General features: G+C 33.4%; 1 protein-coding gene and 1 long non-coding RNA gene across 2 annotated transcripts; both read left to right on the top strand.

Annotated features, from left to right (window-relative positions):
- The first annotated feature begins 15,749 nt into the window (after positions 1-15,749).
- On the top strand, positions 15,750-46,478 carry LOC145321464 (cohesin subunit SA-1-like). The gene is made up of 6 exons (XM_080162885.1): positions 15,750-15,811; positions 43,740-43,962; positions 44,599-44,684; positions 45,167-45,315; positions 45,874-46,034; positions 46,396-46,478. Exons 1-4 carry the CDS (start codon positions 15,750-15,752, stop codon positions 45,249-45,251), a joined length of 456 nt encoding a protein of 151 aa, XP_080019011.1. The 3' UTR covers positions 45,252-45,315; positions 45,874-46,034; positions 46,396-46,478.
- A 613-nt stretch (positions 46,479-47,091) lies between these two features.
- Positions 47,092-48,041, top strand: LOC145321558 (uncharacterized). Its single transcript, XR_013880315.1, has 2 exons — positions 47,092-47,249; positions 47,831-48,041. It is a non-coding gene; the product is annotated as an uncharacterized LOC145321558 (long non-coding RNA).
- Positions 48,042-72,089: the final 24,048 nt, after the last annotated feature.

Raw genomic sequence — 72,089 nt, 5'->3', positions numbered from 1 at the left:
ACCACCTAGGGGCTCTATATTCGAAGGGATATGGCAGTACAGAAAATAACCGAAAGACATACCTAAAAAATAGCCTAAAACCATCCCAAAACCTTTTAAAGATTCACCTAAAAGGAGGGCTAGTTTCTAACGAGATCCTTAGCAACAGACAACAAAACTTACAAAAAAAAAACCAGCGGCTTCGTCCCTAGCCTCTAGAGGCTTTGTCCCAAGAGGTAATTTTAAAAAATTAGAAAATTAAAAATCAAGTATTTCTGGTGCTGCCAATTTATGTGAATTAGTTTCCCCAGAATTTTTTTTTTTTTGGAGGGGGGATGTCCCAACCCCCAAGAAAATGGCTTAAAACCACCACAGGACCAATAGGTATATACCCTGAAGAGTAGAGCCCACCCTGCTCATGTTTTTGTTTACATAAAGAAGAAAATATTTTTCGGGGAGGGATTTTTTTGGGAAGGTAGTGGTGTCCCACTTCATAAAAAAATCCTAAATCCACCATAGAACCAATAGGTACATTGCTTGAAGAGTAGAACCCATTGGTTCAGCGGTTACTGAGATCTTAAGCTTCAGACAGACAGACATCGTTCTTCTTTGTAATATAGATAAATCCATTAAGAAACAAAAGTATAGATTACACTGATAAATCATCGCGTTTTATAAATACATACATGTTACATAATAATGAGATTATATATTGATTATTGTAGAACAAACTTCAAAATCAAAATTACAATTTGTTGCAAATTAGTTACAACTTACAAGATACAAATTTTTTAATCAGTCAAAAATAAAGAACAAGAAACATAACGCAGACGGACATACCATTTAAGTCTAAATATAAAGATGCTATGCTAATAAAAGCCCTAAAGGGCAGATGAGCATCTAATGTTATACATATTTCATGAAAGTTAAATATAACAGGAAATACCTTTAAATTTGCTCCTATAAAATTATTGTAGCTAAATAATTTTTGAAAGCTTGAATTTAAAGCACACAAATTATAACAACGGATATAGGATATACGTGGATATATTTCGACAGGGGAATATTTGTCGTAACTTTAGCTTGCTAATATGGACCTCATATATTGGTCAGTTCGTTCATCCAGTAGGAGTAGCGGGGATGGGATAATTGGGTGGATGTGGGGTATTATTATTTTAACTAGTTGCGAGTATTAATTTATCAGAGTACATGAAAATCTGGTGCAACATCCATATAATAACTTATCATATTGATTATTACAACAACAATTAGAATTAAGGTCAACCAAAGAAAGGTTTAACAATCAAAGAGTCTATTGTTGAAATAATTGATAATAACAGAAGGCTAAAATTAAATCATGTCAATAATTTAAAAATCTTAATAAATACATCGCCTCAATGAACCAATAAATATTTTATATTCAGGGATTTATTAACATAATTGCTTCGCATCAGAATAGCTACCTTGCTCCCCTACTTGTTCAATAATGTCCTTGTTTATTTACCATATTCACCAAGCTAATATATCCTGATATAAAAGGAAAATCTATTATTTTGGATACGCTAATTTATTTCTGAGGTTTTTTCCACCCAAAAATACGACATGAAAAACTCATCTTATAACTAAAGCTTAGGGAAAAAGTCTTAAATTACTTTTTATTCAAAACTTCGACCATAGTTACTAGGAAAAATGGTTAGAAAATTGGCTGGGTCCCAGACAGAGATTCATCAAACATAGAAGCACTATATAAGAATATTATTTCAGAGAGGGAGGGGACATTAAGCTGATTATTACACTAATTTCCAAAGTTTTGTAATAACGTTTTCGTATTCATTGGCTTAACAACTTTGTTTGTTAAGTTAAGAGTTCAAATGTTTCAACCACTAATTGTAATCTTAAAAAGGGGTAATTTTATGTATCATCGTTGGGGATGTAAATCAATTTGTCAGCCATTGTCTTATCCCTTTAGATCCCTGTTATTATTCATCTTTCGTTAGTATTGGATTGGATAGTTGCCCCCAGGAATAAGGTATAACAAATAACATCAAGCAAAATAAATTGAAATAAGTTGTATAAATGATAAATCCATCGGTTCAAAAAAAATTAATATCATTTGTCTTGGAGTATTTTTATTGGGGTGATATTTCCAGCTTAGATTTTTATCCATTATTCATGTGTAATTATGATGGATTTTAGATTCAATCGACCTATACCAATATACCTGGTATCAAATTCTGAATGATACTAAGAAAATGGATATTACTTGGATCTTACACCAGGTTTCAGGTTCTCTAAGTGAAACACTAAATAGGCTAAAATAACTTTGATGTATATTATTTTTATATAATTTCTTAGCTGAATTGATATACCACCCTCAAAGACAAAGAGGGTAAAAGAAAAATAGGATAAAATAGAGAGAAAGATAGAGAGATGAAGAAATCATGGATGTAAAGGGATAAGACAATGACCCATAAATTGATGTACCCATTGTGTAGATCACAATTAGTGGTTGAAACGTTTAACGTTTAGACACTCAACTTAATAAACAAGCCAATCAAAATGCATGCCCCCAAAGTTGTTAAACCAGCGAATAAGAAGCGTTATTATAAAACTTTGGGGACTTGTGGTATAAACAGCCCAATGTCCCCCCCCCCCCCCTCCCTGGGATAAAATAGAGAGAAAGATATGAGAGATGAAGAAAAAAGAGAAGTGCATGCATATGAAATATCCCTTCATATTCGTTTGGTCACTCAACCTCCCTACCCCCCCCCCCCCTCAAAAAAACCCAATTTTTTGAATATTTAATAATGTTTAATATATAGTTTTTTAGTACTAACGGCAACGCGCCTAGAGAATTCTAGGGGCAAATCAAACCAATTTAGCCATTAGACATCCTTTTACTTATAATTTTATATTACATACCTTTATATGATTTATAATTTTAGGTTGATACAATAACAGCATATAAAGGCAAGAATCTAATGGGATAAGACATTGGCCGATAAATTGATGTACATTCCCAATGATGATACACTAAATTAACACTTCTGTAGATTAAAATAAGTGGTTGAAACGTTTGAACATTCAACTTAGTAAATCAACCGATCAAATGTACTAATGTCCCGAAAGTTGTTAAGCTAACAAAAAATAAAAATATATTACAAAACTGTGGGGATTTTTGTAACATACAGCCCATTATCCCCTCTCTTTCTCTTTCTAGGTATATTTTAAATAGGAAGGGGAGGGTTAATAAAGGTTAAAACTAAACTCCTAGGATATTTTGTAGTATTTTAGAACAACAGTTAGAGTTGAGGAACCTTCCCATAAATTTTGTTATTTACAATCCTTTTTTTACAGGAGGATTTTTAATAAGGTTGACAAATTAATTGTAACAGACAACCAACCCTCTCAAAATAGTCGTATTTGTTGACATGCAATATACATTACACACCCTATAATATAAAGATTCAAAGAAGTAAGATTTTTTTCTTTGAATTTGAAGATCTTAGAAAATACTAGCCTGAATTGGTAGTACTTTTCAGAGATGCTTTATAAATGAATTGGGGTGGTTGTAAACTAATTTCTTGACCATAGATGCTAGGTCCGAAGCAGATAGTAAATAATAATATAACAACATATGAAGCATTAAGATCTTGCTAACCATTGAACTGATTGAGTTCTCCATTATTAGGAATCCTTAATTCATTTTTAAATTCAAGCCTTGAGATGGTTTTAAGTTATTTCTTTCTTTTCTTCTTATTAAAGGCTACTATTTAGATATTTAGGTCTCCTAAAAACGAGATCATACTAAAATTGTTCATTTCCGTAACCGCGGAAAACCTGTCTATAAAACAAACCAAAAAATATAGTATCAACTATCCAACCTTTGAGAATTGTTATCCTTGCTTTCTTTGGCTTGAAATTCACTTTGCAAAATTGTATTCCATAATTTAGCATAATAACAATACGTTTTCACAGAAAAACACGGGAAAAATCCTTTATTTTGCAGGGGGTAGAATCCCCGCCACCCTATTTAATCTTGTTTGGTAGCGCAAAACAGTTGCTATACCATATGGCACCTACGTAGTTTCTCAATGGATTTATTATTAGTTGGATCTTACACCAGATTATCATGAACTCTAATAAAGAGAAACTTGTAGCTTTCTAAAATAATAACCCCCCCCCATGCCTTTAACCCAATCCCCTCCCCTACTAATAGATTAATGATATCCATGTTAGCAATCAAATTGACGAAAATATTTCCCTGTCATAATATCCACGTATATTTTATATCCATTCTCTCAATCCATTAAAATTTTTTGTTGGAAATGATTATTCTTTTGAGATGAAGGGGACATTTAACAATTAAGTAACATGTAACAGTAACTAAAGTCTTATTAACATGTTCTCTCTTTCGTTGGATTAAAACATTTGAAAAATTTACCAAGTACTGATTGGTCCAAACTAGCAGTGTTCAAATTTTTCAACCAGTAATCCTAATCTACAGAAGGGGTACAATATTCTATTATCATTGGGATAGTATATCAATTATCGATCATAAACCAAGAAAGGAAGGGGGTAATGTTACTTTTATCGAAAATATAGGATTCTACTAAACGAACAAATCTTGAAAAGGGCAACTCTTTGGTTATTTTATATTTGCACTATTTTAAAACCATTATAAACAAGTATTGAAACAGAAACATACACCATAATAATGTTTTCCTCAAATTAGACCTATTAAACCTTGCTTAACACTTGTAGAGTGTTAGCATCAAGTAACGATTATAGAGTTGCTACTCTTTCGAAATCGTACCGTACTATTACAGAAATCAGCATACAAAGTTTTGAATTGACTGGACAATTCTCAATTTTTATCGACCATTTAATATCCCTATTTAATAGCCTATGTGAAGCTTCCACAAAAAATTAACCTAAAATGCAGATAAACTAAGAACTTAGAGTTACCCTTTACTGCAACGGCAAAATAAGATGTAAAGACATAGGAAATGATGAATTTTTAAAATTTAAGTAAAACATTTATTTTACTGTTTTTATTGAACCCGTTAAATTTTAACACCCCTCATAATATGCAATGCAAAGTAGTTTGATGTTCGTCCATGTATCTACCTAGATTTGGTCAACAGCTTGACTCATTTCATAATACTTTTCAGTTTTATAATTAACCTTTAATGGTTTGAAATTCTTTTTCTAGGGGAAGCAACCTTCTTCCCTTCTTTAAGACTTTAATCACATATAAAACTTTAAACTGTTCTTTTTTTCTCATTTTTATAAAAAATGACAACATCCATAATAGCGAAGATTTGAAATGGAAGGACAAACGAACATTAACACTTGTAGATTGTCAGAACTGAATTAGCAGAATATTAATGCATCAGTACAAAAACAAACCCCAAACTGTCCCAGTTTTGAGCAAGACGATTCCAGTTACGTCATATAAGTTTCGGGAAAGAAAAAGGGAGGGGGGGGGAAGAAAATCTCTTCAAAAGAGATGGGAGAAAAGGGAAGAGATTTTCTTCCCCCCTTCCCTTTTTATAAGACGTCACAGGATTCGTCTTGCTCAAAACTGGGACAGTTTGGGGTTCGTCCAGTACAAACAATATTGTAAGTAAATTTGTTGCAAAACTGCATAAATAGATGATACTGTTCAAGGACATACTTACATTTTTGGGACTTGTTTATAGAGATGCTTTGCTTATAACATTGTGCCTTGTTGTAATTGGAATCAGTTTTCAAAAAATCAGAAGAATCGGATAATTTTAACATACAAAAATTTGTTGTCAAAAAAGTTAAAAATCGACATGTTTCAAATGGACGTACGGACATTCTGGTATTGATTATAAAGTTGCTACGCTTTCTAAATTGTACTTATTTACTACAGGAGTCATCATGCAAGGTTTGGAATCGATAGAAATTTTCCTAAGAGGATAACGCCCTAACCTGTTTAAATTAACGAAAAGAGCTAACTCTCTATGACGGACGTACGGACGGACAGACGGAATTATAAAAAAGCTTCGCTTTTAAAAATTCTTGAAATATGACAAGGATGACATAACCTAAAAAAAAGCAAAGCTATGCAAATTAGACTTAAGGACATACAAACATTAGATATTGAAAGAACATAATATTATTATTTGAAATTCTGAACAAAATATGTTTTTTTTCGGCAAAATTTATCCATTGCAATGCGGGAAGAATTATAAATATGTTTTTTTTATTGGAGACGTAATTATTGATATTCAACGCTCACACATTCCTAATTGTTCAAGAAATTAACATTTAAAAATCTATGTTGTTAGATCAATTGTTTATTGAATCAAAAGTACAGCTAAACATCTACAAGTTTAAAATATAAATATATGAACATATTATTAGTATTATACCTAATTGTTATCAGAATCATAATTCAATGCTTAAAGTTGATAATATGTTTCTAAATCACAACTAGAGCTATCTGTTACAGGCGCTAGGTTGAACGAACGAATTAAAGATGTAGAAAAGTTGCTCTTAAAATATTTGAATTTTTAAAACAAAGGGGAGGTTTAATGGTTTAATATTTGTAATGAATTTTCAATTTTCAATAATAAACATAATTAATTACTTAATAAAACTTTGCATATATAACATGACTTGTTAATTTTACATAAATCAACAATTTAATTTTTTTCCACAGGCAGCATAGCAATAAGAAGTTAATAATGTATTAATCTTATTATATAAAGTAGTAAGTTTTTTTTTTGTCTGTAGTGAAGGATCTCGCTAAACTCTGAACCGATATGGTTCTCTTTTGCAGTGAAGCTTCATATTGGTCCTTAGATGGTTTTAGGCTATTTCTCTGCCCTTTCATATCCCTTTGAATATAGAACCCCTTGATACTAGGGGCGAAGCCTCTAGTGCTATTATAAAAAGAACTAAGGTTTTTCCATTATAGCTTCGAAGCCGATAAATATCCGTTGAAATAGAACAGGTTCTCAGCTATACTGAAAAATCATGCATAGTATTAAATTATAGAAAATCGACCCCTTTGGGGTTAATAAAACTGTTTTAATCTTGCTCTCCATTGACCCGAATGAACTTTGTTGTGGGGGGGGGGGGTTAATTTTCTAGCGGTTAGCGAGATACTTCGCTACGGAGAGACAGACGGCAATCCTGTTAATTTCTTATATAGATTACAAACCAACAGACATGAAATGTAGATTGTCCTTACTCATGAATAATCAAACTCAGGATTCAGGAATTGAGGGGGCATTAGTCTGTAATTTATACTAGTACCTAAAGTTTTATAATCACATTCCTTTATTCCTTGTCTTAAAATATGTCAGTTTTCAATAAATCTTGATTGGATTGTACAAACTACCAGTGTCCAAATCTAATTACTTCTATTCTAATTAGAGGAGTATATAAAACTATCAGCTACGCCCCTAGAGGCCTCTAGTGGAACTTTAAATATTTTTTTGTTCAAGCCTCTACGATACCTCTTTATGTTTCGTTCAAGTCTCTAAATATTCAAAAATTTTTCGATTTTTTTTATTTCTCTTGGGAGGGTGGTGGTACCCTCCCCCAAAATAGTTATAAACCTTCCCGGGACCTATGAGAAGATACTCTGTTAAGGAGAACCCGATCAGTTCATCGGTTAGCGAAATCCTTCGGTACAGACAGACACACAGACATACACACATCCTGTTACTTTATTATAAGGATTATTGTCTATTGTCTTATCCCTAAAGATCCCTGATACAAGGCCTTTGTATAATCTATAAAGATTTTTATTATAATTGTGAATAAAAATGGAATATCATATTTTTATACAGCAAGGCCAAATGTTTATATAATAAGATAACTATAAATTTAGCATAAAAAATAATCATATCATTTAAAGTAGTCTGAATATGAAGATTTTAATAACTACTGGACTATAATATCTGATAACCTTACTAAATTATACTTTATTATATCTTATTAAATTAGTTAATATAAAATGTTGTTACGCTACTTATTTTCATAAATACCCATGCTTAACTCTGAGAAAGAGATATTTTTATGTACACATAATTAGTTTCACAAATTGATTTAATATGTAGTTTGAAATTTTTCCGCTAGATTTCGCGATTTAATATTTAATGTTAATAAAATAAGTTAAATTTTTGTTTGAACTTTATGAAATTTTAGCAATTACCAATTTGTATAACATTATTAATTGAAAATGTTTATTTTGATCAATTACATCTAACCTTATTAAAAATACTTTCAACTTGAATTAGTTTTTTAATATAGAACAAATAAAGTTATTCTTTTATAAGAAATATTCAATATACGTTTAAAAGTTATCTGTAAATTTTCCTTTTCCTACATGGAACGAGTGGAAAATTATTTTGAATAGTATAGTGTGAGAGGTAATACTCAATTTCCACATATGCCTGACAATTAAATAAAATGGCATGCGAGCGTGAAATATTTCTCACCGACTGTTGCTAAGGCTGACTGGCTAGCTATGACCTTGCAATGTCTACATTGAAATGCCTAAATAATCAATAACCTAAATGCACAGCACACAAAAATACGCGAATTATTTTAATAAACTCTCACATTTTAAAAATTTAGCAATTCCTGTAAATTTTAAGGAAGTAACTATCTATTTAGACCTCTAAATTCTGGTTCCATTGGTGTGTGTACAGGAAATGTACTGCCAAACGATTAACAGGTAGCTTCATTTACAGGTATAAGTGTTGAAAAAATAACCTTGTAATTTGTGAATCTGATAATAATTTGTAGAAAACCACATATTTTATTTGGGATACAATACTATTCCAAGCCCATGATGAAGTATTGATGATTAATTTCTATCAAGGGTAAGTGAGTTAAATTGAGCAATACTTAAACAGTTTTAGTGAAGGAAACCAGTAAAATATCTGTAAAATGTTACAATGATTTTAAATTATCTATTCCCATAAAAAAATTAATCAAATAAATACTTACAGAGTGATTGAAGCTAAGGGTTGTAAATTCGTAGAACACGATCTGCAAGCAAAAAAGTTGCATATATGTACGTATGTTGTTTAAAAATTGCACACAAATAAAATAAAATAAACTAATATTAAACTACAGGATGGTTGAAGCTGTATAGAACACTATCACCATGTAAAAAAGTGGTACATATATGTACGTATGTTGTTTAAAAATGGCAATAATAATGATGATTGTTTGCAAACTAAAATCAAGGAGTTTTTAACATGCAGGTCTGAAAAAACAGTCTCTATATCGATTTTCAGTATGTCTTTCAATAATATCCGTTGGATTAAAACTTGTTCTTAGCCATACTGAAAAATCATGTATAACATCGTATTACAGACAGTTTTCCACGAATATTAAAATAAAAATGATAAAGTTGATACAAGTATTGTTAGCCCTGGCCTTCAGCATCACAACCATGGTTTAGGCTTTACTTTTTCAGGAAGCCTATTTTCAATTTATAGAAAGTCTAAATATTCAACTTTTTAGAGCTAGAACTCGTAAACATGCGTTTATATGTTACTCAAGTCAGAACTTTGGGAAGGTTTTATTTCCACCCCAATTCTTAGTGGATTTAAGAGATTTTTTTTTCAGGGGGGGGGGGGGGTAATACTACCCAATACAATTCAGATTTGCACAACCCCAAAAATTTGAGACTATGAACTTGAATGTGAATTTCTTGCGAGGGGGGGTTGGAATATTTTTTTGATAATTTTTGGGGTGACTTTTATACCCCCCTCCCAACACACCACACACACAACTATACATCCTTGTGCGTCTTGCTTGCAAATATCAAAATAAGCTACATTGCACAAGTCGAACATTTAACTTTAGTTCCTTAAATCGTAAGAACAATGAAAAATTTGGGGGGAAAATCCCCCCTAATAAAAAATTCCCTACCCTACATTCCATTAGTATACATACCAATTCGTACTTTGGGGGGGTGGGATTATTCTATCCCCCGTGAATCTATCCCTGTGTGTCCCTGTGATAATGTAATTGAACTTACAAACTTTGGAAAAGGACAATTTTGTGCAGGTGTGAAATCATCTCCGCTAATTATCGCATAAACATATCGTTCATATTCGCCAAAAAAAAAAGAAACAAATGCTAAGAAATAAAGTTTTCTTGATTGTGAAGGAAGCGAACATAGGTGGATTCATAAAAAAAACTTTTTGGCTCACTGCCTCACTAAAATTAGTGAGGCTGTTTAATTTTTTTGTGAAAAATCCTCAAAAATCGCGTTAAAAATCTACAAAAATTAAACAAAATTTTATGTTAATAACCCTTTTATTATTCTTTTTAATTTTTGTAGATTTTTATGCGATTTTGGAGGATTTTTCACAAAAATTTTTAGCGAGCCTCACTAATTTTTTTAATAATCCACCTCAGGATTGTGTAGTTTGTGCTGTTGTAACAATTTTTTGATACAAGGACATAAAGGAATACGACAAAGGTCAATAAATTGATGTACATCCCCAATGATGACACACAAAATTAATACTTCTGTAGATTAAAATTAATGGTTGAAATGTATGAACACTCAGCTTAACAAACCAATCAATCAAAATTTAGTAAAAGTCCACAAAGTTGTTAAGCCAACGAATAAAAAACGTTATTATAAAACATTGGGGACTAGAGTAGAAATTAGCCCATTGTCCCTTTTCTACAACTGACAAGTGCGGAAGTGAAAGTGCACTTTTAGTGCAACATGTTTTATGCAATTTTCAGGTTTTGACATGGACGGGTAGAATTATTCTTAAATTTTATAGTTTACAAATTAATTTTGCAAATTTTAACCTTTATTTCATTTCCTACTTTTGTAGTCTATGTTTGATGTATAACTGTAAGTATATAAATGAAAGAAAAATAATAGTAACACCTTTGTTTATTAAATGATTTAAATTAAAATATGTGAATTGTTTGATTTACAGTGCTTGGTAGCTTTACTTAGTTGATATTATTAGTTATATTGACATTTTAAATGAATCCTTTATCAAATTTTTAAAACTTACTTGTATTTAAGCTTAGGAAGGTAGGGGAAAATGTGCTGTTTATGACCCTAGTCCCCAAAGCTTTATAACAACGTTTTTTAATCGTTGGCTAAACAACTTGTGGATTTTTGTGGATTATGATTGGTTTGATCATTAAGATGTGTATTCAAATGTTTCAAATGCTAATTTTAATCTAGAGAAGGGGGTAATTTTTTCAATCATCATATGGGGTGTACACCAATTTATCGGCCATTGTCTTATCCCTTTAGATCCCTGATTATAGCTACTTTATGACTGCACTGCTTTTGGATATAACCATTTCACTTCTAATGAAAATGGTGTTATCAGTGTCACTTTGAGCAAAGGAGCGGCTCCCAAAAGGCTAACTTTGGATTACAAAAATGACAACTCTAAAACTTACTATGTGGGTGAGTTACTCCAACTTGTCTCCTGTAAAATATGATAAACAATCCGAAAGTGAATCAAACTAGAATATAATGGTGTAAAAATGGGATGAATATTTTATTTTGAAAAACCCGAATTTTAAACTAATCTCTATCTGTTATCACTTAATATTTATTTTACCATGTATATGTTCTGTGTAAATTATCATAGCATTAAAAATGGGTTGTTTAATGCTTTTTTTTCTTTGGTACATTTAAACAAAAATAATATAAGCATTCAAATTAAAAATGGATAATGAGTTAGTTAATAATCTTGGACATAATTCTTTGCAATTAGATTCAAATTTAAATCATTCGTGTTCTTACTTTGAAAACCATGAATTTGTAAACTTTATTGGAAAGAGGGAGGAAAAGTTTTCAGTCTATAGTCAGAATATTAGAAGTATAAATAATAAAATCGACGATATACAAGAATTATTATAGGAGATAGAAACTGAAAAATTTTCTTTTAGTATTCTATTATTTCAAGAAATTTGGGCAGCAAATAACGCACAGACAACTAGATTAGAAAATTATCAAGATATTATCTTACAAACAAGGGAAGGAAAAAGGGGTGGGGGTTTAGGAATATATCTTAAGCAAAACTTAAGTTATGAAATTATTGATGAATTATCATATATTTTAGAGGGCGAATTTGAGACTCAATTCATAAAAGTATTTTTTGGTAAGAACAAATTTAAGATTATAGGCAACATTTACAGAATTCCTGGTGGTAACTTAAATAACTTTATAGAATGGTTTGGAGAAAAATTAACATTTCTTAAAACTGACCCAGTTTTAAAAAAATCTGATGAAATTATATTTGGGGGTGATTTCAATGCGAATTTTCTAAACTTTGATTCCAACAACCAAACAAATGATCTTTTGAACCTATTAATATCCTCTTCTTTTCTACCAATGATTACTCTACCTACTAGAATTTGTCAAAATTCAGCAACTCTCATTGATAACATTTTTAGCAATAAAAAGCAAGAATTTTATGAAAGCGGCCTAATTATATCTTCTATTTCTGATCATCTCCCAATTTTTTACTTAAATGTAACTTGTGAAAAAAATACTTCAAACCAAAAACAATATTATTATGATATGAGTCCAAATAACGTAGAAAACTTTAAAGAGAAACTCTCTTCACAAAATTGGGAAGGTGTTAATAATGATAATATTCCGAAAACTGCCTTTGAAAGTTTTGGTAACATATTAGAAAAGTACTTTAAAGAGAGTTTCCCTTTAAAAGAAAAATGTGTAAACAAAGGAAAAGTTCCTATTAACCCGTGGATGTCACAGGAGTTATTAAAATCAGAAAAGCCAAAAATAGGGCCTTTAAAAACAAACTTAAACATAGGACTGAATCTGCTGAAAATAAATTTAAATGCCTAAATAATAAATTCAAAAAACTTGCTAGAAAAGAGAAGAAAAAATATTACCATGAAAGATTTGAAGATTGTGTTACTGATATCAGAAAGACTTGGTCGCTAATTAACTTAATAGTCAAGAAAAAAAAGTGTAAAAATGACGTGCCTTGTGTTTTTACAGATGCACAAAAATCCTATAATACTTTCTCTGAGATAGCCAATGGTTTTAATGACTTTTTTGTTGATGTTGGGCCAAGACTTTCTGAATCAATACCTCAATCTTCTAAATCTTTCAGGGATTTCTTGGGGGATCAATATGATGAAGAATTTAACTTTCAGGAAGTAAACTTTTTTATTATCAATATAACTTTGTCCAAATTAAAATCAAAATCAAGTGTAGGAAATGATAATATCTCTATGAAACTTTTAAAAGAAATAATGCCAATAATTGTAAAGCCTATCATTCACCTGTTTAACCTCTCTTTAAACACTGGCTACATTCCTGATAACTATAAATGTGCAAAAATTATACCTATTTACAAAGCTGGTGAAAGAGATAGATTTGACAATTATCGTCCTATTTCCATACTTCCAGCCCTCTCTAAATTACTTGAGAAAATTGTTGCTTTTCAAATGATTAGATATCTTGAGGGAAACAAAATGTTATATCAACATCAATATGGCTTCAGAAGGTCAAGAGATACACAACAACCACTGATACATTTAATCAACAAAGTTTATGACGGACTGAATGAGCCCCAATCAGAATACAGTGCCTGTGTGTTTCTTGACCTTAAAAAGGCATTTGACACGTGTGATATACCAATTTTACTATCCAAACTAAAACACTATGGTTTTAAAGGTGTATCTGCAAAATGGTTTGAAAATTATCTAACTAATAGAAAACAGTATGTTGAAATAAATGGTGTAAAGTCCGAAGAAAAAGTATTAACCCATGGAGTACCACAGGGCTCTGTCATTGGACCAATTTTGTTCTTGTTGTATATAAACGACCTTCCAAATTCAACAACCTTATTTTGTAGCCTTTTTGCAGATGACACAATCTTTTGTAAAACCTCAAGTAATTTGAAACCATAAAAACATCATTAAATGAAGAATTAGATAAGGCATCAGTATGGTTTAGGGCAAATAAACTTTCTTTAAATGTATCTAAAACAAAATACATGGTCTTCAGACTTAGCAGTATGCAACCTGTCAATAATAACTTTAGAATCTTCATTAATGGGGAGGAAGTTGAGAGAATCAGCAATGAAAATGAAACAAAGTCTTTTAAATTTGTTGGGGTACATCTTGATGAATTTCTCAATTGGAATGAGCATACAAAAATGGTAAAAAACAAAGTTTCTAGTTCTCTATATGCATTAAATCAAATAAAAAATGTTCTCCCATCAAAAACTTTGAAAACGATTTATTCCTCAATGATTTTGCCTCACTTAAATTATTCTAATATCACATGGGGTCTCTCTAAAAGTAAAGATATTGATCAAATAAGAAAACACCAAAAAAGGGCAATAAGGATTATTGTAGGTGCTAATTATAATGCACACACTGAAATTTTGTTTGGACAATCTAAAATCTTAAAATTTGATGATTTGGTAAATTTAAACATTTTAAATTTTATAAGTAAATTTTTTCATAAGAAACTCCCAGAAAGCTTTGATAACATGTTTAAAGTTCTTTCTTCTCAGAGATCAAAAAAGTTACTGATAAGTATACCTAAAACAAAACATCTTGAATATTTTCCAGCAGTGTCATTTCCAAAACTTTGGAATAACTTAAGAAATGAAATAAGGCTTTCAGACTCTGTAAAGAAATCATTGTCCATGATTAAAAAAGATTATTTTTTAAATTATAAATCATTTCATTGCAACAAAAGAAAATGCTTTTCCTGTAAGAAATAAAATCTGTACCAACTTCTGTAACTGTAAATAGTTATTTAGTCAACCCACTTAATTATTGATCTATTAAATTTGTGTAAATATCTTTATATAATAAATAATTTTTGTAATTCTCGCTATAAATAAAATAATAAATGAAATCAATTAAAGGGGTAAATTTACGGCCTACTCCAAGGCTTAATTACTCCTTGCTATGCAATTTTTAAAATATGATTTTATATGTATATTTAATAATTTAAATGTATTGCATTAGTTAATAAATTCTATTCTATTCTAACTAGCAACAGCTGTAGTTAGAACGTGATGTAAAAATTTTGAATCATCAGATCTTTACTTTTTATATTTCAGTTCATTTTTCACGACTTTACGAGTGGATTTTTGGTAATTTAGCTTCTCTTAAACTTTGTCATCTTGGGAAAGTAATCATTGATGGAATATTATTTCCAGTATGGATTCGAAACCGATTTATGTCCTCTGCATTAGAACTGGTTCTTAGCCATACATAGCATCGGATTACAAACAATTTTCCATGGTTATTTAAATAAAAAAATATGGAATTAAAACTAATTAAACTGATAAATAATTTTTAGATGATTATTATATTTTTAGTAGCAAAGCAAATCTATAAATCGAAATGCCCGCAGGTGGGAGGGGTAGTTTTTACGATGCTCAACATGTGTGGAGGGTGGTGGCTAACCCTACCGACATCTTCCATGCGGTGCTATAACCCTTTGGGTTTACCAAGTATCCAATATAACCGTAACTTACCTAAAGCAACAAAACTACCAAATAACCCCCCCCCCCCTCCATTACTTTAAAACCTTTAATACAAGAGGGGTGAGTTTTACTTTTTAAAAATTTTGTAAGGTTTCTTATTTTAAAAGTGAAAGTTTTATTTAAGGCAAAACGTTAAATCAAAGACTTTTACTTTCAGGTTTTAACTTACAAAAAGCAATAGACATATTAAGATACAGATTATTTCTTTCTTAACATGGGTATTATTTTTATGGAATGGATAACAGGCCCCACAAACGGAGACGAAGAAAGTCACTCAATGACGTCATAAAGATAAGGTATGACGAGAGGATAAGTGGGAAAGAAAACCCCTAAAAAAGAGATGGATAATCCCTCGTTTTGCTGATTTTTTGAGGGACTATCTTTGTCTTCCCCACAAACAAATAGACATAAAACAAATTTTTTTCAAATTCGTGATGAAAAACTGTGTTAAGAGATCTGTTGAGGTACGACAAAAATGGAAGAGGTTAATACAAAAGGCACAACTGTCTTTCTATTAATGAAATATTCCTACGGCCATATTCTAATGTACATCTGCCAAATAAGAATAATCAATCTAGTTAGATACATAATTTTCCAACCTGAAAAGCAACCTACCCTGATTTTAAAATTTTAATCTTTAAATAAAAGAAATTACGCCTTAAATGTTTTACTTGTCTTTACTCCAGGAATAAAAGATAGATAAAGGAGGTAGTATGGCATTATTCCTTTACTGTGTCCCTAGAGGCCTCTAGGAGAACCTAAAGCCTTTTTTTATTTTAGTTCAAAAAAGATTCCAACCGAAATATTTATAAACTTTCCTTGGACCTATGGAAAGCTACATTGTCAATGAGAACCATATCGGTTCAACGGATAGCAAGATCCTTCGGTACAAGCACACATAGATCCAGTTATTTTTATGTAAGAATTAGGACACAATTACGGTTTTCTTTCATGGAAAGGTTTGGGAAGGTTTTAATCCTTACAATAAAGTAACAGGATGTGTGTCTGTCTGTGTGGCTGTTTGTCTGTGTGATTGTCTGTACCGAAGGATCTCCTTAACCGCTGAACCGATCGGGTCCTCCTTAAAAGGGTAGCTTCTCATAGGTTCTGGGAAGGTTTATAACTATTTTGGGGGAAGGTTTCACCACCATCCCAAGAAAAATCGTCTCTAGAAAAAATACCCCCCCCCCCTAAAAAATTTTTTTTAAATTTATTTTTTCTAATATGAAATTAAAAAAGGGAGGCTAGTGAACTTTCAACTCTATAAACCAACCAAAATCCCCAAAGTTGTTAAGCCAACGAATAAGAAAACGGTATTGTAAAACTTTTGGGACTAGTGTAATTAACAGCTCATTTGGCTTTCTAAAGCCACCTGGTTTAACAATAACTCTTTTTTCTCCATAATATTCTATTCCTTTTTCCCTGATTAATCTAAGTTGAAATGGGATAATAAAATATTAATGCTTAACACAAAAAAAAGAGATTAATTTTATTGATCTGTGATTTTTACCAGGGCTACCAGGGAGGGAGGGGACATTGGACTGTAAATTACACTGGTACTCAAAGTTTTATTTTCACATTATCTTATTCGTTGGCTTCAAATTTTGTGTACTCTAATCGATTTTGGACTGGTTAATTTCAAACTAGTATTGTAATCAAACTAATCATGGGTTAATTTTGTTTATTGTTATTAAGGATTTGCATAAATTTCTCGTCTATTGTCTTATCCCTCAAGTTCCCTGAGGGTCGCTACACAATTAGCCCTGGTTAGCCTGAATTAAATTTATCTTAAATGAAAGTTGTAAGTATTAATATCTTTGTAATTTGACAAGGTTATGAGAAAACTTATCTTAAAATTGCATTTATTTAAAAAATCATATGTAAGAAAAAAAATACTAAATATTTAAAATTAATTTTAATTCACTTATAAAATAAAGTTTTAAATGTATATATTATAATTTCTAAATCCCTCAAAAACAAAGAATTTTGTAGAGAAGAAACAAAATGCAACAATACGTACTGGTGTTATCTATAGATTATCTGTGCTACGCAAAAATCTAAGTGAAGGTATAATTGCGTAATGCATATATTTTCAAGTTTTTCCAAGAAAAAGTTGGCTAAATTCAATATTTTGCATTTGTTGAATTTAATACCCCCTCAAATTTTTAGTTAAAACAAGGAAGATTTCGTCCATTTTTAACGAAGCTGTTTGAAGTAATAAGCCTAAACAAACATTTGCTTTGATGTTGAGGGATATAAAGTATATTCATGTGTTTAAATTAGAGATAGCGAGAGAGAATGGCGGTGAGGGTAAGAGGACAAGAGAGAGAGAGACAGAAGGTGGACAAACAGAAAGAGAAAGGACTGAGAACTAAATACAAAGCAGTATTACAGACAGAGAGATAAAAACTTTTATATAGTCACTACTAAACTTTGTAGGGCTCCTTTAGTAAGAATATAGATTGCTATAGGCTTATAAATCTTTATGTGTACTAAGGGTTCTTCAAACGGTTCTTCAGGGTAATATACTAGTAATAGAAGGAAATTGTACCAAAATTAAAGAGACATAAATCGTAGTTTACCTATTTGTACATAAAAATTCCTATATAGCCTAGATTACAATTTACCACTGAACCTTCCCCAAACAAAATATACACCTTTTTCCTAATGATGATAAACAAAAAAAAACCTCTGTTGACTAAAACTATTGGTTACAAATTTTGGCCGCTGTTAATTTTAAATTTAATGAATAATAAATCTTTGAATCAACAAATGAGATGTTATAAAACTTTGTGTGTTAAATAACTGCATGTTCACAGGGCGACTTTCAATTGGGTCTTAAAATATAAGCCAATAGAGTCAGAAATATTAGACGAAGACCAAACTGCATTACTTTTGCACCACTTTTGACGTCATATTCTCTATCTCTTTTTTAAGGGTTTTCTTTTCCACTTCTCCTCTCATCTTTCTCATTTTATGACGTCACAGGAATCAAAAGTGACACAAAAGTAATGCAGATTGGTCTTCGTCGAAATATTAACTCAACCAAGTCACTACAAAAGAGCAGAAAGCAATTTTTTAGCAGACGAAAAAAGGTCCCCACCACTGGAACCAGGTAGCTGTCTTATACATTTATTTTTTTGTATTATACCTAAATTTTTTCTATTTGTACTTAGACAGACTTAACTGTACATAATTCTTGCATATATTTGTAAAGTGTTTTTGTCACAATCTAAAGCTGGCTCTATTTTTGTAAAACTGAAGCGTATGTTTTGATTTGATAATATGCACCCTAACATGACCTATACCTGCTTTTAAACAAGATTATCTATTTTTAATACTGAGGCTTTTCTATAACACGGTCGGTCAGTCTGTCCGTTTGTACGCCTGTAACTTTTTCCGTTAATTTAGACATTTTATAATTGTCCTATCAATTTTAGACCTTACATGATGATTCCTCAAAGAGTTTTTCAAATAGTAAGTTTTATTTCAGTCCTAACCCCCCAAAAAGGTAGCAGGATGTTAATGAGACTTTCTTTCTGTCTATTTATACCAAAGGATCTCTCACTATTAGCTGAACTGATATGGTTCTCCTTTACAATGTACCATCCATCTCACAGGTCCTGGACAGGTTTTTAGATATTTTAGTGGATTGAACCACCATTCTCCGAAGAGAAATCGCCATGAGAATAAAATGACCCCATCTTTTTAAAAATAGAATTGAATATTGGAGTTCGATCCCCCCTTAATCTCAAGTGCCAATATAGGCTTTTAGAAGCATACCCGCTAGGTTGTCATAAATGAACTATGATATGAACCGTAAATAAGGCCAGATGACAAAAAAGCACCAGTTAATCTCAAAGAGAAATACTGACTCAATTGAGATTTTTCTGTAAATAAAAAAATTAAATACAATATGCTTCCTTTAAGAGCAATCTTTAATAATTTTTGCCAGTGATTTAAAAGGATAAGAAAATGACCGATAGGTTAATGTGCATCCCCAATGATGATTAAAAAAACTACATTTTCTGTAGATTACAATTAGTCATTGGAACTATTAAACACTAAACATAAAGATACAACCAATCAAAATTTAATAAAAGTCCATTTAGTCGATGAGACAAAACTTTATAAAACTTTAGGAACTAGTGTAATAAACATGTCTAATGACCCCTCCCCTCCCTCCATGTAATTTTCTATAGCAATATATCACCACAAATGAATCATTATTTTAACCTAAAATGTCATAGGGTTAATAAGTACAAATAAATATTACGTTTTCGTTTCTTTGTATACACTATTTCAATTGATTTATTATTACTTGGATCTTACACCAAATTATCAGTTAAACTTGTAGCTGGCTAAATTAAAGCCCTCCCCCCCCCCCAATATCAACCGCCAATCCCATCCACTCCACTCCTACTGAATGAACGAACTGACCAATAAGTGATGTGTCCATGTTAGCAACATAAATTGACGAAAATTTTCATCCTGTCATAATATCCACGTATATTCTATATCCATTTCACTATTTCAGTATCACAGGCCCGTTGGTAGCTACTCTTAGTAAAGAATGTCTTTAAAACAGAAAAATAAACTATATGGAGACTAAAAAGGTAAAAAATTCCAGTATGACTTCGAACCTAATTAATATCCGCTGGATTAGAACCGGTTCTAAACTTATAATCAAAAAATTACATTAATTTCCGCGGAAATCTGTCTATAATATGGAACCCGGTATTAGTGTCTTAGAAATTATCTTAGTGACGTAAAAAAAATAGGATGTGTCGATACTACTAGGATTTTTAAGAATTGTTAATATAGGCCTGAAATCAAGATTTTTTGTGCTTTTAAAAAATATTAAAAATATTTCTAAAAATTCTACATTATTTTTGCTCACTTTTAAAAAACAAAATCAACTTTTTTTTATTTTTTTTTATAAAATTATCTTTCAAAATTGAAATAAGATCTATCAGCTGATATTGTACTTCTTACATAACTCAAGAGTTGACTTACAATGTGTAAATATTTTATAGATTATTTAGCAAAATAATAAAAAAAACCTATATGTAATTTCGTGATTAATAATTGGCTTAATCTTACATTAAACATTGAATGATTTTAAATAATTTTCAAATATTTGCTTTTATAATTATACTTATTGTATAAACCCCTCATAAGTTAGCGCAAAATGCTATATATTTTATCACATATGAGCTATTTTTTAAGCCAGCTTTTTAGTCAAAATTTCAAACCAATAACAATTAAATAAAAAGATATTAGGTTAAAACTATATATAAACGAGAGTAAAGAAATAAGATATTGCTATCAACAACAACAAAAAAGGGTTTTGTCTAGTTTTTGGTAAAAATAACGCATATTTATCATTTTAAATTAAAGCTATCTTTTCAAGATTACATCTATAAATTCGTCTGTATTTTATAACTTATACCTGTTACCATGAAAAATCAATTGATTTTCCATAATAATTTTATTTCTATATTAAATTTAGAGACAGCTAATTTTTCTTTAAATATAATGAGATGTTTATCAGAAATTTTTAATTAAGCATAATAATGTATATATAAAAAAGACAATTACGAATAAAAACAAAACAATCAATTATTAGATTATTTATATCAATAAATTTAACGGAATTTGAACGTAATTGTTAAAAAAGCTAGCTTAAACAGTTTCGCCATTAAAAAATAACCTTCTTTATGAATGGTACATTCTAACAAGGGTAATGATATCCAGTAGAGCAACATATTTAACAAATATGTCTTTAAATAATCAGTCTATTTAAAAAATATCTTTTTAAAATGCATAAGTTATATTACCTCTCACAAGATTGTTTAGTCCTTTGACACTGTACATAATTATTATTTGATTGATCTATCCTTAATTTTTATTCATATTCAATTTTATTGTTTGTATATAAATATTTAATACCTGTATTATAATACGGTTATTATTTTTTTTGCTATGTTTTTATAAAATAAATATATAAGCAAATGTTACCAATTCTTATAATTATCTGGAATTGAAAAGAATTACTTTCATTCGGTTGCTAAAAAGAGGAGAAAAAGAAATGTATTGAGTCAGATAGTAGCCTTAACCTGTACAGCTTTACATTTATTTCATAGATAAATTGAAATTGAAATTAGATAAAATTATTAATTGATTTTAGATTATTAAACAAGACATGTTAGAATTATCCTATCAATTTCAAACTCTTCATGATGATTCCTATGACAGTTAGGTATAATTTAGAAAGCAACTCTATCATTGTTAACAGAAAGTCAGTACGTCCATTTAAAACATGCTTTGTGTGTTTTTTGGCTGCTATTGAAGAAAGACAACTGAAATTTTAAGTGAAAAGGTCTTTTAAGAGGTGTTTTAATGTATTTTTTTTACAGTAGCTTTTGATGGATTATTTTAGGTTAGGTTAGGTGATTGCCCTGCAGGGTTAGAAAAATGGCCCCGCATGGATAGAGCCCCCCCCCCCCCCCCGCAGTGGCTAGAAATAGGATAAAATCTACTGTGAAAATACCAAGAAACAAACGTCCCTTAAGAGGCATTGTCATGAAAGGGACTATACCCAAGATATATGTGCATCTACTTAACGACTTCCAAAATTTGAGGGTGCCCTCAAGTAATCACCCCTTCCCCCCCCCCTGCATCTACTCTATACATTATTTTGTCTGTCTGACTGTCGGTCATGCTTAAAAAACCTTATTGTTGGAGAAATGTTATTTTCTCAACTGCTTTTTTAGATAGCCAGCTGTAAGTTTTAGTCAAGATACCTTATATTTATACAGATCTGCTCCATATATTTATTGTCTGTCTGTCTGACAGATATACTTAAAAGGACAATTTAGTTTTAAAAGAAAAAAATTTAAAAAATGTTGGTGGTTTTTTTTCTAAGCGCGTGAGGGTGCAGGTACCCTATCCTAAAATAGTTAAAAACCTTCCCATGACCTATGATCTATGTCCCTGCAAAGGAGAAGCATATTAGTTAGGAAGATCCTTCCATATAAATAGACACACACACACAAACATTCTTTTACTTTGATATAAGGATTAGCATTTTGTTACTGTATCCTATTACTAGCGGCTACGCCTTAGAGGCCTCTTGGGGCACTTGAGGAGGAGAGAGTCCAATTTAATAAACCAATTTATTTTTCTAGATTTTAAAATTATAAATTAGTAAGCTAAGCTTTTTTTGACTGTAGCAACGGATCTTGTTAACCGCTGAACCTAAAGGGTTCTTCTTTACAGTGAAGCTTATTATAGGTATAGAGAAGTTTATAACTATTTAGGAAGAGGGCTCTCCACTCTCCAAAAAAAATAACACCTAGAAAAAAAGTACCATCTCCGCAATTTTACTTCTTTGTTTTAAAACTTAAATTGAAAATTGGAAGAATGAACTTTCCCCCTTACCACCCTAAAAGCTTCTAGTGATGTTACTGCTAGTGATAATATATTATAGTTTATATCAACATAATATGCGGATTTTAAGAAAAATTTAATCAAATATGCGGACTTTTTTCAACCTTTTTTTTGACAACATTTATTAGACATATTAGAATTATACTATTGATTTCAAATTTTGCACGGAAGTATGTCCTTTTACTGTATGCTATATTTACGCAATTTTGCAACAAATTTATGTGCAATTTCATTTAGACTTCAAAATTAATATTCTGCTTATTAAGTTCTGACACTCTAGCTATTGTGCGTTTGTTCTACCTTCTGATTTTTGTGCTTCGTTTTTATGGATGTTGTCATCCTTGTCTAGAAAATACAAATTAATTAATCTATGGTAGAAAGTACAGAGAGTATAAATTATTTCCTACATTTTCTTTATCAATTATCAATCACCTCTATTATCCATCTCTTTTTTAGGGGTTACCTTTCCCACCTCCCCTCTAATCCCTCGTTTTTAGTTACGTCATTAAGATAATTTCTAAGACACTAATACCGGGTTCTCATATAATATGTGATAAATAACTAATACTGTTTTTCTACATTTTAGTACAAGGTAAACGTTTCATCGTTAAATAAGTTTTTAAAGGTATTGATCCATCTCAACCCAATTAAAATAATAGGTGATTTGAACGGAGAATGAAAAGAAACAGTTTTTTTCAGAGAATATATCATTTAAATAAATATCTGCATTCAAACTATATTGATTTTTACAGATTTTTTACTCTTTAAACTAATTTTGCAAGGGATGTAGGTGACATTGGGCTGTTTCTTACACTAGTCCCCAACGTTTACACTAACAATTTCTTTTATTTTTGGCTTTTTGGCTTTGGGGACATGGATTTGATTGGTTGGTTCACTAAGTGGAGTGTCCAAACGTTAACCACAGAAGTGGTAATTTTGGGGATGTACATCAATTTATCGGCCATTGTCTTATCCCTTTATATCTCTGTAATTTTGCCCTTCTCATAATCTGCATAAGTGTTAAGAAGAGGGTCATAATGGGGAAGGGAGTCACCCCCCCCCCCCTCACCCATTATAAGAAAATTTAATGGCACGTGCACATACCATGGCATTAGTATGAATTGAGCAAAAAATCCCCCCCTCACCTCAGTGGTGTGCAATCATATTCACGAAAATATCATGTTAGAAATAAGATATTTCTGCAAATATCGAAGATCTTTATAATGTCTATAAAAAATGATGTCACATAAAGAAAATGGCCAATGTTAGGCCATTACACAGACTAAATTACCAATGACAGGCCAGTATACAGTCTTCGTTTAAAAAATACTGAAAAACACGATTTATGTGGAAATGAGTGAACACCCCTTTTCAAAATCTTACTTTTGAATATCTCATAATTTACGCTAAATTATACCTTGCAAAACAGCTAAATATCATAATATTAAGATAGCTAAGAAAAGTGTTTTTAGGTTCTTGAACAACCAACGAGATAATTTAGTTATATATTGAGAGATATTTACATAAAAAATATGTTAAATAATTACCATTGTTAATCTATAAAACTTTATTATGAAACAAAATTTTAACGCAAAGTTAGAAATTTAACTGCAAGTAATCTTATTAATATGATAAGAGTTATTTATCGCACCGTATTATAGACAGCTTTCCACGGATATTTTAATGAAAAATTATAAGATCAAAACCAGTTTTGTTAGATGTGAGAGGCCGAAGGCCCGGGCTAACGAAACTGGTATAATTTTTATTTTAATATGTGTAGAAAATTGTCTGTAATACGATGCTTAACATGATTTTTCAGTGATTCTGAGAAGCTTTTCTAATCCAGCGGATATTAATCGGTTTCAAAGCCACACTGGAAAAACAAATCTTGTTAGTTATTAGCCTTTGCTAAAAAAAGTTAAATTGCTGTTTTACAGTTTATCTGTACGCAGAAGTATTTTTATAACAAAAAGTTGAGAAATCATTTATTTATGTATTCATCTGATTAGATACACTGCAGGTGGCTGCATACTCTATCTATCTATCTATTTATCTATCTATCTATCTATCTATCTATCTATCTATCTATCTATCTTTCTATCTATCTATCTATCTATCTATCTATCTATCTATCTATCTATCTATCTATCTATCTATCTATCTATCTATCTATCTATCTATCTATCTATCTATCTATCTATCTATCTATCTATCTATCTATCTATCTATCTATCTATCTATCTATCTATCTATCTATCTATCTATCTATCCATCTATCTATATATCTATCTATCTATCTATCTATCTATCTATCTATCTATCTATCTATCTATCTATCTATCTATCTATCTATCTATCTATCTATCTATCTATCTATCTATCGATCTACCTATCTACCTATCTATCTATCTATCTATCTATCTATATATCTATCTATCTATCTATCTATCTATCTATCTATCTATCTATCTATCTATCTATCTATCTATCTATCTATCTATCTATCTATCTATCTATCTATCTATCTATCTATCTATCTATTCATCTATCTATCTATCTATCTATTCATCTATCTATCTATCTATCTATCTATCTATCTATATATCTATCTATCTATCTATCTATCTATCTATCTATCTATCTATCTATCTATCTATCTATCTATCTATCTATCTATCTATCTATCTATCTATCTATCTATCTATCTATCTATCTATCTATCTATCTATCTATCTATCTATCTATCTATCTATCTATCTATCTATCTATCTATCTATCTATCTATCTATCTATCTATCTATCTATCTATCTATCTATCTATCTATCTATCTATCTATCTATCTATATATCTATCTATCTATCTATCTATCTATCTATCTATCTATCTATCTATCTATCTATCTATCTATCTATCTATCTATCTATCTATCTATCTATCTATCTATCTATCTATCTATCTATCTATCTATCTATCTATCTATCTATCTATCTATCTATCTATCTATCTATCTATTTATTTATCTTTCTATCTATCTATCTATCTCCTAGCCCTTAATAACTCATTTTGTGGGTATTTGTTGTAGAAAGGGCAATTTATAATAATTAGAATAGACGTTGTTTTTTTTCTACTGCTATGAAATAAATATACTGACGGCTGATTTTATTGGTAAAGATTCTCTATACTAATGAGCATTAAGTAAAAAAATTATTCGGCCCTTTGGTGAATCAGTTATGCTACAAAAGTGTACATCTCCTCTCTAATTATGGATGTTATGATGTTTATTTTAAACTTTTGAACACTGCCTTAATTGTAAAAAGCATTGCTCAAAACAAGGAACCTCTGAAACGTCATGTAAACGAACGTTAGCTCTTGTAGAGTGTCAGAACTGAATTTACAAAATATGAATAATAATATATCAGTTTTGACAAATTTATAAGTAAATTTGTTGCAAAACTTCTTAAATACAGAATTATGTTAAGGACTAACATTTTTATTACTTGATTATAGGGATGCTTTACTTCTAATATTATTGATAAAAAAGTTTAAAAAACAACATGTTTAAAATGGACGTACGGACATTCTCGTAACGATTATAGAGTTGCTACGCTTTCTAAGTCGTACATGCCTAAATTAACGAAAAAAGCTATCCGTTACGGAAGGACGTACGGACCAACCCTAATTATAGGACTACTTTGTTATTAAAAACCAAGATATAATTGTAAAGAAGAAACGTGCATGCATTAATTGTTCACAATGAGTTTCAAAAAATTGTTGGGATTTTGCTCTTTAAAAGTTTCTCTTTAATAAAAGACTCTTTCATTACTATGGGCAGGAACGGTCATATTGATAATTAAAGTAAGTGGATGTTTTTCTGTTGTATAAAGTATTGTGTTTTATGTTTTTTGTCTGTTAATATGAAAACAGGACCTAATAATTACAGCTTTTTAAGAAAGCTTCCTTTAGGTCACGCATGGTTTTATGTTATCATTTTTTTAAATTAGACTCTTTGGATGGTTTTAGGCTATTTACTGAACTTCTTACCCTAGAATCTAGAGCGCATCCCCTACACTACGCCCTTGGCCATTAGAGTACTATGAAGAAGTTCATTGAAATAGACTAAAACCATTCAAAGATATATAAAAAAGCTTCCCTGCTATGCTTACTTCTTAACATTATAGGACTAGCGGCTACTCCCAACGAAGCCTCTAGTGGCACTTTAAATGTTTTTTTTTTAAATATTACCTAATCAAGTCTTTATGTAAAAAAATAATTTAGATTTTTTGTGATTTATCTTGGGAGGGTGGTGGTAACCTCCCCCAAAATAGTTATAAACCTTCCCGGGACCTATGAGAAGTTACCTTGTTATGGAGAACCCGATAGGTTCAGCGGTTAGCGAGATCCTTTACACATCCTATTACTTTATTATAAGGATAAACCAAAAAATCACAAATTTGGAAACATTTTGGTCAAGGGGACATTTTTTGGACATAATTGTTCTTGTTTCAATAATACTTATCTCTTTCTAAGGAAAAGAAAAACAATGTTTGTTTGTGCACAAAAATATTATTTGCTAAAATCTTTAGGGACAGACAGACAAACAGATAATAGATAGAGAAACAGACAGACAAACAGATAATAGATAGAAAAACAGACAGACAAAGACATCTTACTACTTATGAAATTGAAATTATCAAGTACGAAACCATTCATTGTAACAACGATTATGTAATAATTTTTTTTCATGGTAATTCTATTATCTACTTCTCTATTTAAGTATTAGAGTCTTTCATTAAACGACCTTTTCCTAAAAGATCTAACAGAACATTGTAATGAGTTTTTTTCTGGTTTTGAAAGGTTTTTGTAATCACCTTACCCACAGACGTTATAACGTTAATATGCAGCGTGCTTTCTCAGATAGAGAGAGGGAACAATTGGCTGTTTAACTCACTAGTCCCCAAAGTTCTATAATCACGATTTCTTATTCATTAGCTTAACAACTTTATGGACCTTAGTAAATTTTTGAGTGTTTAAACGTTTTAACTACAAAAAAAACAATCTACAAAAGAAGGGGTAAAATGTGTCTCATCATTGGGGATATACATCAATTTATTGGCAATTGTCTTATCCCTTTAGATCCCTGGTGTTTTCTAACAAACATACCTATAAACCTAATTATATGAAAGCTTTGAATATTAAAAGAATGCTTGACTGTCTACACAAATATTATTTGCTCACTTTATATCAATGTTCATAAACATAGAATAATTTATAGATGAAGTTTTGATTAAAAATTAATGCTGAAATGTCTGTTCATTAAGTCAAATTTAAAAGATAAAACTGTAAAAAAAATCCACACAATTGCCTCAAAGCCCCCCATCAACCTTAAGTTATAATAAATTTAAAATAAGAATGAGTTAGTTTTTCATTTTTTTATTACTTAAGGTCAGGTAAGGTTAGGTTGTGTACTAGTTTGGGCAACGCAGTGGGGAGTGGGTGTCAATGCCCAGACGAACTTTGAGGGAAAGCACTAGTATGACAGCCCCACATGTCTCCCGCATTTCAATCTATAAATATTCATATTTTCAATGAAAGAAATGATCGGTTTCCATATATATTTCTTAGTTTTGATGATTGACAAGTTTTCTCTATTTCTTTTCTATGTTCAAAATGATGAGCTTAGATGTCCAATCACATCCGCAGAAAAGTCATATACATATGAAAAATTAGGTATTTCGTAAAATACTTTTACATTATAATTGTGATTGACCAATGGTAAAATATATACTGGCCTCTCATTGGTTATTTTATCGTATGACGTCATTTTTTTGGCGCCATTTTGCGCTGTCTCAAAAGTCTTTTTGCATTACGATTAAACACTGTCAAAGTTATTTAAAATGATGATGAGTTATATTTACTCAACACGAAAAGTTTTGAAAATCGAATCAAGGATTCATGTTGTATTAATTTCATAGTTAAAACAATAAAAGCAATGTCATATATTTTTTACTTTAATAAAGCCAATAGAATTCTCAAGAATATCAAAATACTCTATACTATTTAGTACAAAATAGACCAATTCTAAAGGGTGTGCAAAAAAATGCGGACATTTTTAAAATTTAGATTGCGCGGCTTGTGTTAATAGTAGAAAAACATTATGCATACCACTAGAACCGCTATGAAGTTTATTTTTAGGAAATATAAAAACGATTCCTGTGCTATGTATAGTTTAGAAGCTATGTGTTAAAATGTCCCAACTGGCTTAAAACTTGACTTGCGAGTAAATCATTAAAGATGAAATTAAAGGGTATGCATATAAAAATACATACATTTTCAAAATTCTAATTGCTCAGCTTGTGTTAATAGTAGAAAGACGTTATGTATACCATTAGAACCGCTATGAAGTCTATTTTTGGAAATATAAAAACGATTCCTGTGCTATGTATAATTTATGAGCTATGTGGTAGAATGTCCCAACTGACTTAAAACTTGACTTGCGAGTAAATCATAAGAGATTAAATTTTTCCACTTTTCTCATATTTATCAATACAGCTTCTAAACTAAAAATAGCACAAAAATCGTACTTATATTTCCAAAAAATAGAGCTAATGACGGTTCTAACGATATACATAGCATTTTTCTACTATTCACACAAGCCGAGCAGTTTGAATTTTAAAAATGTCCACATTTTTGCACACACTTTTTTTTAAGTCAAGTTTTAAGTCAGTTGGGACATTTTACTACGTAGCTCCTAAACTATAATTAGAACAGTAATTGTTCTTATATTTCCATAAAATAGACTTCATAGCGGTTCTAATGGTATGCATAACGTTGTTCTACTATTACCACAAGCCGCGCAATTTAAATTTTAAAAAGGTACATATTTTTTTATATACTTTAATCTTTAATGATTTACTCGCAAGTCAAGTTTTAAGGCAGTTGTGACATTTTACAAGATCGCTCCTAAACTATACATAGCACAGGAATCGTTTTTATATTTCCAAAAAATAGACTTTATAGCGGTTCTAATGGTATGCACAACGTTTTTCTACTATTAACACAAGTTGCACAATCTAAATTTTAAAAATGTCTGCATTTTTTTTGCACACCCTTTAGCTTCCATTAATGATTCTGCAGGTCCGGATACTCCAGGTCTCCAGCAAACCTCAAAGTCTTACAATGTCTATATAGCATATTACATTGAGACATACTACTGAAAAGCTAGTTCTTCTATTTAATAATGTCAAATTTTAAAATAAAATAAAATTTTAAAAATATAAGATTGTAAAAATCAAAAAGTCTCACATTTAGAGAAAATCTACTGTACTTTTATTAGACTGCAAAAATTTCCCACTTATCAAGTTATTATACAGTGTGTTTTTAGAGTTAAAAGTATTGTTTTAACCCATTTACCCTTTACAGAAATTGAGGATTGCGATAAAGTTTGTCTCAGCTACATAACCATGATTGTCTTTGACTGAAAGAAAAGTTAAAGGTATTAGCGAATCAACTCTGTAAGTAATGTCTGTCTGTCTATCCATCCTTCTATCTTTATGTAACACAACTCTATTCTCATATATCTTTCCCGTGCAAATCATAGATCTATCAGGGATCTAAAGGGATAAGACAATTGCCGATAAATTTATGTACATCCCCAATTATGATGATTACCCCTTTTGTAAATTACAATTAGTGGTTAAAAAGTTTGGACACTCACCTCAATGAACCAACCAATCAAAATTCAATAAGAGTCCATAAGGTTGTTCAGCCAACAAATAAGAAAACGTTATTATACGACTTTGGGGACTAGTGTAATAAACAGCCCTGGCAAATTATACTAGTCCCCAACATTTTTTAAATACAAACTACATTCGTCAGCCTAAAAGCCTTGGGGACTTTTTCTTTTTGATTTGCGTAAAATTGCGTAAGGGAAAAGTGATTAATTCCACATGTTAAATTCTCTCGTTGAGAAATGCAATTGTCATCTTTGGGGGAAAAACAAAATATACTAATATGGATACATTATTTGGATCCTACACCTGATTTTCATGTTCTCCAAAAGAGAAACTTGAAGCGGTCTAAAATACTGATACCCCCCATCCACTCCTATTACCCATTACTGTTTTTTTTCCCCTTGTCATAATATCCACGTATATTCTACATCCATTAATATACCAAGACATTTGTACGGAACTGATATCCAGTAGTCTGAGAATGAACACAAGTTGGCAACGCCTCTTAAGGAGCGTTTTGTCGTATTTTCACAGTAGTTTTTTATAGGTCATTTTAGGTTAGTTTATGTTAAGTGAGGTTAGGTGATTGTCCCGCAGAGTTAAAGCCCCCCCCCCCGCAGTAGCTAGAAATAGGAGAAAAGCTACTGTAAAAATACGACGAAACGCCCATTAAGATGCGTTGCCACGAAAGGGACTATACAAAATAAACCCTTTAAAAATATTTTTTTTATGTTGTTATTTTATCAACTTAAGACTGTAGCCATAATATCATCAGAATGTTTTATACAATGATTTCTGTAAGGTAAAGACACTGGAAGATAAATTGATGTACATCCCCAATGATGATAAACAAAATTACACCTTCCTGTAGTTTAAAATTAATGGTAGTAAGTTTGAACCAAATTTAAGTACCCAAAGTTTTTAAGCAAACGAAATTTAAGTACCAGTTAAATTTAAAGTGTAATCACAAACACATTTTTAGACAAAGACCAAATTGTGTCAAAAATGATCCATGTAACGTCATAAAATGAGGGAGATGAAAAAGAGATGGATAATCCCTCATTTATATGATGTCACATGGATAATTTTGACACAATTTGGTCTTTGTAGATTTTTACGGAATATACTATCATCGCTTTTGTTGATGTTGTCATCCTTGTTTAAAAGAGATCAAAAAAAGAAAGTTAATAATAGATGTACTGACATTTTTTACAAATAGCAATCTAATGGCAAATGGGCTGGAATAGTTATTTATCGCATTTCGTTTACAAACAGCTTTCCGAGGATAATAAAATATTAAATTTAACGATTGATTCCAATTTCGTTTGCCCCGATATTCGGCTTACCAAATTTACCTTAATTTTGATCAGTTGGTTCAATAAGTTAGGCGTCTGAACGTTTCAACCACTAATCGTATTCTACATAAGGGGTTATTTTGTGTATCCCATTGGGGATATACTTCAATTTATCGGCCATAGTCTTATCCCTTTAGATGCCTTTACTACTATCATCATTTTTATTTTATTATTCGTAGAAAATTGTCTATAATACGATGCAAAAATATATATCCCTTCCAAGATAAATCGCCCAAATGCACCCCCTTCCCCTAGAAAACATTTGGGGATGTAGCCCAGGGAGCTAAAGGGATAAGACAATGGCCGATAAATTAATGAACAATACATACCCAATTTTGATACACAAAAATGTTCCCTCTGTTGATGATAGTTAGTGGTTGAAACGTCTGAAGTTTTGGACACTCATTTAAAATTCAATAAAAGTCCCCAAAGTTGGTAAGCCAACGAATAAGAAAACGTTATTAGATAACTTTGGGGACTAATGTAATAAACAGCTCATTGTCATTTCTGTCTCTGAAGAAAACGTAATGACTTTAAGAATAACTTTAATCCCCGTGGCATAATCTCTGTTGACAAATTTTACTTATTTCAAGGAAAGGGACAATTTAAACAAAAAATAATATTAGACAACTATTTGCTTAGAGATCTAAGGAATAAGGGATAAGACAATGGCCGGTAAATTGATGTACATCTCCAATTATGATTCACAAAATAAGCCCTTTTATAGATTAAAATTAGTGGTTGAAACGTTTGAACACTCAACTTAATGAATTCAGCAATCAAAATTCACTAAGGTCCCCAAAGTTGTTAAGCCAACGAATACGAACACTAGTGTAATAAACAAGTCCATGTCCCATCTCTCTTTCTGCAAATATTTACTGCAAGCAGCCGTTTTGGTCTAATCACAAATCATTATTTTTTTTTTATTAATACATACATTAGATATCCTTTAAAATTTCTATATTTAACAATTTACTTTTTAAAATAACCTAGGAATATCGTTATTTTATTTGCTGTGCATCTCATGATTATATTTTTACTTGTTTATTTTAGTTCTGACTTTTTAAAATTTTATGATTCTGCTATTTTTGTGTACTAGAGACTACGCCCCCCCCCCCCAAAGAGGCCTCTAGTAGCATTTATAGGGGGTAAGAGCGATCACCCCCATTTTAAATTTTAATTTTTAAATGTAAAATGTAAATTGGGGGGGGGGGGTGATTGTTTTCTAGGGGCAATTTCTTTTAAGAAAGGGGTGGTGGTACCCACCCTCAAAATAGTTGTAAACTTTCCTAGGACCAATGAGATGCTACCCTGTAAAGGAGAATCATATCGGTTAATTGATTAACGAGATCCTTCGGTACAATCAGACAGACAAACATCCTGTTACTTTATTATAAGGATTGACCCACCCTGTTAGTGGCAAGCAACTCTCTCTCAAAAATTAAGTTTTTGTTGATTTAAATCTGACTTAAAATCCTCTTTTCTACACTTTTTACTCTATCACGGCAACAAAAGAACTGAGATCATGATTTTTTTAGTTCTTAGCATCTTACAAAATTTGCTAGATTATTAGAAAATATGTTTATTAGATCCAACTTAAACATAAACACAGAGGTGTCCTTAATAAGTTTTCAAATGAAGCTTACCTAAAACTATCCAGCTGTTTTCATAGCCTCACTGGACTTACATTTAAACATTCTATGCAATAGCCTATAATTAGATGTACCTCTTAACTTGCAACGCATTCTGCCAATAGTTGATTAAATTGCATGGGGGAAAGGTTGGATCAGGAATAGATTGAACAAAGTAACATTTATAATTAGGGGAGTAATATTTTTTTTTTTTTTGGGGGGGGGACCAAAATAAATAAATCACCGCGGGGAAGTTATTTATTTCTCATTATTCTATCTCTGGTGTTACTTAATACAAATATATTTCAAATTTTCCTATATTTTGGGGGACAAAAGATACTTCTCAGTGAATTTGATGATTAAATGTTGACAATAAATAAAGGGTTGTAGAAAAAGAAAGTTAAATCTCTTTAAAAAATCAGGGAGGGAGGGGACACTGGGCTTTAAATTAGACTGGGGCCCAAAGTTTGATAACAACATTATTTATCCATTGCCTCAAAAACTTTTATTGGACTATGATTGGTTGGTTACAAAGTAATAGTGTCCAAACATTTCAAACACTAAATTTCCATCTTTTACAATTTTGTTTCTCATCACTGAAGATGTGTTAAAATTTATTGTTATAGTCTTATCCTTTAAGATCCCTGTTTTAAAATGATCTCTCTCTCTCTCTCTCTCTTCTGTATTTTTCCTTATAATCTCTAATACCTGTTTACCTTTTCTGCTGTTATTATATCGTCATAAGGCACAAAGTTACAATTAAAGAGCTTGATTTACAGGGATGGGGCGGACACTGGTCCCCAAAGTTTTATAATGACGTTTTCTTATTCGTTGGCTTAACAACTTTGTTATTTCTATTTAATTTTGATTGGTTGGTGCATTAAGATGGGTGTCCAAAAGTTTCCACCAATAATTGTAATCTAAAGAGGGAGTAAATTTGTGTATCATCATTGGTAATGTACATCAATTTATCGGCCACTTTTTTACCCCTTATGATCCCTGGTTGATTTAAGTTAATATTGTCGATAAAAATCATAGAAGTTAAGTGTCAACAAAATGCATCCAGTTTTAGTAGAGTTAAATTCTAATATGAACCAAAAAAGCGAATGTGACTATTTAAAATGAAGTGACTGGAATAAGACGGTGCTACAAAAAAAGCTAAAAATGAAAATTCCCAAAAAATTTAATGCTTAGATATATTACTAATGTATAATTTTCCATTTATTTAACAAATTTTATCATATATTTGAGATCTAAATGCAATTGCACTACAGTTGTAAATTGCTTCAAATATTATATCAAAAAGTTCTATATTAATCCGATGATTCTCTCAAGCTTAAAAACCCAAAAGGCCTTTACTATAAATATTGACTGTAATAGAAAATCAATTTTAGAGCTGTTTTTCCTCTTTATTTTTTGTATTGGTGTATCAACCCCTTCTATATTTGAGCTCCAAGTTCCAAGGAGTATTTTCTGTAAAGACTTTAAAAAATTTAAAAAGAGTTTCAACGTGTGCAGGGATCTAAAGAGATAAGATAATGGCTGGTAAATTGATGTACATCCCCAATGATGATACACAAACCTACCTAAATTAATTAACCACACAAAATTCAATAAAAGTTGTTAGGCAAACGAACAAGAAAACGTTATCATAATACTTTGGGGACTGTGTAATAAACAGACCAATGTCCCCACCCTCCTGGTGGTTTCCTTTGCCCGAAGTTTTTTTTCGGGGGAGACCCCCCCCCCCCCTATGCTGTAAATTTAATGCTAGGCGCGTACATAGGATTTTAGCATATCCCTGAAATGAAAGATCTAAACGGTTATATCTATGAACGATCAATTGAAGTAGACTCTCAATGATAATAAACAAAATAACCCCTTACTTATATTAAAATCATTGGTTGTACAGCCTAATCAAGATTTAAAGAAAGCCCTTAAAGTTTTTAATTGAACGAATAAGAAAACATGTTTATAAAAGCATAAGAGACAAGTAAACTTTACTAGGGAGTGGGTAGACGTTGGACATTTTATTACACTAATCCCAAAAGTCATGTAATTTTATTAGTTGGCTCTAACAATTTTGAAGACATTGAATTTTGGTTGGTTGGTTCATTGAGTTGATTGTTCAAACGTTTCAACCACACTGATTGCAATTTACAAAAGGGGTAATTTTGTGTATCATCATTGGGGATGTGCATTAATTTATCAGCCATTGTCTTGTCCCTTACATCCTTGAAAATGTCCCCTCTACTCCCCTCCCCTTCCCCTTTGAAGTTACTAACACTAACTAGTCTTTAAGGTTTTTTTAATAACTTTCCTAACTTTCAGAACAAACTCCCTGTCTAGCTTTCAGAGATTATTTGCAAATTTTATAACAAGTCATTTTAACTTTCAGAAGCAAACATCTCTGTTAATCTTTGGTGTTGGTATTATATCAACTTCAACATGCAGTCATAAGGTCACTTTTGGAATATTGGTTTATCTTGTCTTGTTGTTATATAAAGTGGTAAGGTTTCTTTTGCCTGAAGCTTAAGATTTCATTTACCTGAAATGATTGAGTTCACTATTTTTGGAAGCTTGATTTAGTTTCTGGGATGGTTTTAAGCTATATTTTTTTAATTTAAACTTTGATTGGTTTTATGCTATTTTTCTGCTTTCCCTATCCATTCAAATAAAATGCCACTGGATGCTTGGCGCGAATCCTCTAGTTTTTTATAAAAGGGTATCATTAAATGTTGGACAAAATACTTCGGTGGATATCAGGCAAATGCCTTTACAATTTATCTCGTGTCAAACACAATTTAATATATAAATAAGGTAGGGATATCTCATTGTTAAATAATTTTGCCTCCTTTTTAAAAGCGAAGCTTTTCTATAATTAGGGTCGGTCCGTCCGTACGTCCGTCCGTCCGTCCGTCAGTAACGGATAGCTTTTTTCATTAATTTAGGCATGTTATAATTGTCCTATCGATTTCAAATTTTGCATGGTGATTCCTTTAGTAGTTTGGTACGATTTAGAAAGCGTAGCAACTCTATAATCATTACCAAAATGTCCGTACGTCCATTTTAAACATGTTGATTTTTTTACTTTTTTAACAACAAATTTTTATGTGAACTAATCACCTGATTGATCTGATTTTTGGTATATTGATTCCTGGGACAACAAAGTATAATGTAATAAGCGAAGCAACTCTACAATTAAGTCCTAAAAATGTAAGCATGTCCATAAACATTATCCTGAATCAAGCTGTTTTTTAACAAATTTACTCACAATTTTGCTTTGACCCTTATGAATTTATATTATGATTATTCAGTTCTGACACTATTCAAGTGTTAATGCCCGTTTGTTCTACCGTTTCAGTGCTTCGCTTTTATGGATGTTGTCATCCTTGTTATTACCAAGAAACACACAAAATAGCTTTAATCCTGCACATTTAAGGAAATTTTGATACGATGTTGTTTTATTTCTCGTTAATGTCAATCAAAATCTTTATACATAGATACAAAATAATTTAGTTTTTAGCTAAATATCTTAATAGGCTAAGGTATTCTAGTTATGACAATGTCAATATGTCGTTCCTTTCTTCTTTTGTAATGCTGCTTTCGATTCAGTCCCATTCTATCTTAGTCTCTCTCTTTTTCTCTCTCTCTTTCTATCTCTCTTTCTCTTTCTTTCTATTTATATCCATTTTCTTTTTCATCTATTTTTTCCGTCTCAGTCTCTCTTTCTTTTTTTTTGGAATCTTACAATACTCTATCTTTCTCTCAAACTCTCAATGTATACCTTTCTTAAATGTAAATTTTATAATTTGTTTTTCGGTACTAAAGTTAGAAAAGGGTTACTATCTAAAAAAAATTATTCTAAATAAAAAGTTTCTACAAATATATTCAAATAATAAATTATAATTAAACAAGCATAATAACATCCATAAGTAGCGAAGCTAAACAATTATGAATGAATATCGGCAATAAATTTACTATAGAACAGTATCATCCAAAATATTTGATTAAATAGGGAAATGACGAAAACTTCAAAATCACGCAACCTTTAAATCACGAAAAATTAAAAATCTAGGAATCGATCTAGCACCACTATTAATGGACAAATCTTAATGAAATTTGATGGAAATATGTAGAATATGAGCATATTCAATCCTTGATGATTTCAGTCGTCAATCCTGAATAGGAATCGAGAAAAATCACGAAAATCTAAAAATCTAGGAATCGATCTAACACCCGCATTTATAGACAAATCTTAATAAAACTTAATGAAAATATGTTGCATAAATTGATTAATCCCTGAAAATTTCAGCCCTCTATCTTGAAAAGGAATTAAGAAAATCACTAAAACTTGAAAATCTAGGAATCGATCTAGCACCCCAAACAACAGACAGTTGGACAAAACAATGCATAGATTAGATGGGCATATGTCACAGGAATCTTCACTAAAAATGTCAGCCTTCTATCTTGAAAAGGAGCCGAGAAAATCACGTTTCCCCCAAAGTGCCCCTTACGGACAGACAGACGGACATTTCAAATTATAGAGAAGCTTCGCTACTAAAAAGGGGTATCTAGAAAAATTATCCAAATGGGAAATTGAGATAGAAAAGAGGTATCTACAGAAGTATGCAAATGGGAAATTGACTTTCTATAATTTTGTGTCACGAAGTGTAAGAAGAGTTTAAAGGTTGTTTCTATTTAAATTGTGCGCGGATTCGTCTCTAGCTTTAAGGGGCATAGTCAGAATTAAACTTTTTTTTCATAATGTATCTAAAAGGTATTTCTTCATAAATAGCGTAGTGAAGTCCATATTCAGTAAATGTAATAATCAAACTACAATTGATCAAACAATGATTTAATAATGAACTGAAGTGAATTAAAGTAAATTCTAATAGTCAAATTTACACCTTCTGTAAATCAAAGTTATCGATGGAAGAGTTTAAACAAAGAATGTTTGTATTACCCAATGTACAATAAAACGACAAGAAATCGAACGATAAATTGAAGTACATTCTGAATTATAATAGACAAAGTTACTCCTTTTCTAAATCAAAATTATTGATGAAAAAATTTAACGGTGTTTTTAAGCCAAACAATTAGAGATTTGCTCATAAAACTTTGGGTCCAGCATAATTTACAGTCTAATGCAATTGTAAAGGATCTTGGACAAAGTAGCCTCCGGACAAAGTAGCCTCTCGGACAAAGTAGCCTCAGGACATTTACTTAAGAATACTAGCCTCCTAATGAAAGTGTTAATAAAGGTCATGGTTGCAGCGCTCGGCTCCCTGGCCTGCCTAGCTGCGGGCGCTCGGCCCACTAGCCTATAACCTAACCAAACCTAAACATTGTAAAAAATATCAAAAATTGTAAAAACAATATTTAGAATTGTAAAAACAGTATTAAAAATTGAAAAAATCTACGAACCAATTTTTTAAAAATTCACGAAATTCTAAACCAATTTATATATATTCCTTAGGAGGCTACTTTTCTTAAGTAAATGTCTGGAGGCTACTTTGTACGGAGGCTACTTTGTCCGATGCTACTTTGTCTGAGGCTACTTTGTCCGAGGCTACTTTGTCTGAGGCTACTTTGTCCGAGGCTACTTTGTCCAAGTTCCATTGGAAAAGAAGTTTTGAATACTTCAGAAGATATACAAAGAAAAGAGACAACACCTTAACAAGGATGACAACATATTATAAAAGCGAAGCTCTGAAATGGAAGGACAAACGAATATTAACACTTGTATATTGTCAGAACAGAATTAGCAGAATATTAATGCATCAGTACAAACAATATTGTAAGTATATTTGTTGCAAAACTGCATAAATAAATGATACTGTTTAAGGACATACTTACATTTTTGGGACTTGATTATAGAGATGTTCGCTTATAACATTGCTTCCTAAATCGTACCTAACTACTACAGGAATCACCATGCAAATTTTGAAATCGATAGGTCAATTCTAACTTGCCTAAATTAACGAAAAAAGCTATCCGTTCCGGACGTACGGACGGACTGACCCTAATTATAGAAAAGCTTCGCTTTCAAATATTATAATTATTTCTGTGGGAAAAAAATTGAGAAATGTTTACTCTCATCTTATTTGTTTAGTTTATCCATCTTCTATTATATTCAGATTATATTAAGTCATTCTTTAAACTTTTGCAATATCAAATACTCTATATGTTGGTCGTATGAACTAAAGTAGTTGGATGTATGGCTTCATGATTTTTAGTCTTGGTTGGTTTGGTGGTATATTAGATAAGTCATTATAAATGTTCACAGAGCAATACTAGGTATGTTTTTAATGTCTTGAGTATGACAAGGGGAAGGATAAGTGTTAAATCTCCATTCATACCATAGAATAATAAGATAATTTCTTATATCAAAGTTCCGATTTTATTATAGGCTAGCCAGGCCAAATCTTTTTCCTTGATTCAATTCTATTCTTCTTTGATTTATACTCATGCCTTTTAATTTATTACTTCACAGTCAATGATTTTTTTATACTTGTTTTATTATTTTCTTCTTTAGGCTTATGTCATTGATATACTGTAGAATATTTACCCGGTTGCTAACATTTATTCCAATTCGAAGCCGATTAATATCCCCTGGATTAGAACTGGATCTCAAAAATACTAAAAAATCATGTGTATCATTGTATTACAGACAATTCTCCACGAATATTAAAATAAAAATCATAAGATTAATACCAGTTTTCTAAAAATAATGTAAAATATTTGTCAGCATATTGAAATTACTTTTTTAAATGTTATATTAATGAAAAAACTCAACATTACTCTTCAGATCAACATTGTTATACAGTTTCTAAGCAGTTTATCTTATTCTGTGTGGAGTACAAAGTTTCTAAGCAGTCTATCTTATTCTGTGTGGAGTACAAAGTTTCTAAGCAGTCTATCTTATTCTGTGTGGAGTACAAAGTTTCTAAGTAGTCTATCTTATTCTGTGTGGAGTACAAAGTTTCTAAGCAGTTTATCTTATTCTGTGTGGAGTACAAAGTTTCTAAGCAGTTTATCTTATTCTGTGTGGAGTACAAAGTTTCTAAGCAGTCTATCTTATTCTGTGTGGAGTACAAAGTTTCTAAGTAGTCTATCTTATTCTGTGTGGAGTACAAAGTTTCTAAGCAGTCTATCTTATTCTGTGTGGAGTACAAAGTTTCTAAGCAGTTTATCTTATTCTGTGTGGAGTACAAAGTTTCTAAGCAGTCTATCTTATTCTGTGTGGAGTACAAAGTTTCTAAGTAGTCTATCTTATTCTGTGTGGAGTACAAAGTTTCTAAGCAGTTTATCTTATTCAGTGTGGAGTACAAAGTTTCTGAGCAGTCTATCGTATTCTGTGTGGAGTACAAAGTTTCTAAGCAGTCTATCTTATTCTGTGTGGAGTACAAAGTTTCTAAGCAGTCTATCTTATTCTGTGTGGAGTACAAAGTTTCTAAGCAGTCTATCTTATTCTGTGTGGAGTACAAAGTTTCTAAGCAGTTTATCTTATTCAGTGTGGAGTACAAAGTTTCTGAGCAGTCTATCTTATTCTGTGTGGAGTACAAAGTTTCTAAGCAGTCTATCTTATTCTGTGTGGAGTACAAGTTTCTAAGCAGTCTATCTTATTCTGTGTTGAGTACAAAGTTTCTAAGCAGTCTATCTCCCAGGTTCTACGAAATACCACAAAATTTCACCCTTTTTACCGGAAAAGTGGTAAAGCTGGTCAAGCTGGTAAAATTTACCAGTTTCGTGGTAAATTTTACCAGCAAAAATTTTAGCCAAAAAATTAGTAAAATTTTACCATTTTTTTTGTAAAATTTGACGAAACAAAAAACCCCGTTTTTTGTGTTTTAAATTAAAAACAGCTCTTCATAATCAGTTGTAGTACTTTAAAATAATGACTTCTATACAATGAAGCCTAAATTTAAAATTTTTTTTTTTTTTTAAATTTTACCACATTTGGAAGTTTTACCAAAAATGTGGTCAATTTTACAACTCTATTTTTCAGGTTAAGTCCGAATTTTCGGACTTAGACAAAAAAACGCAATTTGGTCAATTTTTACCAAAAAGTTGGTAAAATTTGACAAGGTATTTTTTTAGGCTAAGTCCAGATTTTTGGACTTTGACAAAAAAAAACACTTGGTAAAATTTGACCAACTTTTTGGTAAAAATTTTTACTTTTTATTGAATTTTTTCGCATAAAAGAAGCTAACTTTTTTTAAAACCTTGAAAATTATTTCATCATTTCTTTTAAAACATCCTCCCGCATCGTCAAAAATATATCAAATTTAATATTTACTTATTAGAGCTAGCTTCATACGAATTAAAATAAAAAGAAAAAAATCCAGGTGTGTGTGTTTACGCAGATGTGCCGTGTGCATTTGAATTTATCGATTTTTCATCTTTAATATAAATATAAGCTTTTGTATATTCCCCTGAATGTTTCTAAAAGAAAGACAGAGATTTCGAATTATAGAGTAATTTCGCTACAAAACTTATATTTTTAAGTTTTGAAATTTATGGCACCTCTGTGCGCGCATGCGCACTATTGATAAGCTTATGATTATTTGAATATAGAGTGCCAAAAATAATTATTAGTTTTGATTCAATTTAATCAAATATTTTGAATCAAGAAGTAAATTACTACTCAATTTTCTCTAAATATTTAAATTTGTAGAATTTACAATTTGTTTGGAAGATTTTTTTTAAGCAAGATGTTTAAAAATGTGGCAAAATTGTGGAACAACAATGTTTCATGATTTCTATATTTATGTTGTCTTTGCCAACCGGAAATACCACCGAGATGGGTTTTTAAAAGATGAATGCCACATTTTTTCGGCGTTTTTTAGACATTGATTGATTGAACGTTGACGATAGAATTTCAAACAGAGTATATAACATAAAAATACTGAATTTTAAATTATTTTTTTAGCAATTTTTCTAATGTCTAACACAGCTCTAAAAAGATGCATTAATTAATATGCAGCAAAAATGGATTGAAGATAATCTTTTTTTTTCTATGAAGGCCGTACCATCAAAAGCGAAATAATTAAATAAATCATTGTATACTCTTTTAGATTTCGCGAATGTCGCGCTTGTTATTCATAGCGTAAAAAATGTCGAAAAAACGCGGCATTATCTTTTAAGAACCCGGCCGGAAATAGATTCATATATGGTTAACAACTATATATATTTAAATATTTTTTTTAATATTGAATGCACTATATTTTTTTATATTCTATCGAATATATTTTATATGTCATTACAAAACTATATTACATTCAATATTAACATTAAAAAAAAATAACATCAATTTAAACTTTTGTAACCCTGTAATTGGTTATTGGCTTCAGAAGTCCAGTTCTACATAAACCACGGTCCACGCTTGAGCTAGCATCACCAGCATGGCTCTGCCTAGGCTTATAATTAGAAAGGCCAGGGTATTATTATTGGTTGAAAAGTTTGTACATTATTATTACAGGTATTGTGTCTTTAAAGGGACTGTGAACGTAAATTTTTCTCATCTTAATATCAAATCTTAACATTATCTCATTCATAATATCTCACAGATAGAGCAAAACGCGCTTTTGTTTGCTTAAAAAACGGCTTTTTCCGACGATTTTTATAAGGTACAGGGAAAGGAAGAAATTTTCCGTATTATATAAAATGTCCATTAAATTGATTTTTTGGTATTATCCTCTTAGAAATTTTTTTTTCAATATTGAAAATTTGAGTACCCCACCCCCCCCCCCCCCCCCCCCGACAGCGAACTATGAACTCTGGCCGCAGCGCTCGGCTCCCTAGCCTGCCTAGCCGCAGCGCTCGGCCCCCTTGCCTGCCTAGCCGCAGCGCTCGGCCCACTTGCCTGCCTAGCTGCAGCGCTCGGCTCCCTAGCCTAAAACCTAACCTAACCTAAAATAGTTGTTCGTCGGTAGTCGGGGGGGGGGAGACTAAAATTTTTAAAATTGAAGAAAGAGGAGAATGCCAAAAATACTTGTTATGTATTTATTTTGTAAATAATTTAACTGAATTGGAAATGAGAATAATTTTAGTTGTTTCATAAATATTACTTATTGGGAACTCGCCAAGAGATTTGCGCTGTCATTTGGCCTGGACGCTGTCAAGAATCGCGAGGCTGTGACCAAGCTGCACCGTCTGGGCATCATCTACGCTGTTGAAGAGGATGACCAGGACCCCTCTGCCCCTCCTCCCAGGCTTCCCTTCCTAGAGCTTGTTACAGAGTTCACCAATAAGCTACTCAAACAAGATAAGAAGGTAATAGTTTTCTTAAATCAAGAGTAAATATTTTAAGTAAACAAAGACAAAAATTTTAATAGAAAATTAAAGTGATGTGCTGTAAAGAAAATGAGAAAAAATTACTACATTGAAATATTATCATTAATACGTAAGTAAGTAAGGGGTGGGGGGGGGGGGGGGTAATAAAACCATCTCGTAATCAATGCGCAAATGGCACTTATAATCCGAATTTCAGGATGAAATATAGAAGGAGTAATCCTTGGTGGATCTAATTTCCCTAAATCGAATAAAAAGTTGAAAAAGTAACGGCTGACGGCTCAGCCGTTAAACCGGTTTTTGGCTATTTTCAGGGCAAATGCATCATTAATTACGTAGGAATCAACCTTTTGAATGATATTTGTGCATTATTTGGTATTAAAATGATACTTTTGGCATTTTACAGCTTCTACCAGCCGTTTTTAGTCGTTTTTAGCTATTAAGCAGCCAGTACTAGAAAGTTTTAAAGAGTTGATTGGCATTATTATCGATAATTTAACCCTAAAAAAATTGCGCAGCGATTACGAGGTGTTTGCATTAAAAAAAACCTTTGTATGCATTGGCGGATATAGGGATAAAATATTCTTATTGAGTTGAAAGACTAACTATTGTACTCAGGTATTGCTGGATTATCTGGACAGACGGGTGACTGGAGGTATTCCCAGCAGCAGGTCTGAAGCTTGGACTCCACTTCACATGTACAGGTAAGTCAAAGAGGGCGGGGACAATGGAGTTTAAATAAAGCCTCCCTCTAAACTTAACAAATTCGTTCTTCTTAAAAAACAAGCTTAAAATCATAGCGTTTGATTTCAAGAGATCAATTTAAAGCCTTTTGAACTATTCCAATGAATAGCTTGGAGAGGAGGTACTTTGAAACCATTAAAAGCTCAAGCCAAAAGTTAGTATTCAATAACTATTGGTTCCTAGGCAACCACCCCCCACCCCCTTCATCTTGATTTCATAACTATGTAAGCTCAGCATTGTTAATTTTTAAAACATGCATTTTTAAACTCTCTTTACAAACTAGAATGGAAGAAAATAAAACCAAACAAATCAAATACATATAAGACCGATCTTTATTTATCCATCTTTCTTTATTACTTTAAATATATAATATTTATTTCCATATTTTTATTCTGTTCTTTACTTAGGAATGATAACTTTTTAACCTAACCAAAATATTCAGGGTCTGCTGTATTCCGGGCTGTTCCTGTACCACCTGGCGTCGTATGAGAGCGGCGGCGAGGCGCTGGTGTCCTGCGGCATGTTAGAGTCACTCCTTAAGGTCATACAGTTGGCCAGCAGTGAATTGGAACACATTACTTTTGTTACTAGGTATGTTTTTCATGGTTTGATATACAAGTATTACACTGAAAGCTAGGTAAAAAAAACAAGGTTGACATCATCCATAATGTATATCATAGAAATAAAGAAAAATACGCACAATTTATAAAAATAAGTTTCTTTGTCTTTTAAAGCATGACCGACGGACGTAGTAAATTATATACTGGTTTCTCGCCGTCTGTCTTGAAAAGGATCGCATGTTAAAGATTGCATCACAGACGTATAAAGCGGACAAACAAAGCGTATTATAATAAAGTAGATTCTTTATAATAAGAAATATATTCAAAAGTTTAGAAAAATTTGTTTTTCATTCTTTTTCCAGCGTGGCTTCGAAACAAATTAAAATCGATTAGAAACGGTTCTCAGCCATAATGATAAAACATGTATACTGACCATTTTCCAAATAAAAATCATAATACAAGTACCAGTTTTGGTAGCCTAAGCCTTAAGCCTCTCAGGGCTAACAAAACTGGCTTTAATTATATGATTTTTATTTGAATATCCACAGAAAGCTATCTATAATACGATGGAATAAAAAATATTATTTAGGGCTGTAAGAGTGATAGATCAGAAACTATTCATATGACGTAGCGGCCATAGCCGCTCAGGAGGAGCTGGCGGCGGCTCAGGATGCGGATGCTGTTGATCCCATTGGTGGTCCTAGTGGCTCAGGTTCTAGCTCTAGGCTAGCTTCTCATCTTATTCAACAGGTATGCATTGTTTATTTATACAGGGATCTTAAGGGATAAGACAATGGACGATAAGTTTTTTAAGTTGCAAGCCAACGAATGAGAGATGTGTTGATTAAACCTTCAAGACCAGTAAAACTTACAGTCCAGTGTAACTTCCTTTCCTGGCATTTATAGTAGTTGAATAAGAAATGATAAAATATGATATGCGAAAATGTAAAAAAGAGATAGGATATATGAAGAAATATTGATTTTAATCTTATATTGTATAACACAAACTTTGCTTAAATAAAAATAAAATCCTATAACGTAGCCCTATACTATTGAAAATAGTTAAATATAACAAAACATATTATTAATATCAATCTATCTGATTATTTAGGACGTACCCAAGCCTGGTTTGACCTGCCTACCCACGCGGGCTGCCTTGCTAAAATCTTCTAACAACCTATCTCTATTTAGGATGTACCCAAGCCTGGTTTGACATGCCTACTAAAATCTATGCTCAACTTCTTAAAGAAGGCTATTCAGGAATGGGTTATTAAATGATTTAAGACGAAGTAAAATATTGTTTAAGTTTAAAAAAAGATTGTACTAAAATAATTTACGTTTCTGTAGACACAACGGGAAACATGGTTCTTATGGGATAGGACAAAAGACGAAGTATTGAAATTAAATCAAGATTTACCTAATAAAAATTAGGTACTCAAAGTTTTTGAGTTGACGAATAAGTAAACTTGTTTCTGAAACTTTGGATACCATTATGATATTTACACCATATTTTACCCTCCCTGCCTGGGGTTTAGGTCTAAATTTATCTAATATTAGTACTTGTTTGGGACAGGGATCTAAAGGGACAAGACAATGGCGGATAAATTGATGTACATCAGCAATGATGATACACAAAATTACCCCTTCTGTGGAGTATAATTAGTTGTTGAAAGCTTTAGACACTTAACTTGATTAATCAACCATTCAAAATTCAATAAAAGTCCCTAGAGTTGTTAAAGCAACGAAGAAGAAAATAAAGCTTTGGGGACTAGTGTAATAAACAGTCCACTTCCTTCCTTCATTTAATCCTCCATAACTTAGGACCCCGCGTTCAGCGACTGCATACGCCACGTGTTGGAGGGAAGTTTGCCCAACAGTTTGAAGCATATATTCAGTAAAGCCGAGTACTATGGCCCCAGCCTGTTCTTGTTAGCCACGGATGTTGTTACTGCTTATGTTTTCCAGGTAAGCTTTCCCTTTATTTTTTATCGTTCTGCGTTTTCAAAGATGTTTAGTTAGATAAGTTTGCTGATTTTTTTGCCACGTGTCAAGATGCCTGTAGGAAATGAATGAGGGGGGAGAGGGGGAGTCGAACCTACACACTTTTATTTTTGCTTTCAAAAGAAAATTTTAGGTGTGAGAGTAAGGGGGGGGGGGGGAAGTTCTGACACATTTGCGTAAACAGCGAGTATAGGCTTTATCTTTGGGACGGACGGACAGACAGACAGACATCGTTCTACTTTGTATTATAGATTAGATATTTAGTAGGGAGGGATGGGACATTGGGCTGTAAATTACACTAGCCCCCAAAGTTTTAAAATAACATTTTCTTATTCTTTGGCCTAACAACCTTGGGTACTTTTATTGATTTTTTATTGGTTGGTTCATTAAGTTGAGTGTCCTAACATTTCAATCACTTATTGTAATCTACAGAATGGGTAACGATGTGTATCATCATTAGAGATGAACATCAATTTATCAGCCATTGTCTTATCCCTTTATATCCCTGTAATTATCTAATTAACTAATGAGCAATTTTATTCCAGGTTGAATATCATGGTTATACGAGGGAATGGGGCCGGTGCCCAGCAATTCCAGGAGGTTGCGCAACAGTTTTCGGCCAGAGCAGTAGAATCAAGAACACTTGTGTGTTTGGCGGCGCACCCAAGGGTCCTCAGCTGCGCGACATTGAGAACAGCTGCTGATTTATTAGAATTATTATTTTATGTTCAAGTTAAATAAATATAAAAATACAACAAAAAATTTTATAATTTTTTCTATTTTTAAAAACGAAGCTTCTCTATAATTAGGGTCAGTCGTTTTTTACTACTTTCTCACGATTTTTACCACCCGATTTTACCACAATTTTTGGTCAATTTTTACCAATTTGATTTGATTTCCGGTAAAATTTTACCAATTTAGGACAAAAATATTACCAGGTGTTGAACAGTTTTACCACTTTTTCGGTAAAATCTTACAGAAATTTGCGGTAAGATTTTACCAAAAAAGTGGTAAAAATTGGTCAAAATCTGGTATAAATTTGCGTCCTAAAATGGTAATATTTTACCGGAAATCTGGTAAAATTTTACCGATAATTGTGGTAAAAATCGCTGGTAAAAAGCGTGAGAAAATACCACAAAAAGTGTTTTTACCACGGTTACGGTAAAATTTTACCACCTTTTAAATCGTATAGGCTGGTAAAATTTTACCATAAAAGTGGTAAAAACTAGGTTTTTTTATGGTATTAATTCTGTCCTGGGCTTATTCTGTGTTGAGTACAAAGTTTCTAAGCAGTCTATCTTATTCTGTGTGGAGTACAAAGTTTCTAAGCAGTCTATCTTATTCTGTGTGGAGTACAAAAGTTTCTAAGCAGTCTATCTTATTCTTTGTTGAGTACAAAGTTTCTAAATTGAATAAGCAATGATAACATTAAAAAATTAAAAGGATGAAACGCAAATACTGTCTTAAGTACTTACGGCTTCATTCCTAGTTTCTAGGGAAAAAACAATATTTTAAAACAAATTATAATATTGTCAATAGGGCTTTTCACTCCCTACTAACAACTGTACCGATAGAGTTATTTTAAGGGAGCTAAATTTAGATCCTGTAGTGGTGTTAGGCTACTTTATAAAATTCATACTTAATACTTAATAAATTTTGACTATAAGAACCTAGTAATAGTGCCTAACTTTTTATCTTTGTGACGTAACAAAAATCGAAGGATGAGAGGGAAGGTGGGAAAGGAAACCCCTAAAAAAGAGATGGCTTTTTGTTACGTCACAAAGATAAAAAGTTAGACACTATTACTAGGTTCGAAAATAAAATAAAAAGTTTTTACTTTTTTTAGATTATCTAGAGCTTGATAACTCCCTTACAAATATAGGAATAACCTCTATTGAACAAAACCATAAAAGCTTAAAGTTTCAGATATCTCAAGTAACAGACAAACAAATCAACTTGTTTTGAAGATAATATTACTTCAGCCAGGGAAAATCTTTGCATGATTATTACAACATTCAAATCAACAAGGCTTAAAAAACAAGTCACTAGAAAAAGCAAAAATGGAACGTGAAAAAAATTGATTTTCATTTCAAGAGTTGTAACATTTTGGGTTCATTACAAAAGCAACAATTAATAACATTTAACTTAATTTATAATAAACAACAAAGCTAATCCTAAGCAACTTATGAACATTTTTTTGGAGGTAACAAAAACAGTATTTTGTCAAAGTCTGTTTTGTGACTCTAAATCCCTAGCTGAACTAAGAAAAATAAATTGTACCAATTAATTTAGACTAATATTAGTCACGGAGCAAGTAAAAAGTAAATAAGTTGATGAGGACAATTTTTTATGGCACCTAAATGTTTGAAGAAATATAAGCTATCCACGGGCTGTTGTTAATATTATGATTATGCATTTTTATGTTTGTAGAAAACTGGATATAATACGTTACGATATATTATTTTTCAGTATTGCTTCGAACTGGTTCTAATCCAGCGGATATTAATCGGTTTCGGAGCCATACTGGAAAATTTAATTTGCCTTTTTTTACTAATAGATTATATATGATAAATTGTTTATTCCCTAAAATCTTGATATTTTGTCTTTATTATTGCTGAAAGGAGTAAAAGCAGAATATTTTTAAAAATAAATACAATTTTTCAATAATAAACTTTGTGTTTTTATTGTGGCTTAAAATTTTAATCAAAAATGTCTACCGCCTTTTTGAATTTTTGAACTAAAAATGTCTCTGCAGATCTTTAGAAGATATTTTGGATTTTAAAATATAATTTTAAACATATTTTTTATCATTGGCTAATTCCCATACCACTGATATTAAATTCAGGGAGGGAGGGGATATTGGACTGTTAATTACACTAGTTCCAAAAAGACTGTTTTCTTATTCGTTGACTAAACAATTTCGGGGACTTTTATTAAATTTTTATTGGTTGGTTCATTAAGTTAAGTGTCCAAACATTTCAACCACTAATTGTAATCTACAAAAGGGGTAATTTAGTGTATCATCATTGGGGATGTATGTACATAATTTATTGGCCATTGTCTTATTCCTTTAGATTCCTGATATTAAATTACCTTTAAATCAATTACTTTTAAAGATGAGACACATTTATTTTCTATCATAAATTTTCAACTGGTTTGAATAGGAGCGTGCTCAGAGATTTGAGGGCGATTTTTATAATCAAGAAGTTTTGTAATGGTCCTTGCATGTTCTAAGCTATTTTGCCACTGCAAAAAAACTAAATAAAAATCCCTCAAAAATTCAATAAAAATATCTTGTTAGCATTCTAAATAAATTTATCAACTCTTATTTGTCAGGGATCTAAAGGGATAAGACAATGGCCGCTAAATTTAATTACCCCCTTTTGTAGATTACAATTAGTTAAAAACGTTAGGACATTCAACTTATTGAACCAACCAATAAAAAATCAATTAAAGTCTCCAAAGTTGTTAAGGCAACGAATAAGAATAGTTATTTCTCGCATCGTATTATAAACGGCTTTCCGTGGATATAGAATGTACAATTATGAGATTAAAACTAGTTTTTTTAGCCCCGAGGTGCCGAAGGCACCGGCTAAAAAAACTGGTTTTAATCTTATGATTGTACATTTTTATATTCGTAGAAAGCTGGATATAATACGATGATAAACATAGTTTTTTCGTATGGATGAGAACCGGTTCCTTTCCACCGGATTTGAATGAATACGAGAAAACATTATTGCAAAACTTTTGGGACTAGTGTAATAAACAGCCCAATATCACTCCCCGCATTTATCACCATTATTTGTATCTTATCTTATTGTGTGGGTTAGCACAATAAAATAATTTTCTATTGAGAAAACAAACATTTATTATAAATAGCAGCGCAGCTTCTCCATAGCTTCAATGTATAAGTATTTTGCACAGGTTTTTTTAAGGAGAGTAGTGCAAAGTATAATAAAAAGATTTTGAAATCCTCTTGAAATCAAAATTAATAGAAAATTAAATAAAAAATAAATAATTTTCCTTGTATTAAGTGTAAAAGAAAAATTAATGATAGATTATAATTCTCCAAAGTTCAATATTATGAAATTTTGTCTTTGGTAACATAGTCCACTCCTATTGTATTTAATCCAACATTAAAGATACTTCGCTACTTTTGCATCTAAATTGTCCTTGTTTCAATTGAGCTCAAATCAGAAACAGAAATATAGGGATAGCTTTAAAAACTTTAAAGAAAAATATTTTGAAAGAAAAAAAACAACATTCTTGGAAGCGCGGCCACTCTATTACTAGATTATGGACGTATGTCGTCCGTCTTTATCATAAAGTAAAGTTAGAAAAATCTTAACATTAAATAAACTCTCCATTAAAAAAATTGGATTCTGTGGTTTATAGACAATACCTGCTGAAAACAAAAAATCCCTTAATATCTTGTAATATAGCTTTTATTTTTTGTGTAAATTGATTTATGTTCAGCTGACCTATCCCTGTATCTCTGAAAGAAAACAACCAATTATTTTTTTCAATTGAGTCTAACTAGACCAGTTTAACAAAAGACCATCTAAAAGTATTCAGAAAAATAATAAAACAAAGGTTGCTTTATAATAAAATGGGTTCTGGTTGGCCAACCCTATTGACTAAAAGTTAATTTTGCTCGGGACAGGGGCGTTCACAGCATTTTTCCTGGGGATTTATTACTTGGTGAGGGGAAAAAAATGGGATAGTGTTACTAATGTTGATTTTTTAAGGGAGTTGTTGACGACCCCCACAGCCTTATGCTCGAAGGTTTTGAAAAATAAGATAAAGGACGATAATTGATGTACATTTACAACCCCAATTATGATAAACAATATAACACCTTACTAGATTGATTACCAACAGTTTTTCAGTCAACCAAATGTGATCATTTGTTTATATAACTTTGGGTACCAGTATTTTTTACAGTCCAGTGTAATAATAACTTTAAATGACCATTTAATCAATAAGGTGAGATTTCATTTTATTTTCTCCACTATTGAACATTTTTAGCCTTGTTTGAAACAGTTTCTATAACCAAAAGTTAAAAAGTTCAAGGCAATGTAATGACATAACAAGGTTTATTAATCAAGGCTTTTTATAAGGTAGCCAAAATAGTCATTTGCACTGAGTAAATTCTAAAAACTAGCCGCTGATCCCGTAGCATATAGATACTCCATATTTAGATGGAGGAAAAGAACATAAAAATAACCTAAAACCATCGAAAGACTATAATGAAAACGTATTGAATGAAGCCATCGCAGGACCTAATTAATTTATTAACTAATTATTTTTAAAAATTAAAAGGGAGCGGAAGGAACTAGACCCTACATGCTATTTTGCAAGAATCACAATTCACTTGTCTCGTTCAGGGAGTAAGGGAGGGGACAATGGATCGAATATTCAATTTTTAGGAGTCTCAGACTTTGGGGACTGGCTTAAAGGGAATGTGCAAGAATTTAGCAGTTTCTGACTGAGTTTGGGGACTTGCGCATAGAATGCCGCTACTCGTTATGTATGTTTTGAATATTGCAGACGGGGAGACGGGATAAGGGAAGTGGGGGGAAGGGAAATAAACACTCGTTGTGTTAGTTTGGAATGTAGAAGACGGGGAGAAGGGAGAAGGGAGGTGGGGGAAAGGGGCAAGGGGCAAGGGAAATAAACAGAATAAAAAGGGGCAGTCATATTCTTGCTAGGAGCTGGCCGGGTCCAATAATCTTTTAATATAAAAATCACACCAAAAAACCTCAATATATTTCATCAAAAACAAGTTGTGATTTCACTTTACATGACGCTATGGAAATCTATTATTCAATTAACAATCCCTTTATAATTTCCTACAAATTTATTGGATTAAACTGGATTTCATGCCCTTTCTTTGATAACTCTTACATTGAATTAATTGCCCATTGTCCCCTCCCTTACTCCCTGTGTCTCGTTTCCTTAAAAACTGTAAAGGGTTATATTAAATCATGAATTGATTGTAAAAATAAAATTTACTTAAGTGGTAATTTCATGTACATTTTTCCCTATTCCTAATTTCTTTATGTATACTAAAATAATAAGTCCATCTGTATATAAAACATTGATGTAATTGCAATTATTGATTAAATTTTGCACGATTTCAATTGGGAGCTATGTGTACACTCTATTCAAACTGAAGTCATGGTGTTGACAATGTCAATGTTAATGTCGGATACACGGCCTTTAACGCAGGTGGCCAGAGGCTATTATATTACCAACAACATGTTGTATTTACGCCGGGAATAGTTAATTATAGCATCGTATTATAGACAGCTTTCCGCGGATATTAAAGTAAAAAATTATAATACTAAAACAATTTTTTAGCCTCGAGAGTTCAAAAGCCCGGGATAACAAAACTGGTATTAATATTATGTTTTTTATTTTAGTACTCGTAGAAAACTGGCTATAGTACGATACGATACATGGTTTTTCATAAGGTCTTAGCGGATATTATTGAAAATTTTCACCTAATCCATATAGCTCTTCTAATAATCATATGATTAATTTTCATGAAGGGCATACTTTTAAACTGATTAAAAACTCAAAATAATGATTTTTTACCCTTGAAAATTTGTAGATATTATCTTGCGTTGCAAAGTGAAATATAGCAAAAAATGAGCAAATAACAGTCAGTCATTTGAAGTAAAATCACAGTAGATTTTAAGTGAATCTTACATGTAATTAACCTGTTTTGATTGTCTTCAAACCTAGTATTATAGAATCACTTGTAACGAGTCCCTAGAATTATGACCCCCCCCCCCCACAAAATTTTCATTTTTTGGCAAATTCTCAATCATTGCACAAACATTGCAGAGCTCACATCAACCTTACCTAAGCAAACAATAACCTCAACTACAAGAACATTCACAAAAACGTTGTATTGAAATTTTAAGAGGGCAGTGGAATGGTTAACAATGGTCCAAAAGCGATTTAAAGGATTTTGCCAACAATATAAATGGTGTAACAAATGTTTTAATTTAAATAAACCTTGACAAACAAACAGAAATATTTATTAGAAAGAAAGAAAAAATAAGAAAATTTTTATATACAGGTATAGAACAATTGATAACAAATAATTCTTTTGTGTGGAGTTCTGCTTTTGGTAGCTTGTTTTTATTAAGAGAAAGTATGGATGTGAATTTAATCGATTATTTTGAAGAACTTTATAGTGCCTATAAAAAAATAACGTCATCCAATACAATGGCCAATATCCATACTAAATAACCAATGCCAGGCCAGTATACATTTTAATTGAACAATGGTAGGCCAGTAGGACGTCATTTTTAAAAGGCACCATAGAAAACTTTATAATTTTCCTCCCCTCCATGTATAAGAAAAATCCAAAATGAGCATTTGATAAACTATAAAATCTTCATTATTTTTTAAATCTGTTATTAATAAGAAAAATGATTTTTCCCGTTTAAAATCATTTAGTTTTAAGATAAGTGTCCATGTTCATTACAAAAAAAATGAGTTCTCTAATGTTTGTATCAGGAAGTCTTTAAATTCATATCACATATTTCTATTATGGAAGAGAAAATCAAACTATTGCAATTAAATTTATTCTAATCTTATGATCGTTTTGCTTAACCCTTTACAGTCGGGCCCCTTGCCGCACCTTAATCGGTCGGGGGGGGGGGGGGGGGGGGGCGTTCAACGCCCCCCCTAATTATCTCAGTTCCTATTAGAGCTAGAGGGCTAAATTTTTTTGTGCAAGTCCCCTGTTTGATAATGAATTTCCGACCTTTTATAAGTCTAAGTCAATTTTCGCTTCCTTCACCCTTTTATTTAACAACCTTTGTTTTTAGGTCTTTTTTTATTTAAAAATTTCAAACGGCTGTAATTTTCTTATTTTTGAAGCTAGAAGAAAAAGTTTTTCCCAGAAAATGTTTATTTTTATGTAAATTTTACATTAGAAATATCAAAATATAAATTTCAGCGGCCGCAGCTGTACTTGGCAGCTGCCAGCCGCCGCAGTCGGCGGTCGGCGGGAAAACGGCGGCGGATCTTCATGAAATTTTAATACGTTATGTAGACATATAAGAAAAGCTTAAGTTTAAAATTTGAAGTCTCTAAGTCAAAAATTGCGGCCACAGGAGCCTTTTAAAGATTTCTGGAGACCTGGAGGATCAGGACCTGCAGGATCATACCTGGAACCTGAAAGTGACTTGAACACCTGTATTTCATATAAGGATGTACTACTAGAGGATTTTTTAGTATTTTGGTATGATAAAATGCTTTGTTTTAGTCAAAAAAATATTTTTGCTCTTTACCTGGATGACCCTGCCAGGTTTGCTGGCATCCTGTGCCCGCCAGGATGGAGATATTCAAAAAATTCCAACTCTCAGTTGTGTGTCATACTAATACTTAAAAAGTCAAGCAGTTTGGGCTCTTTATCTTTCACACACAGAAAATGAGATAGAAAAAACCGGATGGGGGGGCGTTCAACGCCCCCCCCCCCCCCGACCGTTAAGGGTTAATATGTCGCAATGTAAAACTCAACAAATCAGAAAATTAGACGAAAAACTGCAACACCACTTTTTATATTGATTTCATTTGATTTCTGAAAAAAAACTATCGATTTATAGAAGTTTGACATAGAAGTATAAAGTTAGAAAATGTTATAAAGATGCTATGCTGATATAATTGTGAATGAGGAAGGAGTAATTTTGTTAATTATAATTGGGGCTTTACATAAATTTATTGTCCATTGTATTGTCCCTCTGAGTCACTGATGATTCTACATTTTGGGGCCAATATTAACTAGCAGAAAAATATGGTTGATAAATTATTAGGTATCCAATCCCTTATACCCTGATAAAAAGAAAAATAGATTCTCTAATGAGTTTATCAGGAAGTATTTAAACCCTTATTGAAAACCAGATGCAAGGGATATATGTTCTAAGAATTAAAGCATATTTATAAATTATAAAGCTGTTTTAAATTATAGAAGCAGCTTAGAGTGCCTTACAAAAAAAATGACGTAATTCAATGCAAATGACCAATGATAGGCCAGTATACATTTAACCATTGATCAATTAAAATTTTTTATTGTATGACGTCATTTTTATCTGACACTATAAGCTGCTTCAAATCATAAGCTAAATTTAAAAAGACAAAAAATAAGTGGGTTAGAGAAAGAAAATGAGAGAGATGAAGTATAAGGATGTATAGAAAGGAGGATGGACGGTCAGTATCAGCTAAAGAGTAGTTTAGCTACCATTAAAGCGAACTGTACATACATTTCTTTAAACCATGTATTGTAGACCTTAAGTATTATGATATGATATGAATTGAAGCATTAAAAAATTAGGGAAAAAATCACAATAATGCTATTATGCCAAGATCATTTTATTATCTAATGAAATTTTTTCGACATTTACTAATGTTAACAAATGCTTCTAGGTCTAACACGGTTTAGGAGGTAATAATTAAAGTAATGAGAATTGTAATACAATGTCATGAATATACAACAATATTGCCAAAAATATAAAAAACAAAAAATCCTTTTCTCAATTAATGGCGTGCGCAATGAGGTTGTACCTTAAATTGAAATTTGGAAGGCCTTCCTTTACCACTTTTCAAAGGCAAACTTACTTTTTGAAAATGGTAACTAAGAATTTTTAAAATCATGCCCAATCATAAAAATCATATTGATAGAACACTTATTTTATAGAAACATTTGGTTATATATAGTTCATAAACATAGTTGCTACATTTTCCATATTATACCACATTGTTACATGAATCCTAATGATAGTTTTTAGCGATGTGATATTTTTAATATGCCTAGATTTTAGAATAAAGCTATCCATCACTAACATACAAACACTTTCTAATTTTTGAAAACTTTTGCTGTTAGAAAGAGAAAAAGTAGGGCGAGGCAATCGACCGATATATTTATCTACATACTAATCTTTAACCGTATTTGCTTCCAAATGTATAATATAACAAACATAAGATTTATTTATCATCCATTGTCTTATCCCTGTTTAAACATGAATGATAACATCCATTAAAGCGAAGCTCTAAAATTGAAGGACAAACAAACATTAACACTTATAGTACTATTTAAGGACATACTTACAGTTTTAGAGATGCTTCGGTTATAACTTTGTACCTTGTTGTAATAGGAATCAGTATTAAAAAAATTAGATGAATCGAATAATTCTAACATACAGAAATTTCATGTAAAAAAGTAAAAAATCAACATGTTTAAAATGGACATACGGCCATTGTGGTAATGACTATAGAGTTGCTACGCTTTCTAGATAGTACATACTACTACAGGAATCACCATGCAAAGTTTGAAATCGATAGGGTAATTCTAACATGCCTAAATTAACGAAAAAAACTATTCGTGATAGACTGACGGACGGACCGATCCTAATTATAGAAAAGCTTCTCTATTAAAAATGTAATGTTAGTGTGGTAGCGGCCTCGGTTTAGCGGCCGCTTCCCAAGTTCAGGATTACGGCAGTGCGAACAGACGTGGACACGTATAATTATAGAGAAGCTGGGCTTCTCTAGATATCACCAAATAACAAACAGAATTTACTAAGATGTTACTTTATTCAGAGTCTAAAGGTTACTGATTTATAATACAACAAATAATAAATACACAGATTGGAATAATTAATACTAATCAAAAGTTCAATATAGATATACATGCATTAATCAAAATGGACAACCATTATCCCCCATCCCTGGAAAGGGGTGGGGAACCAAACAATTCAGATTAACCATAATGCGGCTGTCAAAACTATAATCCATTTGAAAGCATGGGGGGAGGGGTCAGGTGGACCCATTCCCCCGTTACTCGGGGGAGGGCTCTCAGCCCTCCTACGAGTCGAGGTCAGGGTTGCCATGCAGCATGGCTCAGGGTTGCCGAATACCACAACTCTCCCCTCGGAAGGCTGGGAGGTTTGTCTGCACCGCCAGACTTCCGACAGTGGTTGAGGCCTTCAGTTTTTCCTTGTGGAACGGTTCCCCCACCCTAGCGGTAAAGGGGGGGGGGTGTTCATGGACGGTTGGCCTTATCGGCCTCAGGGATGTAGGGACTGTTATTTACAGGGGTTAACAATTCAATGGAATCCTAGTGGTGGTCTGCAGGCTCTCAAAGTTGATGAGCTCCCAACGTGGGGTAGAAGGTAGAGGCCGGCTTCTGTTGGGTCCATAGCTCGGTGCCAGCGGTTGCCAGGCCACCATGGGGCGCAGCCGCTGCGGGGCCGGTCAGCAACGGGGCGGTCTGGTTGGCTGTGGCAGCGGCTGGGGCACTGGCTACAAGGTTTACCGTCTGGGCTGCAGCCTGGCCTCCCAAGGGGCCAAGGGGGTTTCCATTTACATTTCCAGAGTTAGGCCCAGGCTTGCCTGGGCGGTCATTCCCGCTATCGGAGGATTTCATGGACACCATTTCCTCGGCCATGTCCCGGCCAATAGGGATGGCATCCCAATCCACCGAGAAATCTCGAGATTTGGTGTGGTTGGCCCTGGCCCTGGCCAAGGCCTTGCGGTACAGGGTTGGATGGTACAGGAATACTTGTGACATTGCATTCAGGGCGGCACGTACACCTCCTTGTGCTGCTGCCAGGGAGATAATGGCCAAGTCCCCCAGTAACTTGAGGATCAACAGCAACAAACACAGTATGGCTGCGCCATCTCCCCATTCGTGGATGGCCTGTCTGAAGCCAGCCCAGAGGTCCAGTGTTTCCTCCCCTTCCTTCGCCAGCCTGTCGATGTTGTAGGACACAATGCCATGGTCTCCTGTGGCCGAGCAGCTTCCCTGCTGGACACAGGAGCCGTATGATAGGCCGGTCAGCATGGCGGCCTTGTACGCCGGGAATGACAGTAGCTGCTGCCAATCATTCAGTTCGGCCTGGGAATACAACCCTCCTGAGCTAAAAACATCCAGTGGCTCGGTCAACAGCTGCTTGGGTGTCTCCAGCGGGGGCGGCCTCTTCTTAGGGGCTGGAGTTAGCTCTATCCACCCCTCCTTGGCGTGCACAGTTAAGGGGTAGGTGGAGGAACAGGGAATCTTGGTGGCGTGGCTGCTGTATACCTTCGTCACGGCATCTATGAATCCGGTGGGCTCCATCGGCACCTTGTCCCAGCATTCGTTGCTCTCCCTTACCACGTACTTATTCCGTTGGCAGGTAAGCTGGAGCAACACATCTCCCCTCAAGATGGAAAACGTGCTCCCCTGGACACACACCGGGTGCGCCGGATCCAGTTGCTGGAGCTTCCAACAATTTGCCGCCACCTCTTCTGCGGCTGCGCTCCGCATCCGAGTCTCCAGGGTGAATCCAATGTAGGCCGCGTGTATCTGGGCCTGGAGGGGGACATCCACGTCCCTGGCCGACACTCTGGGCAGCTCTGCTGCGGCCGGATCAGCCGCCACGAACAATGCGAGGTGGTTGGTGGCATGGGCTTCGAAGTCGCAGTTCACTATAGAGGTGGGGGTAGTCATGTTAATGAAGAATTGTGCCTGATGGTCCACCAAGAATGCATCCATCACCAGGCTGGGCTGGAGGCTGTGGATCAGTCTCAAGGGGCAATCCCTTCCCAGGTGGTCCCACACGTACGTGGCCTCTCCGGTGACGCAGGACAGCTCTGACTGGGGACACGCCAGGGTCAGGTGGTCGGACTGGGACTCCACCCGTCCGTCTTCTACTACGTAGGTCTCCTCCTTGACTAGCAGTCTTCTCTCCTGGAGCACCAGCTCATTGCGATACAGCTGGCCTTCAAAGTGTACGTCCTCTCCTTCACAACCCACCCCCTCAGGGCTGTTTACAAGCGCCCCCACCATATCAAGGGTGAAAAACAGGGGGTGGTTCAGCTGGAACGTCAATGGCTTTGTCTTGCCTGGCAGGGTGTAGACTCGGTTCCGGGCCAGGTCTCGGCAAGTTTCTGGGTCAATTTTGGCCGCATGAGGGTGGGGACCGATGTCACCTTCAGGTGGCCCCAGACGCCACACCTGAAGGTCCACTGGGACACTGTGAGCTGGCAGCTATACCCAGTAGTCTCCCGGATCTTGACTTGTTGCAGGATGTGTACTTCATGGCCTAGGGGCACCTCCTGGTGTAGCGGCGCCTGGCTACACATCCGCTCCTTATTGAAGGCTGTAACATGAGTGGGGTTGGCACAGTCCCACCCTATCAGGACGTAGCTGGCGGTGGGCCATACGGCTGCTAGCAGCAGGCCCCACAGGACCATCCACCAGTGGGAGCACTGGCCGGACGGCCACCATCCCATCGCTCGCAGCCGCGGGTTCTCAGCTGCCTGGTTCTGGTCTCTGGTCACAGCGGTGCCTTGGGAAGGGGGCCTGGTTGTCTGTTCCTGGCTAGATATATATTTCCATTGAGTGTTATCCTTACCCTCCCCAATGACGGACTGACAGGCAACCGGCGCCTGGTGGGGCGTCGGCTCCCCTAGCTTCGAAGTGGCCATTCCCTCCTCAAGTGCATGCCTAGTGGCATGGGGCTCTAGTGCGTGTGGCACAGGCTCGCCCTGCTTTACATCCCTCCCCAGCCCTAGGAACTCAGGTGCATGTGGCACAGACAAGTCCTGATACCCACAAATCTCAATTTCCCCAGCTTCTGGTGCAGGGGGCACAGGCAAAGCTGGGGGGGCACAACATGTTTGATACAATACATTTACTAATTCTAAATTATCCTGACTCAGTTGAGGGTGAGGGGCATCTGGACGGCCAGGGGGCGGACACTCTCGGCTGGCTGGGGGCTCGAGCTGACTGGGGGTGACGGTTGTCACCCCTTCCTCCGCGGCTGCGGACTTGTCCCGGGGGTCAGGTCTCTCGGTGGCGGCGACGGTTGTCGCCCCATGCACCGGCGTGGGGGTGCTGGGCAGCACCCCTTGTTCCTCACAGTTGGCGGCGACGGTTGTCGCCCCATACATCGGCTTGGGGGTGCTGGGTAGCACCTCTCGTCCTTCCCAGGTGGCGGCGACGGTTGTCGCCCCGTACATCGTCTCGGCCGCGCCGGCTAGCGCCTCTCGTCTCTCCCACTTGGCGGCAGCGAGGGTCTCCCCGTACATCGTCCAGGTGGCGCTGGGTAGCGCCTCTCGTCTCTCGCTGGGGGTGACGGGGGTCACCTCCTCCTTCGGGGGGCTCGGCCTGGCAGGTACCATCATGTTGAGGCCCAGTGGCAGCGGCCGCAGGACTTCTGGCTCCGCAATGTTGGTTGGCTGCACATATTCTGGCCCCATTTGGTTTAGGCTGAACCCCAGGCCGACCCGGTTGGGTTCAGCTGCTCCTCCCAGCACGTTGATTCTCGCTGGTATGGTTCCAAACTGCGGCATGCCTTCCTGGTGGCCCGCAGCGCTGGGGGCGGCGGCTTGCTGGGGTGCCGCCGGTGGTGCACTTCCCTCCATGTTGGCTACCTGGGAGCTGGACTTGCCCGAGTTAGCGCCCTTGCCTGCTAGACGCCTCCTCCCGGCCACCTGGTCCCAATCGGCCTTGCAATCGGCCGCCGTATGGCCTGAGTAGTGGCAACGTTCACACCGGGCAGGCCGGTCACGGCGGGGCTGAGGGCGGCGCTCGTCTTGGCTGACCTCCTGGGGGGTAGGACAATCTCTGACCCGGTGGCCCTTCCCATGCGGCCAGGGATCTTGGAAGCGTCGTCCGGTGCGACCTTCCCCATCTGGTGGAGACCCAGAGCCAAGGCGCCAATCTCCATGGGCTCCGAGTCGTCATAGTTGGGCAACTGGACGCTAGCCGAGCCTGTAAGTCCGTCGGTTGCGTCCACCAGGCACACACCCTCCTTCAGCTGCTTGGTTATCATGGTCACGGTGAACATGGCGCGGCGCGTGTACTCGGGGACCGAGGCGATCTCGTGCCCCATCATAATGCGCTTCACGTTGGCGTTGCGGATCCCGCAGTTCAATTCATCTATGAGGAGTTCAAGGTCCTCATGGCTGTATGCCTCCCTGTAGAGGGCGCACTTGGTGGAGATGTAGGCCTGGATGGGCTCCGTCGAGTGCTGCCTATAATCACGGAAGGCCTGTTTCAAGGTCTGTGATTCATAGGCTGGCCGGAACAACATTTCGCACTCGGCCTTGACCTGGTCGTAGGTCAAGGCTTGGCCTGCCTCCCCAAACAGGTGGGAGGCCATCTCCGCCGCCTGTCCCGCCAGGGATAGAAGGAGGGCGTTGCGGCGATTCAGCGTGTCATGGGCGGGCACTCTGTAAGCCGCCCATGACATTTTGAGATGCCTTATATGGGAGTTCCAGGACTGCTTGGGCGGCCCCCTGTACTCCGGCAGGTTACTTAGCATCAGCTTGCGGTACTCGGCTGGAGCCGGCTGGGGGTCATCCTGGAGCCATCCCTGGAGCTGATCGCCTCCCGGAACTTGTGGTTGCTCCATATGGTCAAAAGTTCAGCGTCGTGTCATGAATTTAAGCAAGTACCTTAGTCTCAGCTGCGCATCTGCTCTACACTTGTGTTTGCCGTAATCTCACACAGCTGTCACCAAGTTGTGGTAGCGGCCTCGGTTTAGCGGCCACTTCCCAAGTTCAGGATTACGGCAGTGCGAACAGACGTGGACACGTATAATTATAGAGAAGCTGGGCTTCTCTAGATATCACCAAATAACAAACAGAATTTACTAAGATGTTACTTTATTCAGAGTCTAAAGGTTACTGATTTATAATACAACAAATAATAAATACACAGATTGGAATAATTAATACTAATCAAAAGTTCAATATAGATATACATGCATTAATCAAAATGGACAACCATTATCCCCCATCCCTGGAAAGGGGTGGGGAACCAAACAATTCAGATTAACCATAATGCGGCTGTCAAAACTATAATCCATTTGAAAGCATGGGGGGAGGGGTCAGGTGGACCCATTCCCCCGTTACTCAGGGGAGGGCTCTCAGCCCTCCTACGAGTCGAGGTCAGGGTTGCCATGCAGCATGGCTCAGGGTTGCCGAATACCACATTAGTATTGCAATGAAAAGCATGTTATTACCCAATCATGAAAATTTTGGCACACGGGTATAAGTTGTGTTGGGATAGATGTAGGAGCTTTAGGATGGGTTGGTTTAACTCAACTCCCCCCCCCCCCCCAAATTGTAAAAACAATTATGTAAACATATCTTGCCCCTAGCCTCTAAGCAAGAGTTCATAATATCTTTTACAGAAATGTACCAAAGTTACAAATTGATTGACTTTTCAACAGACACAACTAATCAATTGAGCAAAGATTGTTTCTAAACTAAGGGATTTAAAGGGATAAGACAATGGCCGATAAATTTATTTACATCCCCAATGATGATAAACACAAAATACACCTTTCTGTATGTAACAATTAGTCGTTGAAACGTTTGGACACTCAACTTAACGAACCAACCAATTAAAATAAATAAAATTAAATTGTTTATTGAGGAAACAAATATAACAAATATAAAACTGTCTTATAAACTTTGGGGACTATTGTAATAAACTGCCCAATGTCCCCTTCCTCCCTTGGTTTCCCCTATTTTGTCCAATTATTACCCTACCCAACTAATACTAATATATGCGACCTTGTTGAGTTTATAATTGGATTATTACTAGTGTGGGTATAACTTTGATTAATACATATTGGGACGAATAATACAAAATAGATTTTTTTAATTGCTCCCAAGGCAAAAACATCCTAACTTTTGTAGACAACCAACCCTTGTATTGTATAATGGCACAAACTTTTTCCGGAAGTCCTAATTTTGCATGATAATAAGATATGCTCTCAATCTGTAATCTACAAGATAACCCCTTCTGTAGATATAAATTATTGTTGGAAAAATGTTGGCACTGCTAGTTTGTACAACCCAATAAGATATTTAAATAGTAGCCAAAGTCTTTAAACCAACAAATGAGAGAATGTTTTACTTTGGGTTCCAGTATAATAGTTATTTCTCGCATCGTATTATAAACAGCTTTCCATGGATATAGAGTGTACAATTATAAGATTAAAACCAGTTTTTTTAGCCCCAAGGTGCCGAAGGGACGGGCTAAAAAAACTGGTTTTAATCTTATGATTGTACATTTTTATATTCGTAGAAAACTGAATATAATACGATGCTAGACATAGTTTTTTCGTATGGATGAGAACCGGTTCCTATCCACCGGATTCAAATAAATACGAGAATTTACTTTCCAATGTCCCCTTCTTTTCTGGGTCTTGCTAAAATAATTAAGCTGTAAGAAACACTACTTTCAAATCTGTATGAAGCTTTTTTTTCTGATGAATCTTGACTTCTAGTAATAAGAAATTATATATACATTGTAGTTTAACAAAGATACATGGACAGGTAGCTATTTTATTGCTATATTGAGCCAAAAAAAATCACAATTAAAGCAAAATGTATATCTAAAGTAACAAAAAATAGATTTTGTTATATAAATTCATCGGTCTATATCGATACTGCTCTGATATATATCAAATTTTTATGGAAAATATTTATTTCTAGATTTAATCATTTGAAGGGTTTTATGCTATTTTTCTGCCCCTCTGTGCCCTTTGAAAACGCTAGGGACGTAATCGCTAGCAACATATATAAAAAGCAAGATTTTTTCGTCTGAATCAAAAGATAATTTAATGATTTACTATATTTCTGTGCTTTTCAAGAAAGCCTCTTATTGATTGAAGGTGAGTTTGATGCCAGCTTGCCGCGGTTATCAGAATAAAAATTAGGAGATTAAAACCAGATTTGTTAGCCTTTAAGGGTCGAAGGTTTCGGGCTAACAAAACTGGTATTAATTTTAGGATTTTTATTTTAATATTCGTGGAAAATTTTTCAGTATGGCTTTGAACCGATTCTAATCTAGCAGATAACTAGGTTTCGAAGCCATACTGGAAAAATTATTTAAAACTTATAATTGTACAAATGAGTAAGCCATACATACAGGCATTGTACAATAGAAACAATTTATTCCCAATAAACCTTTACTATTCTTAATCTGCTAAATTCTCTATTTTGTAAAGTAGGATTAATATCCTTTTAATAAAGTAACAGGATGTTTGTCAGTGTATTTGTGTGTTTGTACCGAAGGATCTTGCTAACCGCTGAAAGGATCGGGTTCTCCTTAACAGGATATCTTCTCATAGGTCCCGGGAAGGTTTATAAATACTTTGGGGAAGGGTACCACCACCCTCCCAAGAGAAATCACAAAAAAATCGAAAAAAATATTTACGTAGAGACTTGTACGCAACATAGACAATTATTCATCAATTTATATACTTGAAATAAAAAAAAAACATTTAATGTACCACTAGAGGCCTCTAGGGGCGTAGCCGCTAGTATCTGATAAATAAAAAGAAATAGTTGTCCTATCCTTGTATTTCCTGTGTTTATCAATTCATAATTAAGGGTTAAAATCTATTTTACATTCTTATCTCCCAGAGACTTAGGGGAAGAATAATAACTCCAAATATTTGTATTACACATGGGGAATAAAAAAATCTTACGCATATTTTTATTTGTACAAGATTTTAAGACTGTAAAATATACTGGTACCCAAAGTTTTATGATAATGTTATCTTATTTGCTTGTTTAAAAACTTTAGGTATAGTCTCTTTCGTGGCAACGCTCCTTAAGGGGCGTTTCTTCGTATTTTCACAGTAGCTTTTTTCCTATTTCTAGCCTTTGCAGGGTGCTCTAACCCTGCGGGGCTAACCTAATCTAAAATAACCTATCATAAGCCAATTTGATATACGACGAATCGCCCTTAAGGGGCGTTGCCGCGAAAGGGACTATACCCAAAACTTTTTATTGTACTTCAATTGGTTGGTTTCAACTAGTAGTGTTCAAACCAATCATTTTAATCCACAGGAGAGATAGTTTTGTTTATCTTATTTAGTAGGGATGTAATTGTACATCATTTGTCTTATCCCTTAAGAACCCTGAGATTTATGTTACCGCCATTGACCTCTCCCTCCCTGACGTGTATAAACCTAGATATTTTAAATAATGAATCAATCATAGCCTATAACTCTCTCTTTTAATAAGTGATTATTAAAAATAATCACATTACAATAACATGTTATCCCAGTTTGATATTCTGCTGTTATTTTATGCATGATATTGTTCTGGGAACCAGATTATAAATTTTGATATAAACCAATGATAACATTTATTGATAACAATGTTTATACCATATAACAAATGTGAATAATATAGCTTGAATAATATTTATGTATGTATGCCTGATAAGCTAATGTTATTCTCTTAATTTAACATTTTAGTTGAGAAGCTATTCTAAAACTCGTATCCGTTCGTTTGTTTGTCTGTCCGTATATGATACATGACTTACTCAGATAGTATTAAAGGTAGACGGCCATTCTGTAAGGACATTGAATTTCTATATAGGATATGTGATTTTCTTGGTTGCTATTAATAGACAGTTAATATTTTTGTAAAAAAGATATTTCAAACAAATTATAGTTAATGATGGTCATATTGAAGACGTTAATATTTGGCTGTAAGCTTTTTTACAAACCAGTATTAATAAAATGAAATGTATAACTACACAATATAGCTAATAGGATTACACAAATTTACAGGAAATCAATAAAATAATAATATTTTAGTTGGTTTTAAAGACAACCAAATAGAAATTTGCTCATTAGAATAACGTCCTTGCATTCTGACAAATTTTGTTTATCAAATGAGAATTTATATTTTGAAGCTATATATATTTTGTTTAAGACTAATTTTGGGGTATAAAAGATTTTTTTCGTTGGATAATATGCAGATTTACTGCCATAAGGGGAACGATTTGTTTTGAAGTTTACAACGACCTCATAAATAGTTAATTTATGAATAATTGAGGAAAGAAAAAACACCTGTTATCTTAAGAATTATAATAACTCGTATGGATTTATCGCTAAGATTAACTTCAGGGTATATTTACGATAAAGTTACAAATTAGGCAATTTTTTAATAAAACTAGAATTAATAATATCCCAGCTACTCTATATTTAACGCATGTCCATACGTCCAGCATTAAGATTATTTAAAAAAGTATGTTACATGTAATATTGATTAAGTTAAATAATGGGGGAGTAGATAAAGATAAAAATCTGCAAACACATAACATTACAGAAATACAGGCAGACGGATAGACAAATAAGACCAATTATTGAGTAGCCTCGCTACTAAAAATGTTGTTATCTTGTTATTGCTGCTCTAATTATTCATAATATTGTCCATATTAATATATTTTTAGACGGCCCCACTAATTTTCCCAGTTATTTAAAGGGATAAGACAAGGCGAATAAATTGATGTACTTCCCCAAGGATGATACACATAATTACTTTTTCTGTAGATTAAAATTAGTGGTAGAAACATTTGAACACAAAAGTCCCTAAAGTTGTTAAACCAACGAATATTAAAACGTTATAATTAAACTTAGGGGACTAGTCAAATAAACAGCTTATTGTCCCCTATTCTGAATTTTCCAGTTTTAGTATTTATTTATAAACTCCTTGAAAGAATAATTTTTATCCTTAAGTATAGACACATTATATTCATATTTGTTAAAGTGTACACACTTTTGTGCTGTTATTTTATCAACTTAAGGCTGCAGATATAATGTTATTATTAGAATAGCGTTAAAAGTTAAATAAAAATGTCAATGGTTTTTGTCGATTATACAGCAGTAAAAACTAGTCATGATTGATATCAACTTATCGACTAGTATTTGTTAATATAATGAAAACATTTTTTGATAGGGTACATTGGTCATAAACCATATAAGTTGTAAGTCAACAACATGCCTCCAGTTTAACAGGGGATTGTTACTGATTCGTATTATCTGCTAAAAACTACCGTTGGTTGGAAAATAGAACAACCATATTATCGCTGCGATTAACTTTTAATTTTCGCTCTTATCAGCAAATGCATTATATATAAATTCTTAAATAGAAATTAGTGCATATTAATCATTATATATCAAAGTTTGCTGCGCTTGTAGCCTGAAGTTTCTTTAAGCAAAGCTATTCTATGATTTGATTCTATTCGTCAGAGCCAGTTTACTCTAACTTTTGTGTTTGATGGAGAATCGGCTGAGTTATTAGTAAGATCTTAACGACAAACCAAAAAAAAACTACTATTCAATATAATAGAATTAAACATCTACTAGAGGCTACGCCCCCTAAAGGCCTCTATGGGCAATTTAAAAAGTCCCTTCACCTTCAAAAAAAATAAGCAATTTTAATTTTGGAGGACATTTTTTTCTAGGGGCGATTTCTCTTGGGAAGGTTGTGATACCATTCCCCAAATTAATTATAAAATAACCCAGAACCTCCATGAAGTGCATTTTAAATGATCCTCCGGGACAAACAGACATACGAACAGATTCTGTTACTTTTATATAAGGATTAAAGATTGACAAAAACAATTTAACATACTAAAACACATGAGTATTGTTTTTAAACCCAAAAGAACATAAAAAAAAACTGTGCAATAAACAAAGATTTATGTCAAATTTATGTGACAATAAATCTTCAAATACTTTGGTTTCGTGCTCTAGGTTCAACCCAGTGACAAAAATTATAAAAATAGAGAATGTTTTAGTTTTATTAAGAACTATCGACTGCGCCCCCAAGCAAATTTTACCCCCGGGATGGTTTTTTTTTGGGGGGGGGGTAAACAAAATTTGTGGTGCGCTTCGCGCGCCATTTTACCCCCCCACAAAACGAATTACCATCCCACCCTTAAAAAAATTTTACCCCCCCCCCCCCAAAAAAAAGCTTGGACGCCCCTGGGCTCTATAATCGAAGAAGTAGGCAGAAAAGTACCTTAAAACTTAAATTTAAAATAAATAGCATAAAACCATCCAAGGACCTCTGTGAAACTAACCTAAAATCTAAAACTTAATCGGTTCAGTAAAGTTATTTAAACGGACATTTAAATAATGTTTCTGCTTTTTACAAAAGTTTAAATACTTTTTGGACAACCTACCCCTCCCCCTCCTTTTTACTATTGATGAAGCTCTAACCATTTAAATTGGAAATGCTCAAAATTATTGAAAGTACTTTGTTTTATAAAGTTCTTCCCTTTCCTTCAATTGATTTAAGGATAGATAAATGTTAAATAAGGTTTCTAAATAATTATCTTATTTTAATATTTGTAGTACCAAAAAGTACATTTTTGTTTATTTTCAATAATAGCAGCAGCCAAAGAGGGGAAGAAAATAGCATAAAACCACCCCGGGACCAATCTGAAAGTTCTCAGAAATGGAGGACTCTAACGGTTCAATTATGGTTTGCGAGATCTTGTCAAACAAACAAACTAAAAACATTCACCTTTTAATAATACTATCGGATATGTTTTCCTAGCATAAAGGAGAACTCAATCATATCTTTAGTTATTCAGATCTTAAGCTTCAGACAAAAACAAAACTTACAAAAACCAAGACTACAATCTATTCCTTTACCCCTGGCTTTTGGGATCAATAGATTAAGTGTTATGTACCTTGATGTACATTTAAATAGGTATAATATTCATGTACCGTAGCACAGCCATTCTATAACTATCTTTCTCGTATTCATTCGAATCTGATTTATATCCGGTGGATTAGAACTGGTTCACATTCATACAAAAAAAATTATATCTGGCATCGTATTATATCCAGTTTTCTACGAATATAAAAATTTACAATTATAATATTAAAACTGGTTTAAATCTTATAATTGTAAATTTTATATCCGCGGAAAGCTGTTTATAATGCAATGCATTAGAAAACTAATTTCATATGTTAGCGAAATTCTTTGCTTCACATGGGTAGACAGGCATCCTATCAGTTTCGTTTGTTTGAAGCCCTATGTATTTTCTTTGCTACGTTTTTTAGTAATGATATCATCCTAGTTTTATACACGTAAATTCTAAATGTTTTCGCATACATTAACCTCGTTTTGCATTGATCTAAGTTTATGCAAAAACAATAGGATGCATGTATGACTGTCTAACAATATTTGTAGCATAAGCAGATGCGCTGTTTAAATTTGTACGAAGAGGGGTAAAAAAGGGGGTGGGGAGGTTGGCACCCCGCTTTAAATCTTAGCTTCATAAAAAAAGGATGACAACAATCATAAAAGCGAAGCACTGAAACGGTAGGACAAACGGACATTAACACTTGTATAGTGTCTGAACTAAATTATCAGAATATAGATGTAAAAGAGTCGAAGCAAAATTGTAAGTAAATTTGTTGAAAAACTGCTTGATACATGATAATGTTTATAGACATACTTACATTTTTAGGACTTGATTATAGAGTTGCTTCGCTTATAACATTATACTTTGTTGTCCCAGGAATCAATATACCAAAACTCAGATCAATCGGACAATTAGATCACATAACAATTTGTTGTCAAAAAAGTAAAAAAAATCAACATGTTTAAAATGGACGTACGGAAATTCTAGTAATGATTATAGAGTTGCTACGCTTTCTAAATCGTACCTAACTACTTATAAAGGAATCACCATGCAAAGTTTGAAATCGATAGGACAAATTAATTCTAACATGCCTACTAAATTAACGAAAAGGCTATCCGTTCCGGACGTTCTATTTAATTAGAAGGAGGGGGAAGTGGATAATCTTCTCTAAATTAGTCAAATTCCTTCCTGTGACCTATATGAAGCTTCACTGTAAAGGAGAAACTATTGTTAAACAAGATATTTCGCTACAGACATAAACAATATTTCAAATGAAAATAAATTTTTAGAGAATAGTTTATTATCCGATGTTTGACAAAGAAAATTTTTGTTGCGAAGCTGCTACATATAAGATTTTGTCGACTGCTATTCAAGAAATGCGCTCCTTTTTCTTCCATTAGCTTGGCTATAAATAGATGTAAAAGATGTTTCTCTACTTTTGGATTTTGTAATCCTTGTTTTCATATACATTATATAGCCGATAAACCAAACAGATTTTGTATGTCAATAGTGCCCACTTTTTGTAATTGTCTGCTTGCATGTTTATCAGAATCTAAATGGATGACAGGATAACTTAGGGTCCTATCTTGTACAACTCATATTCTGTACATTAGGCGCAGTGGGTATTATCCAGAAATATAAAGGGATAAGACAATAGCTGATAAATTGATGTACAACTTTAATGATGAAACACAAAATTGCCCCTTTTGTAGGTACAATTAGTGGTTGAACTTAACTTAATGAACAAACCAATCAAAATTAAATACAAGTACCCAAAGGTGTTAAGCGAACGAATAAGAAAATGTTACTATAAAACTTAAGGGACTTGTGTACGTAATGATCAGCCCAATGTTCCCTCCCTCCCTGGGCATTTTCTGGTTTACAAAAAGAGAACCTTTAAAAACTTGATATTTGAGGATGGTATGCCTTTTTAATTTTTGAACTTGCGTATATTTTCTAACTACTGGGTATCTGTCACTAATAACTGTGCACTTGTAGCTGTACACTTCAAAACAAATACAAAATTATTTCATAATGAATCAATAAAAAACTTTTTAAAACTCATTATTTATAACGAGCATTAGATTGAAACATGGAGCAAAACTTTTACATAGAAGTTCTGCAGTTATATACATCTATCTAACAAAATTATATTAATGATGTACAGTTGTATATTGGAGTTAATATACGTTTGTTTTACAAAGTACTCATCACACAATTTGTGCTATTTAAATGAGCTAGCTTTAATGGTCGAAACAACATGATTTTAGAAATTTAGATTTTTATATAGTCTAAATGTATTTTTTTCAAATACAATAAAAGAC

This window comes from Acartia tonsa, chromosome 6 (assembly GCF_053477335.1).
Source record: "Acartia tonsa isolate MP-2025a chromosome 6, ASM5347733v1, whole genome shotgun sequence".
Taxonomy (NCBI): Eukaryota; Metazoa; Arthropoda; class Copepoda; order Calanoida; family Acartiidae; genus Acartia; species Acartia tonsa.
Note: the sequence above shows the minus strand (reverse complement) of the source record. Positions and strands in the feature narration are given on the sequence as shown.

Coding starts and splice junctions, on each gene's coding strand:
- LOC145321464 (XM_080162885.1), top strand. CDS start 15,750: ATGGATAACAGGCCCCACAAACGGAGACGAAGAAAGTCACTCAATGAC. Junction 15,812..43,739: donor AATGACGTCATAAAGATAAG/GTATGACGAGAG, acceptor GAATAATTTTAG/TTGTTTCATAAATATTACTT. Junction 44,685..45,166: donor ACTCCACTTCACATGTACAG/GTAAGTCAAAGA, acceptor CAAAATATTCAG/GGTCTGCTGTATTCCGGGCT.